Here is a 61,543-nt window from a genome sequence, read left to right as displayed (position 1 = left end):
TTATTATTATTATTATTATTATTATTATTATTATTATTATTATTATTATTTGTATACCGTCCTATGACAAACCAATCCGGGTGGTACATTTATGAACCAAGGCTACTCCTCCCCCTTGCTCACTTTCTCTGACCTTGTCAGTAAACCCAGCTGGGAGAGCCTTAGCCCAGGTTACACTACTATCCTCCCCCAGCCCAGGTTTCTGGCTGGATAGGAAAGTTAACTGGGAACATACCAAGGGTAGGTAGGAGAAATGGTCTTACTCACTTTGGTGGAATGGGAAATCCTTTGTCTCCAGTGTAAGAGGATATGTGGAAGCCTGAAGGAGAACGGAGTGATCAGTAAATCCATTTAGCCTTTATCTTGGTGTTGCCTGGGTGCTTAATATGTCTTTGTGTCAACCTGCCTTTCCCCATGGGAAAGCTTAATGGTGTTAGAAAGGTCATTGTGACTCTTCGAGAACATTCCATATGTCAGTTCTTTGTTTAGTGACCAGCCAATATAGTTTTAGTTTGAAAGCATTCCTAAAAGTTCAATTCTTGATTATGGAGTTGGGAATGAATTTAAATAAGCATAAAATAAATATCAATCTGTCTTGTAGTCAACTTGCATGAATTGTCAATGTGATTTTAATTTCAGTACTTACTATCACTATTGGCATATTTCTAATATGTGTTTAATTTGTACCCATTTTAATAATTATTTTTCCATCCTTGTATTGTCTTTTCTTTTCTTTTCTTTTTAAATAACGCTATGAATTAATGCAATTAATGTGAGATTTGTTAGTTTTATTCTAAGAAAGTCCTCTCTTGTTACATGGACATAATTATTGTTCATACATTTATCCCACATGGAACATACCAGGGATTAGTTTAATTTCATTCTGTACTCTTGTTTAGAATGCCTTTATACTGTAATTTGTTATTAAATTTGACAGCTCTGCTGTTTATTCCTATTTACCAACATATCACACCTACATCCAAAGAATTTCAGTTTAGGGGATAGGTGAGGTATAAATAAAGATGATAGCAGCAGTAGTGGCAATAATTGCAGAGATTTCCTGTTTAGGGATAGATAACAACTCGAGGGCAGTTAACACACAAACACACAACTTATGAAGGGTAGATAAAAATTTCAGTAGCTTTAGCGAAACAATGTGAGTGGAAAGAGTGAAGATACAGAATTGCATTTATTTGTGGTAATCACATGTTATTTGAAGAAGGAACTTTAAAAAGATCAGAAGGATAGCATAATCCTAACCTGATTTTTTTTTATTTTTATGCTTCTCCTGCAACATCTAAATTGATGTTCCATGGCTTAATAAAATAATAATAATAAAATTTTTATTTGTACCCCGCCCTTCCAAACGATCAGGGCGGCTAACAAAATGCACCGAAGTGCAGACAATATACAAGATTAAAAACAACCATAATAAAACAACAATCCATAAAAACAATAAAAAGCCCCTTAGCCCGTCCTCACGGCCACGAGAGAGGAGGGAGGCCCACAGGATATTTAGTCGGGGAATGCCTGATTAAATAGGAAGGTTTTAAGACCCTTCCTAAATTGGGCCAGGGTGGAAGATGAGCGGAGCTCCGTGGGCAGCGTATTCCAAAGGGCTGGGGCAGCTGTGGAAAAAGATCTTCTGGCAGTGACAGCCAACCTAGCCCCAGGCACCTTCAGGAGTTGCTTTCTCCAACAAAGATATGAAAATCCAGATATAAGGACAACTTACCCAACTTACTGTGCAGCAGGTACAGGAGACCTATTTTGGATATTAAATAACAAGCAGAGAAGAAGAAACAGTAAGTTACCTTTCCCCTATTTCTATCACTATACTCATGGTTTATAATGTCCAAAAAATTAGTTAAGACAACAGTTTGTCAAAAATTGTAGAGTCAATTGGAAGAAAATGGCATTTTGAGGTCACTTTTTAAGGCTATGTATTCCTTGTAATCACTTCATCTTTTCCTCCTGTACATCAACTGAGAGGAAAGGCAGATTGGAACTTCAGCATTAGACATGAAAGGTGCATTCATGCACTTGGAGACTGTGTGGCTTGTAGGATGTTCCTGCTTGTATCTTTTGAAGTGCAGCTATGACAGCCTGGAGAGTTGGGCTTTTTCTGCTGTAAAAACCTACTACATCTATCAATCATTTAATAAATCTATTTTTTGTAATTATGGCCTTTTCTACAATGATCACACATGAATTAATTTTGATGTGGTGGCCTTGATTAGGCCTGGATCCATGGCACATAAAAATAGTCCTGCCACATCAGACCAAAGACTTAAATAGACCAACATTTTGTTTCTACAGATGGTGAACAGAAACTCATGGGAAGCAAACAAGCTGGATAAGAGTGCAGCCACTAGAAGTCATTAGTGGCCTCATTTCCTGTGGATTTGTTTGAGATTACAAGAAATGCCAAAATAGGACTTGTTTTTGGCCATTTCAAAACACACACATACACTACCGCAAAAAAGAAGAAGAAGAAGAAGAAGAAGAAGAAGAAGAAGAAGATAATCTGCAAGATTAAGGAAGGAAAACATATGAATTGGAGTAAGCAAAAAAGAAACAGTAAAACAGAGAGCAGTCATCACAAGCACTGAAAAGCAAACAGCAGTAAGTACCTAATATAACTGACCTCTTTTACTAACTAAATCTGCTGTACTTGGACATTTGTAAGAAACCTCATTGTTGGAATAGCATGTTAGAATAATTTATCTCCTTGATACCCACAGAAAGAAGTGGGGTTTTCAAGCCAAATGTTCATCAATATTTGCTGACATAGTTCCAAACTAACTCTCACCCTAAGTACAGATGTCCAGAAATGACATCTGCTTCACTAAGGATTGGAAGTGTGCCCTTAGCTAAACTATTTGGAAAGCATAATCTGGTGTCTATATTTTTCCTCATCCCCTGAAATGGCACACTGAAGAGGTAGAAATGTTGTCATTACTGTGACACAAATGCCATACAAAGCATGGATGGGTTGAGTAAAAATTAATTATGTCATGTGTATTCTTTGAAAACACATATAAGCTAGTCCAATATCTGTTCATACCTAACAAGAAGAGAAATATAGTTAGTGCTTGTGTAGTCACTTGTTTTGAATACTACTTGTAAAGAAGCAAATATATAGCCCTAAAGTCTTAAATTCATGACAGTCTACCATTTTAGGAGCTGTCAACTATCATGGTTTTCATTATGTCATATACTGGAACATCCCTAGTTTATCAATTTATTTGCCAGTGGATCATAGAAGAAAGAAACTTTCTTTTCTTTACCATAATATATCATCATACAATCCATATATCAAAATTAAAAAAAATAAAATAAAAAGCCAGATAGCATAGCAATAGGTCTGGACTGTAACATTTCCCCTTATTATGGCCCCATAAAGACAGGCCAAAATAAAGCTGCTTCGGGCCACTTTGGAAGCATGCTGTTTAAATGATGCATGCGTCCTAAGAGTCTGGAAGCTACGCCAAAGCCATGCTCCAGTCTTAAGGACTGGAGTGTGATTTTGGCTCAGCTTCCAGTCTCTTAGGACGCATGCATCATTTAAACAGCATACTTCCAAAGTGACCCAAAGCAGCTTTATTTTGGCCTGTCTGTACGGGCCCCAGAATGCTCTTTCAAAACCTGCACTTCAGATATGCATAGTGTACTACTAAGTGTCTGAAAAGTGCCTTGGTTTTCTGTAATCCTGATTAGGTAACAAATTCAGAAACATCCTGAATTGCTAGTGGGCTACTGTAAATTTAGATACTGTTTAATCAGTGTTACAGAATTCAAAGACATAACTATGTTAGTCTGGAAAATCTGTATGGAAAGGGATATTACAGCACCTTTGAGACTAACTGAAAGATAGAAGTTGGCAGCATGAGTTTTCGTAGACTTGAGCCTACTTTCTCAGATGCGTTTTGGACAAATACTTTATAAAAACAAAGCAAAACACCATAGGTAGCTGGTGAGGCAGGCCTATATACTTTCCCTTTTTGTTTTTATTTTGCTGTTGCATGCTCAGTATGGGATTCTGGAAGGAACTACTCTTTACCTTATCTTTTTCAGGCAGGCACATATAGCTAGAATAGGATTGACTAGAGTAGAATCTCATTCTTTCCCACCTCAAACTTGATTGTATTGTTCACTGCAGATGTGGTGCTACAATCCAACAATAAACATCTCTGTTTCCTCAACCCTCTTCCCATCATCCTCCCAATGCTGATGCTGCTACAAACTTCTAGCTTGACAGAGGAAAAGGAAGAACTACAGGAGAGGCTTGTGGGAGTAAAAAGATTTTGTAAAAAGGAGCTTCTTTGCCAGTGACTTTGGGGCAAAACAGACCGCCCCAAAGGAGAGGTTTGCATCCGTCCCTTTGAGTGCTGGATCGGGGCCACGGCAACCACATGTTATGGCCTCGTCCAGCATTTTCCTGGGCAAAAAAGAAGCAGCAAAATTGTGCTTTTTTGAGACTGTACAGACCAGCAGTAAGCGCTGGCTTGGGGGCAGCATGTGTGCATGATATTTGGACGACACACGCCCTGATGCCACCCCCAAGTCAGCATCACAACGGCTGCCTTACCACAGGGTGGGTGGCATTACAGTGCTCCTTTGGTATGGCGTTCACACACTGCATGTCAAGAATACAGAAAAGTGCCACCGCGGTGCCAAGGGTGCCCTTTTTCCAGGCCAAAAAGAAGCGGCATTTTGCCTCTTCTTTTTGGCCTGGAAGAACACCAGATTGGGGCTGCAGTGTGCAGTTGCCACTCCTTTGGGGTGGTTTGTTTTGCCTCTTCTTGGCCCAGAAAAAGGGCATCCTTGCTGCCATGGCGGCACGTTTCCATGATTCTTTTGGCATGCAGCATGTGAATGCCGCACCAAAGGAGCACCGTAATGCCACCCACCATGCGATCAGGCAGGCAGTGTGATGCTGGCCTGGGGGTGGCTTTGGGACGTGCATCATCTAAATGCCATGCCCCCACACTGCCTCCAAGCTGGCTCTTACTTCTGGTCTGTACAGCCTGTTTGTCAGCTGAGTATGCCTGTACTTAGGCAAGTTGAAATGCATCCTCTGTAGCTGCTAAGATTCAGTGGCTGTAGCTCAGTAGTAGAGCTTGTGCTTTGCAGGATAAAGGACCCAAGTTCAGTTCCTGTCATCTCCTTCTGAATCCCTAGAGAGATACCTCTAGTCAATGCATTCAACAATGAACCAATAACTCAAAGGGCTGAGTCAACAGAAGGCAGCTTTCTAATGTTTCTGAGTTCTTCTATGACATATGAGCTATCACTTTAACTGTCCCTATGAACATGTGTGGCTAACCTCCATACACATAGGGGGCTTATGGCCAAATCCCCCTATGACTATGCATATAGCCTAGGAGAACTATCATAATCTTTTCCATTATTACATTTAAATTGTCAAATTCTTATATTCATATATTCTGGCTCAAAACAGACACTATTTTTACCTTACAAAATATATGTGTTACTGAGAAACAAATGAACATTAAATAACTTTCTATGGTAATTTGTGTTAAGGGATGTAAATAAAGAAAAAAAATATATTGTTACAGCTGCAGTAATGTTGCCTGCCACAAACACAATCAGTCAATAAAAGCACTTTGGAAAGTTAAAAAGCCAAATGAATGAATAAGTCTTTCCTTAAATTCAATATTCCCTTGTATAAAATATTAGGGCTCCAGTTCAAATGGCTTTCTCCTGAGTATAGTATATACTTTTTCTGTTTTATCAGCAGTCTTGCTCTCTTACTGCTAGTAAATTCATTTATTTGCTCTAAATTGCACTGTGTTGCCAGTACTTTCCAGCACATAGTAACTCCATAATACATCCTTTATCAACCCTAAAGTTTTTGCTCGATAGGTCATTGATTTCTCCTTCAAGTTTAAAATGCATGTTGCCTAACACTGCCCTTATGAGTTGTAGGAGTAGGCCCATACTAGCTGAACTGAGTGCATCCTCTGTTTTGATATGATGAAGCCAATGTGTGGTTAAATAATTCTAACATGACCTTGCAACCACTATAGTTTCCATTAGAAATGAATTTTTCCTATTACATAAAAGCATAGAAACCATCGTGGGATTATACATCTAACCATTCTCCCTTATGAGATACCAGAGGTGTGCACAAAGAATTATATTTGAGCAGGAGAAAGTCACAATAAAGCAAAAATAGGACCTCAACATGCTTTAAGAAGCAAGATTGGTATCCATAGAACTCAAGGTGTTCAGTGCTCAAGAGAAGGAGATCAAAATACATACTGGTGCTAAGAATTGTGTGGTGTGTCTTCAATAAGGAGCAAGTGGTGAGATATTTTAATTTAATTTAATTTGTTTTAAGCAGAGTATACCTCACTTTTGGTGCTGAAGAGGCTGGACATTATACTGTCTATTCCCACCAGAACCAGAGTTTGGACCATGCGCTGTATGGTCTCTTTGCTGAGGTGGCCGTGGGAGGCCATTTGGTTTGGCCTATGCAGACAGGCCCCTTGTAATTTGAACAGAGAGCAAAGTTAGAATGTCTGTGTATGGCTCTTCAAGTTGCCTGCTGACCTATGCAACTCCATGAATTTTATAGGATTAGGAAAGGAAACTCAGAGCTGTTTTGCAATTGCCTTCCTTTGAAATATAACCCCCATACTAAGCACACATGAATTAGCCAAAACCTGAACAAGAAGTTATGTCACATCCCTTCTGGTTCCATAAAAATGTACACTGGCCAGGTGATCATGGGGGCAAAAAAAAAAAAAAAAAAAAAAAAAAAATCCTCCACCACAGAAGCAATTGCCCATCTCTGTTGTAAGTTGTCCACCTTAGCCCACCTCTTCCACAACTATACATGTAAATGATAGTTAGGACCATGGCTTCTTTGATTGAGTTTGTCCATGTGAAATGTGCTCTTTTCCTACTGCCTTCTACTTTGCTAAGCATTATTGGAAATTATCATACGGAGGAGCAAAGCGTATTGCTCCTGTCATTAACCTGTGGTATTTGCACAGGTTTCCATTAATACCAAATGACAGGTCCATTACTCTTTATTGATAGAACACACTAAGTGTGAGAGGTGTGATAATCTTCTCATTCGCATGAATACCACAAATTAAGGACAGGAGCAATCAGCTTTCCTCCCATCTGGTAATCTCCATTGTTTTTTCTAGTGAATCATGTCTTATGATATGGTCAAAGTATGATAGCCTCTGTTCAGTAATCTTGGCTTCTGGGGAGAGTTCAGGTTTGTTGCAAACATTAAAAGGAAAAAGACCATAAAACTGCCAGACAGAACAGAAGCAATAAAACCAACACAGATTGTTTGGTGGTGGGGGGATACTGAAGCTATGCCAAAGCACTGTTGTTGTGGGACTGGGAGAAGCTCATTAATGAAAATATGCTAAGCTGGTGTATACATATGCTATATGTGTGGATGCAAGAGGGGAATTCCCTCTCTCATTTAATGTATGTGCCAATTTAGGATCTAATACTTTGTGCATCCAATCTTTCAGGCTTTCAGGCACCACAAAGACTTTCTTGCTTTTATGTACACATTCTCTGCCAATTAGTAGTTATAGTTGTAATTACCTGACCAAGCAAAAATGTTACCACTAATCATTGTGAAATCATTCCATACATGTAACCATCAATCCAAAATGTTGTTACAGTGATAGATCTTTCTTCAATTTCTTATCACTTTTCATGGATTGTGCATTTTCTTTGTGTTAAAAGGAGATAATTTGAATAACTTTGCCTGAAATTGCAGTTATAATTGCAATTACAGTGGACCCTTGTTATATGCTGGGGTTTGGTTCCAAGATCCCCCACAAAATCCGTGTATGCTCAAGTCCCATTAAATATAATGACATAGCAAAATGGTGTCCCTTATAAAAAATGGAAAATCAAGGTAAATTTATACTTTTTTGGAACATTTTCAAACCGTGTATGCTTGAATCTGTGTATAAAAAATCTGTGTATAAGAAGGGCCGACTGTATAAGCTTTCTCAGCCCTTTAGCATCTCCATTACTAATCTGTTTTCCTACTTCCTCTCCTCCCCCCCCCCCCCAATTATTGAGGTTATTATTGTGGTAGTGGTTTTTAAATATTTTCAAACAGTAATATTGCAGATCATTAAAAAAAAAAGCCATGACAACTTTGTGGTAAAAAAGTGGGGCAGGAATCTTTAAATGGATAAACAAAACAAATGCAGAATAGAGTTAGTTATTATTGTCCCCTTCTCTTTTATCTAGTTGCTTTTAAAGTAGCAGAAATGAGCACTGAATTCCATAAGTACTCCCCTGAGCTCCCATGGCCTACTTCAGAAGAATATATATATATATATGGCTTCTTTAAATTGGAAAACTTTTTTCAGCATCTTAGTTTTATTCAAAATGGATAAGCGTCGTATTCAGACAGCATTATGCTTGAAAATAAGGATATGAGTCCAAATATATGTAAACCTTTGTCCTCCTCATAATATCACATTTTTAGCATGCAGTAGAGAAGAGACTACACATCCTAAGGTCTCCCAGCCTACATAATGCCTTTTCTTTTTTTATGCTCCAGCCAATCTGATTTGGGAAGACAATAATTTCACGTTGCATGCCTATATGACTGTTTATTTAGTTGTGAACTGATTGATTGGGAAATAAGTGCTTTTCTCACTGGCGATGTAAATAATGAAACTTTATTAGTGATATATGTGACACACTTAACAATGCTAATTTTTCCAAACAGCTCTGTCTAATTCTCTTGGCTCTTCTGGAAGGCTATAAACAATGGAGGTTTGTGGGGAAGTCTCTAATTTGATGGCTTTAAAATTAAAAACAACAACAGGAAAAGAGACGACCAATTTAGAAGTATCTACAGAGTGCCACCTAGTGGAGAAGCAAAGATTCAACTAGGAGAAGCAAAGCCATGAGCACTGGTTTCTTTGGATATGCCTTTGCTTGTTTTCATATTAAAAAAGAGGTTTTTGTAATGTCACAGAAATCTAATCATCACCCATGCAATTAACACTACTGGCCAGTTATCTGATAATGTGAGACATTAAGATATTCACAATGATGGATAACACTGAACTCTTGGCTTTCTCTGGACAGAAAGCCGGATGTCTGAAGGACTTATGTGTTCATGTCTGCCAAATACTTATATTTATTACTATTAACAGTTAAAATCATCTACACTTGTCTTGTATGAGCTCACATGAAGGATTGGGACACTGTTCTATAAAAAAACCTGATTCTTCTGTACACCTGTATGATAAAAAATTATCGACAGAATAGACTGATGTGGGCAACTTGGGACCAACTTGGACTACAAATTCCAGAATTCTTCACTTTTTGCAAGACTAGCTAGAGCTAATGGGAGATACAGCACCATCTGGAAGGTTATAAATTGCCCATTAAGCGAATGGTTAAACAGAATGAATAAATGGTCAGGTTAAACAGTGTGATGATTAAAATTTACAATCTTCATTGACCAAAGCATGAATACTGGAACAATATTTATTCAAGTAAAAGTAAAAGTTCAAGTACAAGACAGTGATCATTGTCTTGATTTGTGCTGTTAACTTTGACACATATTAGAAATTTGTGACCATCAAGATATTATATTGTAGCTCCCTTCTTCCCTCACCACTTGTTATGCTGGTGAAGGTGTAACATGTGAAGGAGTCCACTCCTGATTCAAATGATGAGCCTACATCCATTTTTGAGCCAATAGTTGTTAGCAGTTTCATGGGACCTTCTCCTCATCCTTTCTGCAGCCTTCTAAGCCATGAAAAAAACAGCTCTGGTGGACTTTTCATGCCTCCTGAACACAGTTTGGGGGCACATTAGTATGTACAGTAGGTGGAGGAATTTCCTCAACCTAGTCACAACCCTGTTGGATTTGGGTTATGTTATGGTTGAATGCAATTGCTACGATCACTAATATTTGTTCTCTTGTCCTTTCATTGACTTTGGTTTGGATGAAAGCATTATTTCTTAATGGCTTCAGGCAGATTAATTTATAACTTTTTGGTATAATATAATCCTTACATATAGAATGTACAATCTCAGCATGACATAGGAAGACAATTGATAAAAATATTCTAGCACATAAAGGTTATCAAACCTATATTATATATAGAAGGCTTGTAAAGTTAACTTCTCTCTAATGTGGCAAATCATTTTTTGCTTTTTCTGAAAACCTCAGCAGCTGGCAGGAGAACAAAGTCATTGGTTCCAGAAGAGAGAGTCCTAGGCACTGCTTTAATTTGGAAATGATATTACTGTTGCTTATTTTGATTTGTATCACTTTGATTTCTATTATGATTCATTTTTTTCCAGTGGTATTTTTGCCTTTCATGCTGTTTATGGGACCCTTGGGCAAAAAGCAACATAGACTTGAACATCGGCATTACATTGCACAAGGTAAGGTATTTCAGATTAAAGGCTCAATCACATGTATATTCAATCACATGTATGATTGTCAGAAGCAATCATTTGAACTGAATGCCACATACTGCTAGGTAAGTGTGCATAACTGGAGTGCGTAAGAGACATGCAAGGTGTTGGGTATCACTCTTTTGTGCACACATAAACTCACACATACACAAAGACATACATATCACACACACACACACACACACACACACACACAACACACCACACACCCAATGTGTTTGTTTTTTATTATATCTGCCTGCAGGAGATACTGAATATGTTATCAGCTGCAAAGTGTACACTGTTTGAAGTGTTGTCATGGGAGTCCCTTTTTTCTGCCTCCTATGACACAGCCACATAATGGCCATGGGGGGGGGGAGGGGCAGCTGAGGATTGTTGGTTATGGCCTGATTTCAGTACACAACAATGTGCCATCCTCTGGGCAGTTTGTTGTGATGTTGTGCATTGTCATTGGCATGACAATGGTGATCCTTCACTTCCCGCAAGCCATGCTGGGGAATTGTGCTGTGGTGAGGATTGTTATCACTGTATTACTAGGTCTTCATTCAATTACATGGGATGGATACATGTTCTGACTAGACTGGCTGAAAAGAATTTTGTTACCTGGTCATAGCATGTCTTAGTCAAATTGGATAAATGGCTCACATTAATAGAGATTGCTAAAAGAGGAATTTTACTGAACACACACAGAACCAGATACAAACATATGCATTCTGGGAATGGAAATAGTATGCATAGTTTCATACATGCAAATATAACATGCATCTAAACAGGTAAAGTTTAACTGCCCTTGGTCAATCTCGACCATGGCAACCCTTTGGACACATCATGAGAGGCATGATCATTGGGGAAAAAACAGTAATGTAGGAAAGGTAGATGGAAGTAGAAAGAGAGGAAGGTTGCATGCAAGCTAGATAGATTCTTAAACTGATCACAAAATTGAGTTTGCAGAGTTGAGCCGAGCAATGGAGGACAGGGGTCTTGGAGATGATGAGACATCTCACGACCCTCTGTCCTCCATTGCTCGCTCACTCCTGCAAACTCATATTTGTGATCTGTTAATAGAATCTATCTAGCTTGCATGCAACCTTCCTCTCTTTCTACTTCCATCTACTTTCCTAGCATACTGTTTTTTTTCCCCAATGATTCATGCCTTCTCATGATGTGTCCAAAGTATGACAACCTGAGTTTTGTCATCTTGGTTTCTAGGGAGATTTCTGGCTTGATCTGCTCCGGGACCCATTTGTTGTTCTTTTTGGCTGTCCATGGAATTCCTAGCACTCTTCTTCAGCACCACATTTCAAATGAGTTGATTTTCCTCCTATCCCCCTTCTTAACTGTCTTGCTCTCACATCCATACATGGCAATAGGGAATACAATTGTTTGTATGATTCTAACTTTTGTGCTCAGTTGTATAGCCTTGTATTTTAGGTTCTTCTCTAGTTCTTTCATAGCTGTCCTTCCCATTATTAATCTTCTTCTGATCTCCTGGCTGCAGTCTCTATCTCTATCAATCTTTGATCCCATGTATGAGAATTTTTTAAATTTTTCTATTTTTTCATTGTCTAATTCAAATTTATGTAGTTCTCTGAGGTCATCATTTTTGTTTTCTTTATGTTCAACAATAGATCTGCCTTTGAACTTTCTTCCTTGATCGTTCTTAGTAGTTGTTTCAGGTCTTTGAGGTTTTCTGCTAGTATTACGATGTCATCAGTGTATCTCAGATTATTAATATTCCTTCCTCCTATTTTCACTCCTCCTTCTTCTGTGTCCAAGCCTGCTTTTCTTACAATATGTTCTGCATATAAGTTGAACATGTAGGGTAAGATACAGCCTTGTCTGACTCCTTTGCCAACTGGGAACCATTCTGTTTCTCCATGTTCTGTTCTGACAGTAGCCTCTTGTCCTGAGTATAGATTCCTCATCGAGACTATCAGATATGTTGGCACCCCCATGTCTTTAAGGGTGTTCCATAGCCTTTCATGATCTATGCAGTCAAAGGATTTGCTATCGTCTATAAAGCACATGTTGATTTTCTTTTGGAACTTCCTGGTGTGTTCCATTATCCATCATATGTTTGTAATGTGGTCCCCAATGCCTCTTCCTTTCCTGAACCCTGCTTGGATCTCTTGGATTTCTCTCTCACATACAGACCACCAGGATGTGACGTCCTGGTGGCAATAGTAGGGCTCAGGAGCGCACACCAACCACACGCTCCCAAGTCCTACTAAGTGCAGGCAGCACCATTTTTAAGTGGCACCACCCACACGGGGGCCATATGGATGATCTGTGGGTGTCTGAGTGCCAACACGTCTTTGACAGGAAAGGTTGTCATAAGGGCAGGGACACAACCCTTATGACGCTGCAAAAAAGAAGCCACTCTAAGTGGCTTCTTTTTTACTGCAGAGCTGCACTGCGCAGTTTGGGTGCTGCAGTGAAGCTGCGCAGTACAAAGGGTTGGTGTTTCCCTGCCGGTCTGTACTGCACCTATGTTGTAGAATTTTGAGCATAATTTTGCTTACATGGGATATTAGTGCTATGGTTCTATAGTTGCTGCAGTCTTTTGTGTCTGCATTTTTGTGGATGGGGATGTATACTGATCATTTCCAGTCTGTTGGCCATCATTTTGTTTTCCATATCTGTTGACATATGTTAGTTAGCACTATAGTTGACACTGTCACTGAGGATTGCAGTAGCTCAGTTAGAATATCATGTGTTCCTGTTGACTTGTTTTTGCCATTTCTCTTATTGCAGCTTCTACCTCATTTTTTTAGAATTTGGGGTTCATCTTCATATGGCTCTTCATTCCATGTGCCCTTAATTCTGTCATCTCTTTTATATAGCTCTTCTATGCATTGCATCCATCATCTTTTTATTCCTTCCTGGTGTTGAATTATCTTATTTTTATTGTCATAGAGTGTCCCAGTCCTTGGTTTGAACTTTCCTTTGATTTCACTGATTTTATGGAATAGGTCTCTCGTTCTTCCCTTTTTGTTGTTGTCTTCTTTTCTCTACATTTGTCATTGTAGTAATTTCCCTTATACAGTGGTACCTCGGGATACGAAATACCCAGGTTACGAAATTTTCGGGATACGAAAAAATCCCATAGGGAATCATTGTTCCGGGTTACGAATGTTTTTTCCGGTTACGAAAAAACTTTTGGTGCTTTTTTCGGCTTTTTCGCACGGAATCGCGGCTTTTCCCCATTAGCGCCTATGGCAATTCGGCTTACGAAGGCTTTTCGGGTTACGAAAGCGGCTGCGGAACGAATTAATTTCGTAACCCGAGGCACCACTGTATTTGCGCACTAAACGTTGTACTGTTGCATTCATGGTTCTTAGATTGTTCCTATCTCCTTTTTGTTTTGCTTCACATCTTTCCTTTATTGCTTGTAACATTTTATATGTCATCCATGGTTTCTTCTTTTTGCCCATTGAAAGTCTGAATTCTTCTTTTATTATGTCTTTGGCTTCAGACTAAAGCTCTTCTAGTTCTTGGTCAATTATACTTAGTAGTGCAAATCTGTTCCTTACATTGTCAGTGAATTTGGTGCAGATATTGTTTAGATCATATTTTGGAATGATGACTGGTTTTGTTTTCTTCTTCAGTTTTACTCTTATTTTTTGATATGTGTAATTTGTGATCTGTACCACAATCGGAGCCTGGTCTTGTCTTGGTCACTAGTATGGAGTTTCACCATCTTTTGCTTCCAATTATATAATCTATTTGGTTTTTGTGTTGGCCATCTGGTGATGTTCATGTGTATAACCTTCTTTCTGGTTGGATGAAAAATGTGTTAGCAATGAATAGGTTGTTGGCTTCACAAAAATCTATCAGACGCTCACATGCTTCATTTCTTATGCCTAATCAAAATCCGCTTACTGTTTTTGGATCCTCTTTCCTTCCACCTTTGGCTTTCAAATCTCCAATAATCAGCTTGACATCCTGTGCTGGTGTGTTGTCAGTTTCTTCCTGTAATCCTTCATAGAATCTATCAATTTTGTCTTGGTCTGTATCTGTGGTTGGTTGCTTTAGGATGGGGAAATTCTGATCGCAATGAATAACCACAAGGTGGAAGGGGTTTGAAATTAAGCAAAGTGAAGCTTTAAGAGTTGATAAAAGACAGGGGAGATGAGAGAAAAAGGAGGTTGAGGATAAAAACAATGTAAAACTTTCCCTAATATATATACAGTGGACCCTTGTTATAAGCTGGGGTTTGGTTCAAAGATCCCCCATGGATAACAAAATCCGTGTATGTTCAAGTCCCATTAAATATAATGACATAGCAAAATGGTGTCCCTCGTAAAAAAAGAAAAATCAAGGTTTGATATTTGAAATTTATACTTTTTTGGAACATTTTCAAACCGTGGATGCTAGAATCTGTGTATAAGAAATCCATGTATAAGAAGGGCCAACTGTACACACACACCAGAGAAAGAGGGGGTAAATTTGAGGAGACCTGCAGTGTTCAAAGAAAATACTCCCTGAAAGAAATATTTTAACAATGACAAGACTTAACTCTCCTTGGTTCCACTGTAACTTTTTGAAGAGAAACTGGAGAATTTTGACAATCCAGGCTAGGAGGACAAGGTTTTAAAAAGGAGTACAAGCTCACAAAGGTGAGAATAAGTTTAACAAGATACTCCTACCAATATCCCAGATTCTGAGGAGTTTGAATAAGTAATTTCAGCCCAAATGAAGCAAGGCCTGGGATAGCATGATTTCAGCAAAAGAGAAACAAAGCTAAGCCAATGATTAGCCAGAAGCTTTTGGTTGATACTGGAAGTTGTGTGTAACCACAGAACAAATTGCTTTTGAAAATGTGTTCATTTTAAAAGACCCCAGGTGGGAAAATAAGCATAGTGGGGGTTCTCTAAAACAAAATGACTTCTAAATCAAAGGTTGTGTATCTGGACATCCTAGAAACATTACCAAGTACAGTACTTTCTTTACCAAAGGTAGTAATGTTGGAGACAAGTACCCACTCAAGAAAGACATCAGAATAACAGTAAACTGATCACCCTTGCTCCAAATGTGACATTTCATATCAGTGGCATCTACTGTTTATGATGCATTCTTTGACACCTGCAGGATGAGATGCTGGGGAAGAAAGCCTGGGAATATTTATTTGCATCCCAATAGTTTTAATTACTAATCTCAGCAAATTTGGTGATGGTGAATATAGGAGCACAGAATGGATGCTAGCAACAGAGGTCCGAAACACACTGCAGAAATATTCCAGTTTGAGACTGCTTTAACTGTCCTGGGTCAGTGCTAGGGCATCCTGGGAATTGTGGTTTATTGGGCACCAGAGGTCTCTGACAGAGATGGCCAAATTCTCACAAAAGTACCATTCCCAGAATTTCCTAGTACTGTACTGAGTCTCAAAATGGATTATTTCTACAGTGTGTTTTGGAGCAGAATAGGCACAGAAGCCTTTTCAGCTACTGCCACATCCTCAGCCAGACAGTAAAAAAATGCTTGATTTTAGAGCAAACACATGTACGTATTGGTAGGGATGTTGTACAAATAAGGCCATCTCGTAACTACCAGTTGTGTCAGAATATAGCAATGACACTCCTTGCTTGGATTACCCCTCAGCCCTCATTCCAACAAGACCATATGGGAAACTAGGTGGGGCTAGCCAGCAATGGATATGTCTTGGCATAGCTAGTGATGATAATCTTCAGACAGTGTCCCATCCACCTCTTCTGACATGGTCATGCAGTGGCCAGCAGGAAGGCATGAAATGGAGTGTAAGCTAAGTGAGGATCATTTCATGATTATGTAGATCTTGGAGGATGGCATCCTCATGATGTGGTGTCCATTAGAACATAGCTGGTTACAATCATCAGGTGGCCTTGCATTCTGCAAGTCACTTTGTGGCCATGTTAACAGAGCCAAAAAGAAGTGAGTCTGTCCCTGGTGGTGGAAGGAATAGTCCTTGAAGACTGGGTGTGTTGGTGATAAAGGGTTCAGAAGGATTTTCCACATCACAGTTTCCTGATTCTCAAGAAGCCCCCCCCCCAGTTCTTGGAATACACTTTCCATTCATCACAAGCACACACATACTCCACAGGGTCTTCCCCCAAATCTTGTTGAAGATAGGATTGTCTAGTCCCATATTTTAACAACCTGTCTTCAATAACTTCAGGAGGCTTTGTCAAAAAAGCCTTTCTGAAATCAAATATATTCCATCCACAGTGATATGCTGATCTTGTAACACTGTTGAGAGAGGAGGGAGAGAGGCAAGGAGAATGAGAGAAAGTGACAGACTGACAGATAGGCAGACAGACAGAGGGAATATAAGTCTGACATGACTTCTTTTTCAATAATGCATGATGGTCCTTAATAATCATACCATTGTTTTTTAAGTGCTCACAGCCTGACTATTGAATGAGCTGTTCTAGCATTTTTTCTGCTTTTGATTCCAAGCACCCCGGCTGGAGTTGTCAGTAGTTTATTACCCTGTGTCTGCAATGTGGTGGTATGGGACCGGCTGCTGCCCACCTTTTGTTTGTGAATACCGATTATTGTACTTGTGAAATACACCAATGTCTCTCACATCTCCCAACACAGAAACAGAAAAAAGGAGAACAGGTAAAAATGTATGACCTTTCAGAAAAAGCTAATATTTCTATCTCCCCCTTTCCCCTCATTTTCTCCTACTCCATTATTTTATATATCAGCTTTTGAATGTGGGAAATAAATTACAAATTTCATAAAATAAAATAAACCATAGTCTGCTGCATCAGACCAAAGACCTATCTATTATCCAAATAGTCATAATGAACAACCACATTCCTATGATACGATTTTGTGCTTTTGGAAAGGTTTTGGAAAAAACAATACTAACGAGTTTTTTTGGCAAAAAAATAGTTTGTATAAAACCACTGTATCTTTCACTAGTTTTGTACAAAAACCTTTAGACTTTTCACCAAATCCATATATATATATATATATATACACACACACACACACACACACACACACACACACACACACATATATATATATAGACATTCCACAAAAGAATCCTAAAATGTAAATAATCATATAAACATGTGCAAAAACTTTTGTAGTCTCACGGGGGGTACTCTCTCTCTCTCTCTCTCTCCCTCTTTGTTGTTGTTTTAATATATGAGGAAGAAATAATAATAATAATAATAATAATAATAATAATAATAATTTTATTTGTATTTTCCCGCCTCTCCCGATGGATCGAAGTAGGATTACAACCGTAAAATCACCTTACAATGACACTAATATCTAAGATGCATATTATAAAAACAGTACATTGACTAAAAATTACAGCATAACAATAAAAACAATAAAAACATCATCTCAAGCAAAGTGAACATTATTACAAAGTCTGTTTTATCTGCCCAGTTTACCAGCACAGAAGATGAAATGGGTTTTCACTGTTTGTGTTTTAAGATCACCTTTAAATTGTATGAACATGTTGATATGTTACAGAGATGAAAGCCAGAAAGTAGTTGCACTACTCAGTTCAAATAGTCTCTGACACTTATCTTTAACTTTACCTTTGTAAACGTCTATGTCAGCTCTAGTAGTCATGGAATGAGAGAAGGTGAGAATCAGCCAATAGTAAAAGCACTCAAATTCAATAAATAAGAACATTAGCAATAAATAAGAACATGCTTTTTATGTTAGCTGCTTTGCCTGTCATAGCAAAAATTATAGTTTTTAAAATTTCCATTGAAAAAATTACTTTGTTGGACTACAAATTCCAGAATCCCCTAATGAGCAAATCCAGCAAAATTACAAGAGTTTCATACTTCTGGTTTGTAGAGTTTCATGTTTCTATTTTATATACACAATTGAGGATTAAAAGGAATGGGGGGAGAGAGAAAGGTGGCAAAGGGGTACTAAAAAAGTTGTTTTTTTAAAAAAATGATAATAATAAAATAATAACAAGAATAGTTCTAGGGTTGGGTTTTCTCTGGATAAAGTTAAGAAATGATACAGTCTCTTTTCAAGAGCTTCACACCTATGTCAATCCATTTTAAAAAAAAAAAAATCCCAAATGATATCATTGGCATTTAGTGGTTCAACTACTTTCAACATTTTGCAGGTCATAGAAGTCATATAGAAGAGGTCCATGTTAGGCTGTATATACTTAGAAAATCATAATTTTGTGTGTGTATTTGGGAGTCCACCAAAGCATTTGGCTCACTGATAACAGTTCAGACTAGTTTTCCAGGCTGATTGACATGTCACCACCCAACTTTGATTTTAGACAAGAAGAGACTGTATTACTTACATTTATTTTAAAAGCCTCCCATTTTCAATTATATCTGTCCTTTCAGGCCTAACAGGAACACAGAAAAAATGGATTGCTATCATTGCCTTTCTAAACCAATGAAATTCTATTGCTAGCTGGAAAGTGCCTTCTAAAGGAATTTGAGGCCTGCTGGGTACTTGTTAATTATTAAGTTGCTAATCAGTCCCACGACCTCACCTTATTTCTTTCGGAGGCAATTTGCATGTCATTTAGTTTAATTTCTAAAGAAATCGTGTGATACTTCCTGCATTTATATGTCAAAGAGAGAAATTATTCACACACAAAAATTAAACAACAAATCATCCAATTATCCTTTGTAGTGTTGTAACTTTACTTTCTAAAAAATATAAAAAGAAGGAGAAGACACATTCTATTCTCTACACACAGAATACCCCACATATGGAATATCAGTAACAAGATATCTGCTTTAGTTAGTATTACTTTCTATGTAAGTTCTGTTCTTCCAAACTCGGCTAGGTATGCAGTTTGTCGGAAATACCTGGATAAAGGAGTCTTGTATTTCATAAAACATGGCTGGAATTTACAGTCACAGTTACAAATGCATAACCTACAGTTAAGCATTTATAACTGATTTGTATTCATGATCCTTACATATTCAATAGTGTAAGGAACTGCTGTTGTTAATTGCCTTTGCGCTGACTTCGACTTATGGCGACCCTGTGAATAAGACATCTCCAAGATCCCCTAGTTTATACTGCTCTGCTCAGGTCCTGCAGGTCCCATTGTGACCTCCTTGATTGATTGTAGCCATCTAGCATGTGGTCTTTCCCTTTATTGCCTTCTTTTCCTAGGATCATAAAAAAAATCTATCAGTCTTGACTTACTTGTCAGCAGCCACTGCGACTGATGAGGTCTGTGCTTCTAATGATCAGAATGCAGAAGACAAACACTTCTGCTCCTCTCCCACATGTGATCTCCAGTGTGAGAACTTGCTAATTAGCTTACTTGCTGTTCACCGCTATGATCTTTGGAATAGCGGTATACAAATAAAAAAAAAAAGAAGTAATTGTGACAGACTGAGGTGGAAACTTTGGTCTCTTACATCCTGATTGATAGGAGAACAGACACCAGTCAATTGCAAAAGCTTCTGCCCAATAACTCAAGACTGGGTTGGTCAATCTGGGAGACAGACACTACTTAGGTAAGCAACTAAGGCAGCCATGTAAGTAAAGCATGCAGGTTTCCAGCCCATACTTTTATTGATAAATTATGTATAACTTCAAATAGAGACAGTGTTAAGAGGAAGTGCAACATCTTAAAGATTTTAGAAATTTTATTATGTCTCCGTCAGACCTAAGTTACTCTTTATGCACACATGCACGCACACAGCTGGCTACCCTCTTCCCATTATGACAACAAGGACTGGGCATGAATCAGATGGGCCATGGGTCTAGGAGTTGCAAACTGGGAGTCCAGACCAAAGAACAACCAGGATCAGAGGGCACAACTAGAGACAAAGAGCAGTCATTTACAGTGTAGATGTTAGATAATCTGTCTCTCACACATCAAGACCTTGCCTAAACATGAAATGTTGGAAACTGGCTGATAGTTCTCCAATACAATAGGATCCAGGGAGGGCTTTTCAGTAGTGGTCTTACAGCTGCCTCTTTTTGGCATGCTGGAACTCTGCCTTATTTTATTAAGACATTAAAAACTAGAATCTAACACACATGTGGTGGCTCTTACATCTGTAAAGGCCCGCATAGATAGACCAAAATAAAGCTTCTTCAGATCACTTTGGTGGTATGCTGTTTAAATGATGCATGTGTCCATGCCAAAGTCATGCTCCAGTCTAAGGATGGGAGCGCAGCTTTGGCACAGCTTCTGGCCTCTTAGGACACATGCATCATTTAAACAGGATACCTCCAAGGTGACCTGAAGCAGCTTTATTTTGGCATGTCTGTTCGGGCCCTAAGACTCCATATCCTTGAGTGGGAAAAAATGAAAAGTTTCCATTAATGCTGAACAACAGAAGCCAAAGTTATATTCACTGGAAATATATGAATTATAGCATTCAAGTCAGAGTGAATCTGAGCAATTTTACTCGTAAAATACAAGGCAAGTTGTTTGCTTTAGGCTGTCGAATGGTCTAGATTCTCTTCTCTTCTCTTCTCTTTTCATGGGCCCATGTGTTCAAGATGACATGACATAACTCTGCTGGCCTGGTCTTTTCAGAAGCAATGGTGGCATAGTCAATATTATTTTTCCCTCCTATATATTAGGGAAATTTAATTTGTGGAAAACTGCATAAAACTGCTGTTTTCTCCAGTTTACACATACTTTATTTTATGTTACATTACCATTACATTATATTTTATTTTATTTTGGGAGAAGGGCAAGCTGCACACAAAAATTAATGTGAAAAAAATTTGTGGGGTGTTCTGCACACTGAATTTTACAAAGCATGGCTGGAGATTGCAGATTCTACAGACTGATACCGAAACTAAGTGGAGCAAACTCCTCACTGAATACATGCAAGATTGACATGGATTGGAAACAGACTGATTTGTGCATCGTGACTGGCAAAGTGGCTTGAATATAAAGTTACTGCCCTCAGGAAACTGCCAAAGGAATAAATACAACTGACTTTCATTGCAGTTGAATAAACACATATGAAATTTGGTTTAGCTTGCAATCCACATAGAAATTCTATGGCATAGCATTGGCTGCTCTAACATTATTGTGACTTATATTGGGTTTTTGTTTTGTTTTTTCTAGATGCAAACTTGGTATTTTGCTCAGTCATAGATTATTCCTTGAATGAACTTGACCTGAAGCATTTACGCATTCCATATCACGGTTCCCAATCTTTCTAGACACATCGGATCATTTCTTTTGCTTCTGTAGATGGACTCAGTTTATGGATGCAAGCTACTCATATATTTTTTCCCAAAAGAGCTACAAAAATTCCAAAAGAGCTACAAAAAAATATCCTGATATGCAATGAGTTAGTAAAATTATCTATTCTGAATTAACTGGTTTACTTAAAATCATTTGGTTAATAAACATGGATATGAGACCTGACATGTCAACCTGGAGGTTACATCTTCTTAATTACTCCAATGTGCCTGGTAAATATTTCATAAGGTGCAGTAATAAAATATTGATTCTAGTTTTGCAATTAATCCATATTGTGATGATCTCTTCTCCCTGTTTTCAATAATTTAGCTCAACCAGTCAGTGGTCCTTTTCTTTCTTCGGGGAGAAGGAGAAATACATTTAAAAAAATAGAATGCTTGCTTCTACCACCAGTTTTAATTCATTCAATTACACATCATAGCACTAATTTGGGAGGATTTTTCATCATTTATTTCCCAAAATATTTGGAAGGGAATGTTCATGTCTTGTGATTTTTAAGAGCTCTGTCCAGCAAGAATTAGTATGATTTACCTTTGAAACATAAATAATAATAAATAAAACTTTTATTTCTATACCGCTTTTCCATCAGATCCAAGAGGTTTTACAAATATCTCAAAAGATATACAAGGCTATCCATCACAGTATAACCCAGTATAATCCTAAATACACATTCAGAATCAGTAAAAGATAAACCAACATACAACCAACAAGCATAAAATCTGTCTGTCACTCAATCTATCAGTCGAATTCTAAAATAGACTTTCATCAGGGAATGGCATTCTACAAAGGATCAGGGGGATATGCCAACCGAAATAGATGGGTCTTCAAAGCCTTCTTGAAGGCATCCAAGGTGGAGCTTAGCCGGATTTCGTCTGGAAGTTTATTCCAGAGCATTGGAGCTGTTGAAGTAAATGTCCTTTGGTGAGTTGTTGTCAACCTCACTCTAGGGCACTCCAACAAATGTTTCCCTGTTGTTCTGAGAGTACGGGGCGGATTGTATGGGGAGAGGCACTCCCTCAAGTAACTTGGGCCCAATTCATATAGGGCTTTATAGATAATAACCAGCACTTTGTATTGAGCATTCTAAACTATGTATCTTCAAAGAAGTGATGATGATGCCAACCGCACTGGTAATATTTGTTTTTATATCAACAAAGTGGATATCTATGTTTAAATCCACAGAGTGGATTTGTATATCTGCAATATATGGCTGGAGTAAATAGAAAGCTAATATTCCACTTATAAGTGCTGACACTAAGCTGGTTGGCTCTGGTTGAAAGGGGATAAAATAGGTCAAATTCAGAAAGGAGGTGTGTGGGTGGATGTGTGTTGGAAGAGGGACACATCTCTGCCCTAGTATCTCTCAGTATGCTAGTGTAAAGCTCAATGAGCACAGGTTTACTCTTGGTGGTATTTTCACTAGCAGTAGGCATCACATGTATTTACAAAAAATATAATTTGACAAGGTGTCACAATCTGTGTCCCTCAAAGTTTCTGCCATGCTTGTTTGTCAATTAGGCTTTGTGCTCTGCCTATTTGGTTTCATGTTACTGGATGCTGGGTTATGTCATGCTGGTAGAAAGGAATGGTTATCTGTCCTGTGGATGGCTAGTAAGCAGCTAAGAAGGGGAGTAATAGCACCAGGAACTGCCAAGTTGAACCTGGTAGGAAAAAAAAACAGGGTGGTATGAGAATGGAAATATTTGGCTTTTCTGATGAATGGGGTTTGACTGTGCAAAAATGTTTGAACTGCTTTGTGCTTTTATTAACTGAATTGCTTCAGTTCTAACAACTGAATACTGTGAACTGCTTTGGCTTCTGAATAAAGCTTGTTGTTTTTATACTGAAGTTTTGGATTTCTGAACTAAAATCTGCCAGTACGTGACTTAAGAAAACCATCAGTTTCTGATGCCACATTGAAAGTGGATTGTGTCAGCCTTTTCACTCAGCAATAGTCTGGATCATATCTCACTGTCAGAGGCTGAAAAAGATACTTTTGGAGACTACATATTCCAAATTCTCCCAGAATACCTCAGCTAGAATACCCCCAACAGTGGGCATGTTTGTTTTAGAGATGAGGACTATTTTTAAAGTAGCTTTTCTAAGCTCTGCTTTCTCTGCTGATGACACAGCTCATATGATTGCCCACTCATGAGCTGCCTTGATTGTAAACTTCTAGGAGTAATATCCTAGTTCACTAATTGTAACCAGCCAAACAAGATGCTGTGACTTTCCTGAATGTTTCTTGTTGTTTAATAATACTTTTAGAAACAAAACAAAACAACTTGCTGCTTGAAATTTGAATTGAGAACAATGAGGGCCTCAATAAGTCAGAAATGATCTGAAGGCACAAAACAAGAGCAACAAAATTTTGCCTAAAATTAAGGATGTTAGGGATAGGAATAAGGATTTTGCAGTGGCAAAGATAGGGGAAGAAAGGTTCATTTTCAATTTAACTGGAGGAAAATAACATTGACATTCATATACTGAACAATGATTGTACTCAATACCCATTGCTTGCCAAACCAATAGTATCTTTCTGTATATGAAGGTAACTAATAAAGGAGCACTGATTTGAATCATTGACCTCAGCTCTTCTGACAAATGGTTAAGCAGATTGCACCTTAATACCAATTGCAGACCAATGACACATACATATATGTGCTAACTGTATTGTAATAACAATGAAATGTCAATTAATATATTAACACCCTTCAGTATGATTGGTCAAGGCTGAATGATCATTTTGGCTGTGTAAAAGTCTATGAAGATTACATGTCAGTTATCCTGAGTCTCTCATTTGTTTCTGTTCCAACATTTTGCAGGTGACTCGAGCAGTGAAGATAGTTTTCCAGGGCATTCTCAGAAACAATATGTGAGCAGACACTTTCAACTGCTATATATTCACATAGTGAATTAGGGCATTTCTACAGCTGAATGAAAGCCTTCATCCAAATTCATATATTCACATTCTGCAGACCACAACTGCTATCATCCTTTGGGTACAATGGTTTTGACACAAAGCAGTTTAGGGATAAAAAAAAGCAAATGAAAGGGATTAAATTAAATCTTCAAGAAAATTTCAAGGTAGCTGTAAATAAACTGGGGGTAAATAAACAGCTTACTCATTCACTCTTGAGTTGAACATATGTTAAGTTTGCACTTCTCCTCACACTGCACAGTCCCACCTTTCATCTATACATCTAGCCCAGTCATTTGTAAAGTAGAAAATGGCGCACATGGCTTGGGTCCAGAATATTTAAGGGAACACCTTCTTCCGTACTGTCCATTCCGCACATTAAGGTCATCAAATAAGAACCTACTTCAGCCAAAAAGAGCGAGGCTAACATCTGTCACTCAAAGGACCTTCTCTGCTGCTGCACCAAAGTTATGGAATGACCTGCCGGAAGAGATCCACCATATCTCCACTCTTACAGCCCTCAAAAAGGCTCTTAAAACGGATCTCTTCCAGCAGGCCTTCCCAACCTAGCTAATAAATTCTAGCTTCCTCCCTCTGTGCATGTTTACGAATATGATCTCAATTTTGTGATGTAGGTCTCTCTGCCTGCCAAATTGTTTTTAATTTTAACCTAATGCTGTATAGCATTTTATTGTTTTTAAACTTTGATTGTTTAATTGTAGTTTTAATATTGGGAAGGGGGTTGGGAAGGGATCAATTAGTATTTCATTGCATTTCTAATGCATTCTTACTGTTGTAACCCACCCGGATTCCTAGTGATTGGGCGGGTTATAAATAAATCATTTATTATTATTATTGTTATTATTATTATTATTAAGCTTTCACATGAAGCCAAAACCTTCATTCTTGAGGTTTACATGGAAGCCTACATGTACTCAGCACTATGTGTTGAGGTGTCTTCCTTGCACATGGCTGCACTGGAGGCGACATGAAATGCTGTGTGCAACTCTGAAAATGGGACTATACGGTCTAAGTAAAGTTTTTGCTTTTTTTTTTAGACCACTCACAAGAGTTATACTTTTATACCATCTTCTATTCAGGTTTGGCAGTCAGTTATTGCTGTAATGGGTGTTTCATAACTTTGGTACTTCAGATTACCTCCATTTGCATTTCATATTGCAAGTATTTCCTGGGTCTAGGATTGTATAAGTAAAGAATCATTGGGAAAATTAGTAACACATAATAGGATACTTGAAGCATCAGGGAGAAATTTCTTACCTTTTCATTTTGAAAAACCAAACAGATGAGCCAATTAACAGCAAACCCAAATTAATATTGTTAAGAGACATATATTGATTTAGCATGCTGTGCCTTCAGGGCCTATTCTAGGTTTCTTGTGATTGCCTTAGCTGGAGGTGATTTATTATATGATTTCTTGTAAGGTGAAAAGAAATGTAGCTAGCAATCACCTTCACAAGACAATAAATCCTGGTAAATCCAATCTTTGTGTTGTTTTAAACAACAGTTCTATTAATTAATTTATTTTTTAAAAGTCCAATTAATTTAAATTTCAGATGACATTGCATGCCAACATCCTCTTAACCTAGCTTTCAACAAATATAAAACCAGTTTGAAAATAATATAACCAGTCTAAATAGTATAATATGATTTATATTGGAAGAAAACTGCACTTCTCTCCTTCTGTACCTGGTGTGGCTTCACTAATGTGTGACTAGATCAGTCCTGCCCTAAAGAAGCCATGAGGACCAAGTACCATGTGTGCAGAAGAGAACATAATAAGTAACCATTATAAACCTATTTTTATAAATACATTATTTTAATAGAACATTATTATTTTAGTCCGGATTAAAGTTGTCCTGAGATACTTGACTGATAAACAATATGCTGAAAATGTTCTACATGAATAATGAAATAAAAACACAAATACCTTTTTCCAGATCAAACCAACCAAACAAGCACAGAAAGTAGACTACTTAACACACAATTCAATACCAGCACACATACACACACAAAAGCATCAACAAATAAAATTTTGATAGTAAAAAAGAGGTCATAATCAGCGTACTGGAAAAGAAAAGAGTGAAGTGAAATAGTTCAGATACTTCAAAAATAACCAACATATATGATCACATTTCATAGCTTCTTGTATTTGACAACCATTTCATGAATAAACTACTTCAAATAATAAATAGAACCTGTGTGCAATTTGAGTAAATACATTAAGTATTCAAACATATGTGGCAACAACTTATTTAAAATATCACGTGAAAACATATTAACATAATTTATTAATATATGTTAATAAATTTTCACACAGATCCATTTATTATGGATTAGACTTAATAATAGTTCCCACAGGGCTTGTCCTCACAGGCTTAAAGATACAGCTCCACCCCGTTTCAGAACTCACCTATGCAGACAATGCATGTAGCTGAAATGGAAGGAAACCAGACCCAAACTGCACTCTAGAGCTTGACACCATTACAAAATAAATACCTCATTCTCCTGTTCAAGTTGGGAAGAGGTAACTACTGCATTGGCATATAGATTGTGTGCTAGTGGACAGTCAAAGGGAAGGTCCAGTGGGTGTTGGTGCCATTGCTGGCCATTTTTTTTTTTTTTTTTTTGTCACCGACCTGTGAATCGATTGCACAAGTTCATGAGTGGTGAGTGGCACCATTGCCTCATGAAGCAAAATGACAGCAAGCACATGAGATTACCAACAATAAAATGAAATCAATAAAAATATTTAAAAAACTGGTCTGTCCAACAGGGGGCCATGAGGGGAGGGTAAAAAGGGGGTATGTACAGGGGACATCATGGATGGACAGGCATGTGCTGTGCCAATGTGTCACTGGTCACACCAATATACTATACGGGCAGTTGATTAATGTACAATCAAGAAAATGGTCACATGGGCCATCAAATGGTCTGCTGGCTATGTGGGACAGGGGAAGCAGGTATAGTGTGTCCATGCACTCATGTGCATACATTTGCAGGGAAACAGAAGAAAAATGGTGCAGCACAAGCTTGTAGCCATGATTGCTTCATTATGGTGTGTTCATCCACACAGCAGGAGGGATGGTGTAGACTGTGCACTGGTTGTCAGCCTACGGTAGGAGTCAATTGTGCAGTCAGCAAGTTCTCCTCATGAATTGGGAAACCCCAGGAGTGACCAGCTTTTCTCCTCCATCTGCTTTCAGCCTCAGGGTTTGTGAGTGAGTGAGTGAGACACACAGAGAGAATTTTCTTGTGATAGGCTTGGGAAAGAGCTGATATACTTTCAAAACTGGGAAACTGTTTTGCTTATTCTGAGGAAATCTGAATTGGGCTAAACTGTAGAGGTTTTCTCCATACTCTCCGAAACTTTAGATTCCACCCCATACTTTTTCTTTCTTGTGCCTTGCTTTCTCTCCACATAAACTTTAGCTCTGACAACACTGAAACAAAGCATAGGATGAAGGGCACCTCAGTTTTCAGGTGAGTGGAATCCTAGAAAATGTAGTTTTTCCAGTGTCCCTAATGCATACAAAAAGTGATGGTGGAAGGAGGGGAAGATTTCATTCTTTTCCTCCTTTCCACCTTATGTGGACTTGGAACCAATGCATCAACAAACAGCCAGGCAGGTAAGAATAGATAGCTGCAGAGTTTAGAAGGGCAAAAGGCTGAATACTTATGGAGAAGGAAAGTCAAAAGCAAACAATGCATGGGAAAGGAAAAGGCTTTTTGATTATTTCTACATGATAGTTTAGGGATAAGAGTAGACTTCTTCTCTAGTTTAGATTAAAATCTGAGCCAGGTGTGAATTTGAAGGAGCACAATCTTCACCTTTCACTGCAAGTGTGGATTATGTTTTCTGAAGTTTTGTATGGTGTAGTGGTTTGAGCACTGGACTATGACTCTGGAGATTAGCGTTTGACTCCCCACTCAGTCAAGAAAACACACTGGGTGAACGTTGGTCAAGTCACATCCTCTCAGCCTCAGAAAACCTTGTGATAGGTTTACCTTAAGGGTGTCATAAGTTATAAGCAACTTGAAGACACACAACAACAATAACAGCAACAACAACAAGATTTGTATCATGATACAAGGAATTATAAAAGAATTGTGACATTTAAACTCAACTGTGTGCACCAGCAAGCATTGCTGATTTATGCCTCCACATGGGGGAATCTTTGAATCTGAATTATTTTGCCTAGATACAGGTTTTTCTCACATTGAGCAGGCACTCGATATCTGTAGGTGTCATCTCTCAGGGCAAAGATTTGTTTCCTGAAGTAGTTTGGGTGCAAACAAGATTATTATCACGCATTTCTGCTGAACTCACATTGAGAAAATAAAAGAAGAAAGTGAACTCATGCAACAGTACCTATACCAAATCAGATTATGTGCATCTGCTCACATTATTATAACCCCATCTTTTCATATTGTTATTACCTTCAAATGAAGCAATAGGTACCAATTTAAAGGAGGCCAAACTATCTACATCTGATAACATTTCAGTTCTTTGTCTTATTCTGTTCTATTTTTCTCTTACACACAGGCACAAGTATATGTTCTTGTATAATTGCTTCAAATCCTCTTAATGAATGTGAAGCTTTAATATAGCACTATAATTACTCTGATGTAAATGTCTAAAAACATAGCTAGCCTGTCTTTTACAGAGTTTAAATGCATCCAGAGCTTTTATTTCTTGACTAAATCTTCAGCTTGTCTAAGGAAAAATCTTTTAAAATAGCTAGCAGGGAGAAAAGGTCAATGCTATTCTTATGATCTTGTCTGCAAAGTAATATTATGAAAATAATTGCATTTCTAGCTAATCAAAGCTGTGCTTAGTAGAACTAAGGTTGCAAGCATAAGTTATATTCAGCAAGTAATCAGGTATCCAAGTCTTCACGTTTGGTGAAAATGGATCAGTTGTCCTATTCTGTGACAACTGGTATGTAAAGGGATCTTGTAGCACCATTGAGACTCACTGAAAGAAAGAAGATGGTAGTACAAGCTTTTGTACAGTCAAGTCTACTTCCTCAGAGGCATGGGGATCCCGTTCATCTGTCCCCATGTCTCTGAGGAATCTATGAAAGCTTATAATAAATAAATAAATAAATAAATAAATAAATAAATAAATAAATATTTTATTTATATTTTATTTTATTTATATTTTCCTGCCTCCCCCAGGGTGGATCGCGGCGGAATTACAGACAATAAAATGCATACAAACACACCAATAAAATATAGTAAAATAATTTTTCCATTAAAAGCTAACCCATCATCTGTGGCAATAACAGTAAGATTATATTATGGTCAAGAAGTGGAGCAATACCTCCTATATAAGGTCAGGTGGGTAAGCTCACTGGAAGAGAACCGTTTTAAGTGCCCTTTTAAATGCCTCCAAGGAGATAGTAAGGTGGATCTCTTCTGGGAGACTATTCCACAGTTTCGGAGTGGCTACTGTGAAGGCTCGTTGGGAAGTCGATACAAGTCTAGTTGATTCTTCCCAGTTGTTCTGAGAGGACAGGGCGGATTTTGTAAGAAGAGGCGTTCCCACAAGTAACTTGGGACCAAGCCATGTAGGGCTTTAAAGGTAATAACCAACACCTTGTACTGTGCCCGGAAGCTAATCGGCAGCCAGTGAAGAGACTTCAAAACAGGTGTTATGTGATCTAACCTGGAGGAACCAGTGACCAATCTACCAGCATCTTTCTTTCAGTTAGTCTCAAAGGTGCTACAAGCTTCCTTTGCATACTAATTTTCCAGACTAACATGATGATGGGCCCAAACAGACAGGCCAAAATAAAGCTGCTTCGGATCACTTAGGACTGGAGCATGGCTTTCCCGCAGCTTCCAGTCTCTTAGGACACATACAGCATTTAAACAGCATACCTCCAAAGTGACCCAAAGCAGGTTTTTTTGGCCTATCTGTTGGGGTCCTAAATCCTTTAATTTTATGACAATAGGTATACATTGCAGGCAGTTGTAATACCTATTCATTTTCAAGATTCTGATGAGCAAAAGTCGAGAGTTTCCGCAAATTCAAAAGAGCTCAACATTCTCATTGTCAAGGTTTCCAAAGCATGACATCTTCTTTTGTTTTTGTGGTTTCTCTGTGGCCTCCCCCAGCCATCAAATGGTTATGGGAGCATGTGCCAGCAGTGGACATTTCAACTGTGAATTTGTTTGAGGTAGGAAGGCAAAGGTACACTTGGCAGAACTTTCCATTACACCAAGACAATGTAGGATCATGCCCAATGTGTTCCTCTTCTGGTTCTTTTCAGCAATTCCAGCCAAGCAAGGCATTATCTACCCCTCCCCTGTTTTGTTATGGGGGCACAAGGTTGAGAATCAACATTATGCTGCTATTAAATACACTCAGCCCTCATTCATTGTATCTGTTGAAGGTTCTGAAATCTGCAGGCTTCCCTGAAATTCTGATATCTGCTTTATGTTTGTTTGTTTTTTCAGCTAGCCTCCTTTTACTCCATGTTTGTTGGCTTCCAGCACCTGATACAGATTGGCATGAAATGCCAGCTTCCAGCCAGTTTGGAGGCATGGCGTATGCATGATTTACATCCTCATGACACTCAAAAAGTGCTCCCAAGGCATGGCTTTTAGATGCTACATGTCCCTGGAGTGTCTTAAAGCCGTGGCAGAGTGGGAAAAGCCAACTTTTTTGCCAGTGCAAAATGGAGTGGCATTTTGCTGCTTCTTTTTGGGGTGGCAAAAAGATGGAATGGGGCCACAATGCGCCATTGCCATGTTCACAATCAGGCATTCTCAGGGGCAGCTTCAAGCTGGCCCTTTGTGGTGGTCTGTTCCGCCCCTAAGTATGCTAGTTACTCCAAATGATGGTATTTTCCATCATAAAGGGTTGGGGAAACATTCCTTTACATAAAATGTGGTAAGCTGACAAGCCTTGCTTTTTATTCTTTTCAGTATTGTTTTACTAAAATTAAATGGAAATTGTTGCTGTGTTTATATTCTCAAATTTTAAAATACTGTGTAAAAGGGTAGGAGAATAGTTGGTGATAAATATTGTTTTTCTTTTGCCTGCTGGCACATGAAATGGTGTAAGCTTTGGCTCAAAACCATAATTTCACATTATTCTTTTCCATCTGTGTCTAATTGTTTATTACACAGAGATTAAAGTTTATGATATGCTACCCAGCAGTTTGCCTTCCTGTTGTTTGCACTCTGACAGTTTAAGACAAATAGTAGAGATAATGTGATCTTAGATATTAATTACTATGGAAATCCTTCATATGTGTTTCTATGTGTGTGAGTGTGTCTGCTCCATGGATCAGCATCTCATTGTTTACAACTTTCTTTCTTTCTTTCTTTCTTTCTTTCTTCTTTGAGCAGTACTGTCTTACACTGTGTTATTTTATTCTATTTTGCCAAAAAATCTCTTCTGTTTCTTAATAGATGACGGATAGAGCTCTGACACTTTTAAAACCATGTCAGGCTTTAAACAGTTATGTTTCTTATCAACATGTAGGGTGTGTGTGTGTCAATGAATAAACTTCTCCCGACCTATTGGTCTTGGGAGAAGGCTTTGCTGGCCTCTCATTGGAGAGACCAGAAATTTAAAGAAAAGCAGCACACTCTGATTGACCATTAGACAGGGAGGGGGGGGGAGCTAAGCCTATTTGAAGCTCACCTGCCCTTAACTCCCTGTCAGTTGAAAAATGCTGGCCCACCCTCCCACCTCAACAACAGTGTGAGATTAATTCTGGTTGCCTCGGGGCCGGATAGGAATATTCTCCCCTTTTTATAAGGGTGGTTTTTTTTTTTTGGTTTTTTTTTTTTTTGTTTGTTTGTTTGTTTTTTGTTTGTTGTTTTTTTGCCTACCCTGCACTGTTAATTGGGGAATCAGACAATTGGCTTTGCATGTGGTCATAAATAGGGTGAAGGTGGGTCTCTGGAACTGAGGTTTACATCTGGTGGCGAAACACAAAGGAAAAGAGACTTGAATTGGGGCTGACCTGAGATTTAAACCCTCACTTAAGTCTTGCGAGTTAAGTGGGGGAGTCTTGGGTTGGCCTTCCGGATGCAGGCTGGCTGGGGAGCAACCCATTTCTGGATTGCCCTTAGGGCTCAGATATTTTCATCCTTTGGAAGCTGGGGAATTGGGCTTGGAGCAGACCAACCGCCAACACAAGGTTCTTTCCCCTGGTTTTGCAGTTCTCGAAGAAATTGAAGTTAAATAGGTTGAGTTTAATTAAGTTGCCCATTTTTATAACCCAGTTCTCTGTGTCTGGTCTCATTATTCAATGAGTTAGTCAGCAATGCCCTGTTTCTTCCATTCCTTATAAAAAGCTTTTTATCTTTGCTTAAATGCGACCTTACATAATGTTGAGCACTCTGTATTTTGCTTTCTAAGAATTAATTCTGACCAAATTACGTCCTTAGGAATTGCCTAACATTTTTTACATGCACATCTTGTACATCTTGGATGTGGTGTATTTGATCACCTATGCATGAATTAACATCCCTTTCTCTTATCCTTTCCATGAGAAACTGTGAGCTCAAATAATTGTGTGACCCAACTGATTTGCTCCAAATTGTACATGTGCATTTTGTATGTCCTTTGGGTCAACCTATGTTGAGTGAACACTATGTATTTATCATACATGCACTTGAGTAAGTAGGCTCTGGTCTACAAAAGCTTGTGCTATCAACTTCTGTCAGTTAGTCTCAAAGGTGCTGCAAGATCCCTCTGGATATGTATTTATCACATTTTGTACTGACAAAAGTGAATGTTTTACAACAATATATATACTCATTAGTGATTGCCAACATTTCATCCTTTTTGAGGATTGATATGTAATAGCAGTCAGTGGTTGGTAGTAGACTGATTGTATATCAAGTTATCAAATGGCCATCTCCATGTTGGAATGTTCAGAATCATGACTGAATGACATGGTTACAGTTCATAGAATCATAGAATCATAGGCCTGTTACAGACTGCCAAAATAAAGCTGCTTCGGGTCTCTTTGGGGGTATTCTGTTTAAATGATGCATGCATCCGAAGAATCTGGAAGCTGCACCAAAGCTGCACTCTGGTGCTTAGGAATGGAGAGTGGCTTTGGTGCGACCTCCAGACTCTTAGGACCCATGCATCATTTAAACAGCATACCTCCAAAGAGACCCGAAGCAGCTTTATTTTGGCAGTCTGTAACAGGCCATAGAGTTGGAAGAGACCGCAAGGGCCATCCAGTCCAACCCCCTGCCATGCAGGAAATCCAGATCAAAGCATCCCCTCCCTAACTGTCATCTTTCGGCCTCTGAGGGAGAGAGAAGGCTGGCCCAGTACCATCAGGGGCTGGCCTGAAGAAGGAGGCTCCTCCCTCCCTAACTGTCATCTTTCGGCCTCTGAGGGAGAGAGAAGGCTGGCCCAGTTCCATCAGGGGCTAGCCTGAAGAAGGAGGCTCCTCCCTCCCTAACTGTCATCTTTGGCCTCTGAGGGAGAGAGAAGGCTGGCCCATGTACCATCAGGCTAGGCCTGAAGAAGGAGGCCCTCCCTCCCTAACTGTCATCTTTCTCCTCTGCTGAGGGAGAGAGAGGTGGCCCAGTTCCATCAGGGGCTAGCCTGAGAGAGGCTCCTCCCTCCTAACTGGTCATCTTTCGGCCTCTGAGGGAGAGAGAAGGCTGGCCCAGTTCCATCAGGGGCTAGCCTGAAGAAAGAGGCCCCTCTCTCCATAATTGTCATCCTTCAGCCTGTGAGGGAGAGAATAGCTGGCCCAGCTCCATCAGGGCTAGCCTGAAGAAGAAGAGCCCTCCCTCCGGTCCATCTGCTTTGGTCCAGGCCTCAGAGGGAGAGAAGAATACTGGACCTGATTCCCTCCCCCCCTCACCATTCCCTTCTCCTTTTGTGTCGTGTCTTTTAGATTGTAAGCCTGAGGGCAGGGAACTGTCTATTATCCCCTCTGTTGTAAACCGCTCGGATTCCCAGTGATTGGGCGGTATATAAATAAAACTTATTATTATTATTATTATTATTATTATTATTATTATCCCCAACAGATGGCCATCCAGCCTCCGTTTGAAGACCTCCAAGAAGGGAGACTCCACTACACTCCTAGGAAGTGTGTTCCACTGTCGAACAGCCCTTACTGTCAGGAAATTCCTCCTAATGTTGAGGTGGAATCTCTTTTCCTGCAGCTTGCATCCATTGCTCCGAGTCCTGTTCCCTGGAGCAGCAGAAAACAAGCTTGCTCCCTCCTCAATATGACATCCCTTCAAATATTTAAATAGGGCTATCATATCACCTCTTAGCCTTCTTTTCTCCAGGCTAAACATCCCCAACTCCCTAAGGCGTTCCTCATAGGGCATGGTTTCCAGACCTTTCACCATTTTAGTCGCCCTCCTTTGGACACGTTCAGAAGTCTGGCAGTATTTTTTTTCTTTTAGAATTCTGGAGTTAATGATTCTGGACTTCACATTAGAGACAGAAAAATACCCTGTTTTGCTCTTTTCCATCTTTAACAGCAACAGTAGCAACAAAAGTCCCAGCTTATCTCCATCCCAAATATGCATAAGCTTGTGAACTTTTCAATCATCCTGAAACAAAATATTCACCCATTTATGGCGGTTAAACCAAATAAATATAGGTATTGATTCACAGAGAATAGCACACTATACAGTACCTGACTGTGTTTTAAAGATGAGAAGCTTTTCGGGGGGGGGGGGAGTGAGGTAGCACTGTGGCAGCCATAATTCTGCAAAACAAACATAGCAGAACACACATGGCTGATTTAAAGCCATACCTTTAATAGTTAACTCAGACCTCTTGATGGGTGAAACTGTCAGTTTTGGTTTCTTCCACTTCTTTCTACTGTCAGATTATTTCAATCCCAGATATGAAGAACTTTGCACATTTGGATAAATTCTTCTCATAAATGAACTGAAGCAAAATACTTGCCTGTCTCAATTTCACACCAAATAGCTCACAATAGGGCAAAAGTGGAATAGATGGGATATTTCAATGGAATCAGCCAGAGCATAGTGGGTTCAGCCTGTCAGGAAGACAGCGTAGCAGCCCTGCATAGGTGACCATAAGCAAAAGGTAGTCTCTGGCAATAATGTTTTATATCAAAACTGCTAAATCCAATTGCAAATCCTAACTAAATAACAGCCATTTAATCCAATTGGATTTACATAACAGGGGTACCCCGGGTTACGAAATTAATTCGTTCCGCCGCCGCTTTCGTAACCCAAAATCTTCGTAAGGCGAAAACAAAGCCATAGGCGCTATGGGGAAAAGCCGCGATTTCGTGCGAAAATAGCGCCGAAAGCACCAAAAAATTTTTCGTAACCCGAAATAACCTTCGTAACCCGGAACAGTTTTTAAAATTTTTTTTCGTAACCCGGAAATTTCGTAAGGCGGCGCATTCGTATCCCGGGGTACCACTGTATATTGATTTAGCATGCAGTAATTGTTGGACGAGAGCCAGTAGGGCATAGTGGAGACCAAGGTTTGCTCTCCAGCTTGGCCATGAAAGCCACTGGGTGACCTTGGGCAAGTCACATGCTCCCAGCCTTGTGGGAGGTGGGCAATTGCAAGCCTTCTCTGAACAAGTTTTGCCTTAGGGTCACCATAAGTCAAAAATGACTTGAAAGGACACAACCAGAACCATCTCAAACAATTTTTTTAGTAGTTTGAATCTAAATTGAACTAGAAACTGGATATAACCCAAAACATCTGAGAATTCACTATTTAATAATTACAGGTGTCCTATGCCAATAGATCTATTTCTGTCCCTTTCCTACAGTAATGTGTACATTTCTGTCCTGTTCTTTGGTTTCCCTACTTTCATCATAGAAAAAAAAACATACAGATATTGTGTGATCATGCCTCTGGTAAAGTCTATACTCAGAATCCTCCCACTTTGGTGGATGGTAAAGTCAGTAACCTTAAATCCTATTCCATTATTTAATGTAGCATTTATTGAAATTTAGATTTAGCATGCTAAACAACAAAATCTTGTATTAGGTCTCTTTTTTAATTTAAAAAGCCATTTGGCACATTTAAATCTAATTTATTAAACTGCACAATGGAATTATTATGTAGCTCTAATTAAAATTTACTGGCAGTTTTGGAAAATAAAATGTCTTGAAGATAATTACCTTATTTTAATCAATTTTTCTTCCAGCAAGAAATAACTTGAATATTCTGGTATTTTATTTAACTTGTGTCAGAGCCTTCGAAGAATAATGTCCCATTACCAAATGGCTTTGCTCTCTTATTGTAGCTATTCTCTTCTATTGGAGTATGAGTGCGAGGAGTCTCAGCTACATGTTTCAATATTTATGCAAACAGCATAACAAACTAAAATTTCAAGGAGCTGCATAATCCAAGGAATAGTGTGAGTTTGAATATAGGGATCTTAATCAGCAGTCTAATGGTGTGCTGAATATCTCCACCATAAATGCCACATTTGTAGGACAGTCCTCTTCTGTGAAAATGAGAGCCACATCCAGCAGCTTTCAAGGTACTAGATACATTTCAGTTCCTTCAGGTCATGGAGGATTTTACATTTTCCCTCCTAATGAAAAGTATCTGAGAGCTAACTTGTTCTTCCTTTTACTCAGGAAAAGAGGGTGAGAGAGAGGGAGAGAGAGAGAGAAAGCATGTGCAAAATTTCATTGTTGGTTTTAATAGCTCCTTGACTGCATTTCTAGTGATAAATCAACACCCTGCTTTTCCACAGATTCTTTATCCATGGATTCAGCCATCCATGGTGTGTGTGTGTGTGTGTGTGTGTGTGTGTGTAAAACGGCAAACCTTGATTTTGCCAAATTATATAAAAGTCACCATTTTACTATGCCATTGTATTTAAAGGGACTTCCATGGATTTTGGTACCCGGGGGGGGGGGGGGGGCGGAACCAAACCCTAGTGGATACCAAGGGCCCAGTGTACTACAATAAATCCCATATCTGTAGGGTTACATTCCCAGACTGACAGTGGACAGTGAAAAATTGCAGATAATAACAAACCCTATATTTCCTCTGGAACCTGATCATGGATTTGTGGACCTCCAGATGTCTAGAGAGGCCATATTGTTTTGGATATGAGTAAGTGAAACTGTAGGTACTAATCCTGCTGATATGGGAGTCTAACTGTATGAGACAATTGGGCAAACATTCTGTTCAGTGTAGCAAGGCCATTTAGTTCATTCACTGTAAACAAAGCTCACAAAGATCAAGTTATGGATCGTCTGGATCACGGGAGAGGGAATTAGCTGAGCATGAACCCTGACTGGCCTTAATCTTATCCATTGCTCCGCAAGTAAAATGAGAAGTGCTTGGCTACCCTTATGTTCAAGTGTCTAAAAAGTAAAATCACGAATGATGCTACCATAATGTGCTAACAAGATTCCAGCCTAGTGATGCAGGTTACAGATATGAATGATGTCATAATATTTACTATTTTCTTATCTTCCAGGAATATCTACTGGAATGTGAAAATTTATTAAATTAAATATTAAATATTAAATAATGCCTGTAAAATAACCTTTAAAAGTAATTTAAAAGAAAATAGAAACTGGCATGAAGAAAAGTAACAATATTTTCCTTTGTTCCATTATGCTGAAATACAATTTCATTATAACCATATTACTGTACCTTTTAAAGCTGGTTCTTTGTAACTCATTACTCTCAGGCTCTGGGATCAAAGATATTGCCATTTCAAGCATGGTACAAAGGGCATTATTGATTAACAATGTGATATTACAAAATGACAGCAACTATGAAAGATGTTTGGAAACTGTGTACTATTCATGAAAACCTGACATATTGGCCTTACTTTAACAGCTACATGGCTGAAAGGTACAATACCATTTCTTTGTACTATAAATATTCTTGCCCATTCCTTTAGCTAGTGTAAATAATGTTTAAGAGTTTCACTTAATGTTGTTTTCAGTAAGTTACCAAAGTTCACATGTTTCCTCATGCATTAAATAGAAAAAGCTTGAGATTTTTAGAAGCTTAAATGTGGATGGAAGCTAAACTGACAGATTCAATCATCTACAACCAAGGTCATCACACTGTCAAACTTATTTTTAGCATTATAATATGGTCCATTCATATGTAATCCTTACTCTGGTGAGATGATTTGTATGGTAAACTCTTCTAAAAGAAAAGAAGGAGAAGCCAGAATAAATAATGGTGTCAAACTGTTTAGGGAGAGCTGAAATAAAGTGATTGTAGCAGCAAGTAGCAAGTACATTTCTATACCGCCTATCAGTACACTTAAGCACTCCCTAAGCAGTTTACAAAGTATAAGCTAATTGCCCCCACAATCTGGGTACTCATTTTAGTGACCTTGGAAGGATGCAAGCCTGAGTCAAGCTTAAGCCCTTTAGCTGAACTCGCAACCTTATGGTTTTGAGTGAGTGGATGCAGTACATGATATTTGAATGTTAAAAAGGAGATAGCTGCTGGAGGCACAAAAATACTATGTATTTGTAAATTTCAGTGGCTTTTCTGTGCATTATGACCTGATAGTTGATGACATGGTCCAAAATTTCAGTGTTTTCAAATAGCATTTTATGCCCAGGTTGGTTTATAACATGTAGTGCTATTGCTGGTTTTTCTGGCTGGCCCAGTCTGCTGTGTCTCTTGTGTTCCTTGATTCATATTTGAACATGGTGTTTGGTGGTCCCTATGTAGACTTTTCCACATCTGCACAGCCTGCAGTAAACTCCTGTAGCTGTGAAAGGGTCTCTCCTGTCCTTCACTGAGCACAGCATTCACTGGATTTTCTTGGTCAGTCTGTAGATCATTTGGAGGTTGTGTTTCCTCATCAGTTTCCCTATTCTGCCTGTGACTCCTTTGATGTATGGTAAAAATACCTTCCCTTTGGGTGGTTGTTTTTCTTGACTCCTGTGGTTTTTTCTGCAGCCACTTTATTTGATTATAACCTATTTAACAAATGAAACTTGGAAGAGAGCTAGATGTATAGGTGATGGATCAGCCTGATGTAAGTCCAGCTGAAGCTAGGTATCAACATGTGACCACCCTTTCAGCCTGCCCTTGAATGAAACACCAGAACCTAAGGGCAACCCAAAACCATGATTATTCCCTGGCTGGCAATTTCGGAAGATAAACCCAGGGTACTCACCCCCAACGTCCCATGACTTTGTAAGAGACAACAAACCTGCCAGGTTAGCCTCAAGAGCAGGCTCCCTCCCAACCTCCAGGGCCCTTGACCTGCCAATGCCATTCCAGAGTCCAGCTCTTCACTAAAAGGGTGCCAAAGTGTACACCAAACTCTTATATTCCCACTACCTGTCATGAACAAGGAACAAGCACCTGCTTAGTCTCTTTCAGCCTGAACAGCCCTCATCCCCTCCTGCAGATCCCCCAGGAAGAATAAATTCCCTTCCTCATATAAGTGAACAACATCAACCCTGTAGTGTTCAGGTCTCCTGAAAAGTATTGTTGGATATGGGATAACATGACCCAATCCCTTTAGCAATGCATTCCAGATTTCCCTATTAACCTTCTTTGGGGCAATATCAAGATAGTGTGGGTGCCCCTTGCCAAATTTGTCTGACTAACCACCCTGGGCAAATTACTGTACTTTGAATGATATGAAAGTCATCCAGAGTCTGCCAAATAAGGGCTTTCCCTGCAATAAACCTATCATTCCCTCCATATGCACACCAGCACCAACACTCTGGTGGAGAGAGGAAGGGAGAGAATAAGCAGACAATAACAGAGCCAACAATCCAAGGAAAGGATCAATTGTGCACAATGAACAAGGATGCTCCAGGGGATGCTCCAAGGCTATCAGACCAGCAACACACAAACACAATGAGACAAACATTGGATACAATTGATCATAACAATCACACAAGAGCCAACCCCAAGGAAATGATAAACCTAAACATGTCCTCAGACTAGCTTATGCTGCAGCGGCCGCTGCTACACAAACCAGCCAAACTCCATGCTGACAAATGCAGACAGTTAAAACCACATGACAGCAAATGATCGATGACAAAGGCAATGGCACTATCAAGTCAGTGAGTCTCATGATTTTAAGTTACATAGCTGTGATAACTACAGGGTAACCAGATGTCCTAACCACAAAGGAGAACAAGGTACTGCAAAATGGAGGACATTACCAAATAAAAACGATAAACTTTCCTATAATTTTATGCTTCTTAGCTATGCTCATAATGGATGACATTTTGGAAATCCTCCTGGACAGATGGCTGAAACGTAGGACATGTCCAGGAAAAGGAGGACTAGTAAGGCAGGAATCTGTCACTTTTGGTTTCTTCCTCATTTAACTGCATTACATCTTAAGTTCTTTTCCATTATACATTTAAAAAATTTGGAACACTTTTATAAAAAATTGGATTGAATAACATTATGAACTACCTTTGCTGGCCACATTCAGTCTCCTACAGCCATACTGAGACAGGTATGGTTCTGGGATTTCTTTAACAGAAAATGTACAGAGGCAGAAATAACTTGGGAAGAATAAGGATAAGAGCATACAGCACAAAAGGAAGAACAGTTCATGTTTCAGCAAACATGGTATTCAAAACTAAAATATGTACTAGTGAAATGAAACAACCAAGTCAGGTAACCTTTTCTCTATCATTTACCATTTGAAGGAGTCTTCCATTTTGCATTATAATTTCCACTTTGATGCCCACCACTTTAATGGCAAAATATAAAGATCTATGTTTTTTTAACAAGCTGGGGAACACTTGATGAAATTCCACAAATATGTTAATGATTTTGATGGAAATAACATGTAAACAGACAGGCATCAGATTAGTCAAATTTCAAAGCAATTCACTTCTATAGAAATTCAGTTTAAGAACTTGGTTTTTCCTATTGTCCTCCAGAAGTATTGGTTACATGGTTCTACAATGTCAATATCCAATAGACTTTGTATTCTGATGACATTGTGGCTCACTTTCTATTTGTTCATTATTTGGAATTAATCACATTTCACTAAATTGCTCACTAAACAATCACTGCAACATATCTTTCTAATCTATCATGTCTGTTCCAGGCAACCATTATTAAATTCATTTGTGAGTTGTTGTTTTTCTTTTCATGCACCACAAAAAGAGCAAACAACATAGCAACAGAAATCAAAATTAAGCATGTACAGTACACAATGTTTTTTGCTTGGATTTTTTTATTTAAAAAAAGCATGTAATATGATTTCCAATACAAATAATCATTATAAATTTTCTTTTTCTTACCCAGTCATTCAGGAATTGCACAGGAATGACAAAATATGGTCTAAGTGAATGTGCAAGACTCTCTGATACAGAAAGCACAAGATGATGTTTAAGCTTGGTCAAACACTTTGCCCAGTCACCCCAACACAAGTTAAAGACACCAGTCTTTTAAAAGGATTGGTTCAAAATGCATAAGGTAATAGTTTTTTCTTGAGTTTGTGTTTATTGTTCTGCAGAATTTATTTACTGAAAGTATTTTACGATTACATCTGATATCTGCATACTTCATACTGATGCAATACTAAACTTTGCTGTTGTTGTGTGTCTTCAAATTATTTCCAACTTATGGTTCCTCTATGGTAAACATATCATGAGGTTTTCTTGTCAAGATTTGTTCAGAGAAAGTTTGCCATTGCTTTCCCTGAGGCTGAAAGTACTGTATGTGACTTGCCCACAGTCATCCAGTGGATTTCATGCCTGAGCTGGGAATCAAACCCTGATATCTAGAGTTACAGTCCAGCACTCAAACCACTATGTTACACTGCTATACTATCCAGACCATATACATTACTATCATAGTTCTGGATTAAGAACAGGTTGACTGGGTCACCTGGCTATTATGCTGATTTTAGGTCCTCCAGTCTGCCATACAAATAAACATCCTTAATAAATTCAAAATATATTTCAGTAACTTAGAGACGTCTGAAATCTGGAGCCTGTTGTTTCTGAATTTTGTTGAAGTTACAGAATAAAAGGTATTCACCCACTTTTATTTCAGTTGGATGAACAACACCGGTGCCCAGAGGTCCTAGGAACAGGCCTCTTATCACAGGCTATGGCTGATTGTATCCAACAATTGCTATTATATAGGCAGGATCTCATTTATATACATGACTGAGTAACATGACAAACAGTCATGATGTTAAACTGAATGTTGTTAGCATGATGTCTTCCTGTGTTATGCTCATAATCAGTTTCCTGTTACTTTCTGCTTTGCCAGAAGAATAGCAACTATATATACATAGATAAAACCTTGGAGATTCATCTTTGGGTTCAACAACCCTTTTATGCTTGCAATACCATTTTCTTAGAAACATTACCTGCTTTTCTAATCTAACATGGAACTGAGGCTATATCTGAGACTGGAGGTTTTGTATAGATACAGATATAGATATTTAAAATATCCATTTAAATACTGCATTTAATCCTATCAGTATATTACTGCAATATGTAGTCTATTGTATTACAAAACAAAACAAACAAACCAACAAAGCTATAGAAAAAGCAATGGAATAACAAACAAAATCATTAACAATAGAAGCTTTAATTATTAAAGACAACAAATTGAAATGTTGAGGCAAATAGAGCCTAACATGCACTGCATAAATAATGCAATTTGACATGGCTTTAAATGCCCTGACTCCATCCTGTGGAATTCTGGGGTGTGCCATTTATTGTGGCACAAGAACTCTCATAAAGAGAAGGCTAATTATCTCATAAAACTACAAATCTTAGATTACATAGCATTCAACAATGGTAATTAAAGTGGTGGCAGATTGTGTTAATTCTGCAGTGCAGATTAGACCTAGAAATGCTTTTGTATGGCACTTAAAATTGTTATAGAGGTACCATGACCCCCTTTAATGGGTGCACAGATCAGCCAGGATAGAAAAACCATTCTCTGTCCCCTCCCCCCAATAATGTAGTGCAAAAATTTAGAGGCACTTGAAGAAAAGATACAGAAAAAGCCTTGCCCTAAATCACCCAGTAGGTTTCATGGCCAAGATGGAAATTGAACGCTAGTTTCTAGACCACACACAGACACACACACACACACACACACACACACACACACACACACAAAACCCTTAGTGTCACCATAAGTCAGAAATGACCTGAAGGCACACAATAACACACACACTCTCTCTCTCTATATATATATATATATGTGTGTGTGTGTGTGTGTGTGTGTGTGTGCTTGCCAGGGATGCAGTGAAGGTGTGGGTAATTGTATTGAGTTAATTATATAAGTAATTGCCTAGAGCCACTTCACACATTCATCTGAAAGCATGGATCTCGAGGACATTGCTTACTGGTGGAGCAGCTAGCTTACATGACCCACAACCAGTTTCAAATGTTCTTTCCAAAGTTACTTGGCCTAATATCACATTAAAATATTTAGCTGATATTTTCCTGGTATTGTAAGGTTAGTTTAAATATTACTTAGTACATATCATTCAGGGTGTTGAATATAATGTCTTGAGATCAGGTATATGCTTAAACATAGTTTGTTCATTTGAACTGATTTAGGGATTTTTTTCTCCATTTATTTATTTTTGCATCTTAGGCAAAATACTTTTTTTAAAAAAAGTTCAAATGTTTGTGTTTCCATGTGTAAGGGAGATTTCACAATAGGGAGTGAAATCTCATGTCTCTTGACAGTTTTTTTATAGTCTGTAGAGAGGTGGTGTTATAACCTTTGTTACTGAAGTTCAAAAAGTGTGCACATATTTTCTACAGTGTTAGGCTTTTAAATACTCTCCTTGCCATAAGGACCAAGGAAGGACTGTTTGGTTAAATTTATATAAAATAAGTATGATATATAAAATACTTGGTTCTGTGTCCTTATAAAAGATGGTTTTTGTTTTTTGTTTGTTTCATTTTTTAAAAAATTCTGATTATCAAACTCTGAGCTGTAGCTCAATGAAGACTTGGTGTTAAGTGATTCTCATTTTGTTCAAGCTTCCATATGTGTTGCAGTGCACTTATATTGTCTTTTATTTCTGTACAACAGATTGAAATGAGCTGCCTCTGGTGATAACATGGCAGTGGGGTGGCACTGGGGTCTGAATAGAGTATCAAGACTTTTCAACATGTGCACATAAATGTAGCAGCACCTTTTTGGCTCCACCCCTGTACTAAAATGTCTAAGGGCTGGAACAGACTGGCAAGACTCTGCCCTCCACAACTGCCATCTGCCGGCCTGAGAGGGAGTTCGCCAGGCAAGTCCAGTTCCATCAGGACTAAGCCTGAAGGAAGGAGACTCCGCCCTCCAAAACTGCCATCTGCCGGCCTGAGAGGGAGTTCGCCAGGCAAGTCCAGCTCCATCAGGACTAAGCCTGAAGGAAGGAGACTCCGCCCTCCACAACTGCCATCTGCCGGCCTGAGAGGGAGTTCGCCAGACAAGTCCAGTTCCATCAGGACTAGCCTGGAAGAAGGAAGAGCCCTCCCTTCAATCCATCTGCCTTGGTCCAGGCCTTAGAGGGAGAGAAGAACCACTGGACCTCATCCCCTTTCCCTCCATCATTCCCTTCTCCTTATGTTTTGTGTCTTTTAGATTGTAAGCCTGAGGGCAGGGAACTGTCTGATTAAAAATAATATTGTAAGCTGCCCTGAGAGCCATTATGGCTGAAGGGCGGGATATAAATACCTAAATAAATAATAAATAAATAAATAAATAAATAAGAAGGGGAAGCTTGAAGTTGCCCATACCAAAGATGGATTGGGAACACGGCAAACACATGCCATGGTGCCATTCCACCTTGAACCGCACCCAAATAGGAGCAGAAAAGATCCGCTGCTATTTGGACCTGGAAAGAACTGGTTTTCCTGGTCCTGTCAGAGCCCCTGGGCAACTTCATGATGCTCTGATGGTGTGCGGCATCTAAACGCAGCACTGGTGAAACATCTTGAAGCTGCCCACACATGGGCAGCTACCCAGCTTCTGGGCAATTTCCAGGCATCATTGGAGCATGCAACGTGTAAACGCTGATGCCTGCAAGCTGATTTTGTTCAGCTATCTGTTTCAGCCCTAAGTTGTAAGTTACTTATTACTCACAATGTATAAAAATGTTTTGCAGGAAGTCTACAGAAACAGTTAACATTAAACTTTAAATTTTATGTCTTAAAACAAAATCCAGTTTGGGGGCTGAACAGTTGTCATGAGGCAAATTGTTCTGAGTTCAGTGGAATGTAGCTACTCATGTCTTGTAAAACAGATTGTTCATTTTGGTTCTATAGCTCCAGGATGAGGTCACTCTTGAAATTCTGTCAATATTGATATAACAGTAGAAGAAAATGACAGTAGAGTAAAAATGTGTGTGTGGGGGGGGGGGGGGGTGTTGTTCTTGATATTTTAATGAATATACTATCAGTTTATAAAAACTTTTTCCTCTCCTCATCCTCCACTCTTCCACTTGACACAATCCTCTTCGAGTCAACCAAAATCATATTACTCAGAATATGATGATGCAACTGTTATGAAATATCCACTAATGGCATGAATAGGTTTTCTTATTGCCTGAAAAGCACTTTATATCTTATACCTTGTGGCTTAATGTTAAAAGCCAGTAAGGTCACTTACCATACCATGGCTGAACATGCTTTTTCCCAGTAATGGGACAGAGCTATAAAAATGAAATTATCATTAAAGGTTTGGTAATAAGGTATAATATTTAAAAAGATAGATAGTAAAAATGGTAATACTGTGTTTGCATTATCATTTCAGGCAACTCACTGCCTTTCTGACGACTCTACCCCTCCATCTTAATCTCCTTCCTAATAGAAAAGTTGACTTCTGTTGTATGTAACTGGTAGATATGAAATACATTTAGACTGAGAGGTTATTCATACTAGGGAAATAAACCAGTGTGGAACCGGTTTATTTCCATGAAGTTCACACTAGCCCCAAATGCACTTGGTGCTGTTCGGGGGGGATTTGACACTGGGTCCCTTACACTATTATTTTTTTAAGAACTGCAACAATCCAGATCTTTGGTAGTGAGAACACACTACTGGCTCGCACAGGACCCAGTTTGAAATGCAGTCCTCCCCCCTTCTCCTCATCTCCTCCTCCTCCTCCCTCCCTCCCTTCCTCATCTTTCTTCCTCCTCTCCCCTCACTACTGCAATCGCTGCCTCCACTGCCTCAAATAGAAAAGGCTATTTTCTGTACAAAACAATCACATGTGAATTTTGCAAAAAGTAAATACAGAGATTCTCATCTGCCCAGTTTTCTTCTCAATAATGTTTTGTAATTTTTTTTAAAAAGATTTTAAATCATTTTAAAGTATTTTTTATATATTTTTTTCTATCTTCATTGGAGAACAGGGCAAATAGCAGACATGTATTCAACTGTTTTTCTGTAGCAGGATGTGTTGCAACAGTCTTCAGGAAGGACCTCCAGAGGTCCTTGGGAAGTTTTTGCAGATGGCACAAAGCCTGAAAGCAAATGGAGTTTGTAGCAATTCTACTTTCTGATTATGTTGCATACTTGGGAAATTCATGGAACAGAAGTTTCAATTACAAACTAAAGAACGTAATAGTTCAGTGAAGATGGAAGAATGGAGGCTATGTTGGATAACTGTTGGAAAAGTAAAAGCAGAAGCAACAAAATCTAACATATACATTTTGGGATTATTATTGATGTTTGTTATGTCAGGCTGTTTGGATTATGAAGTTGACCGAACCAATATATCTGAACATGAAAACTTCAAAAACAAAATAAAACAATAAAAATAAAATCAAAAGATGTTTGATGAGAAGTTTATCCATGACATTAAGATGCTTGACATGTAAAACAGCAGCCTTCTGTGTGGTGTCAATGCATTTGCCAGATATTTATTTGCTACAATAATTTACAAAACAACAGGAGCAACTCAGCAGGAAAGCAAGGCTCATTTGTGAAAATAAATAACACTAAATATGAATGTAGATCTTGGTTAAACCTCTAAAGCATAATATAGAAAGACATCTTAATGGTTACAGTTTAACTTGCTCATAAAATCCAATTAATAAACTAGCACCATTAATTTCTTGTTTTAAATTCTAAAGGAAATTTAATTTAGCTCTTCATAAAACAAAATACAGATTAGCAGACATTTAAGTGTTGGTAATCACATTTTTATGTGAAGTGAATGTACACAGAAACACATTTTGGTCCCCCCACCCCCCAAATGCATTTAAGTACTATAATTTCTGGATCACTTGCATCTCTTAAATGGGCCTGGCTTTATTTAAATTCTAGTGAAAGAGGAGACAGGACAACAGAAAATAGATTTATAGATTCAAAGATGTTCAAGAATCATGACTAATTCTCAGGGAATCCCAGGAACTATAGCACTTGTGGGAAGCAGAGGAATCTTTATGAGACATTTGTTATGGTGACCTTTCCACTTGAGGGCATCCTACAAGTCCCATCTGCAAATACTGGATGTTATAGCCAACTAAAGTCATCTAGCCAACTAAGTAAAACTAACCAGAAAGTGACATTTATTTGTGTTATTCTAACTGAGGTCGGAATCTGAAATGATGGACTACAGCTCCCAGAAGCCGTCACCAGCTTACCTAATGATTAGAATTCTGGGAGTTATCATCCAACAATATCTGAAAGGCCACATAATTCAGATCCCAGTAATAAAAATGCTTAAGTAACACACTGTTAACCTATGCCTCAGTAGTTTGAGATTGGCTATGATTTCTATATTTGATGAATATCTGAAGGAACTACACAAATTACTAAGAGAATTATCCACTGACGTACAGAACTGAATTCCATTGAACACCCCACAGAAGCCCAAAGCAGGCATGTTCTATCTACTTCCCAAAATACATAAACAAGGCAATCCAGGAAGTCCCATTGTCTCAAGCATCAGAATCCTGACTGTTAGGCTATCTGGATTCAGTTCTCAGACTATATGCCATCAGCATTCTAAGCTACATGAAGGATATTTCCTGAGGAAAATAGTCCATCCACAACCTCCCAGAGAACTAGCCACTATGGATTTGGAATCCCTATACACCAAAAACATCACAGACCAGATTAGATATACCATCCTGAATGAGGCTCCACCAGACGTAACCACCAAACTTTGCCACTTTTGAATTTATTCATTACTATTTCACTTTTGGAAATAATATGTCTCTCCCAGTCAGTGGCACTGCCATGGACACTCACATGGCACCACAGTATGCAAATACCTTCATGGCTGACCTGTAACAATGCTTCCTCAGCAAATGCACCCCAAAACCTCTCCTTACCTACAATTTCTTGATGACATCTTTGTAACTTGGCCACATGGAAGACAATCACTTGAGAGGTTTCAATAATTTCCACCTTACCATCAACCTGAGTCTGGGACAATCCACTCAACAAATTCACGTTCTTGACACCATTGTGCAATTAAGCATCAAACTCTATTGAAGATCCACTGATTACTACACATACTTACCTGTCTCTAGTTTCTACCCAGAATACACTGCCAAGTTATCTTTATACATTTATGCTTTATACATTTATAGCCAAGTCATCTGATACAACTACATGTGCTCAGACCCACAAAACAGAGACTCAGAGTCTTGGATTTAAAACAGATATTTCTCAAACTACAATTCTCACTTAAGGAGGCAAAAACAACAACAACACATTGGCAAGGCAAAATTAATACCCAGAAACTATTTACTACAAGACAGACCAAGACCACAAAATGACAGAATACCATTACTGATCACCTACAGTCCCCAGCCGAGACCACTCAAACACATCATCAACAAGCTATAACCAATTCAGAAAAATAACACAGCCCTCTCAAAAACTCTGGCAGGCAGGTCTTTACTGGCCCACAGATGACCCCCAGATCTTAAACTACTCACAACAAGATATTTAGCATGTATGGTAATACAGTGATAAGACCACACCACAAGCCCAGATGTCAACGCTGTTCTCACATCAATAATAACAATCACAACATCAGAAGCACTTGCTATTTCTCCAGTGTAATATAGGAGTCCCCCACTTATAATGAACAAGGCAGAAAAGCAGAAATTATTGAAATGGGGAACCTATGGTGTGCTGATTCCTAAGCTGTCAAATGAGGGGAGATGCCTCAAATGAATGGGTGAGGGATACCATTTTAAATGTGCTTATTTTCTTTCTACATGTGGGAGCATTTTGGCTAGGAAATGGCATGGGCTGAAGTAAATACTTGAGAGAAAGTGGGACGGTCACACAGGTTTGACATGCATGCCTAGACTGGTAGCAGGCAGTGCTCCTTTGACTGTATAAGTAAAAAAAAAAAATTGACTAAAAATTGACCCCCCCCAAACCTGGGTCAACTTATGCATGGATCAATATGGTAACTTCCCTGGCCCAGCTGCCTCCTAAAGGGACAGCTGGACTAGGGAAGAGGAGGCAGGGTGAGAGCCTGCTGTCCAAGCCTCCTCCCAACTCTAGTGCCCTTTGAAGAACAACAAGGATTGGGAGGAGGGAGGCAGGCAAGCACCTGTCCTCCAACCTCCTCCCAACCACGGCTGCCCTTCAGAGGACAGGCATGGTTGGGAGGAGGGAGGGAGGCAAGTGCCTGTCTTCTAAGCACCCTCCCAACCAGGTCTGCCCTTCAGAGAACAGCTAAGATAGGGAGGAACGAAGAAGGCAAGCACCTGCCCTCTGAGAGGCCTGGGAGCTTCAGCGGGCAGATAGCTGACCTTGTCTCCCCCCAGCCCTGCATGAATGAGGCTCAACGCTTGCTGTTCTCACCTTTACCTGGTCTGGGTCAAAGGGACAAGGCTGCCTGCATGCAGAAGCCCCCAGGCTGCTCAAAGGTGAACAACGCAGCTGTAGAAGAGGAAGAGGAGAACAAGGCAGGCAGGCAGCCTTGTCTCTTTGCCACATCCTCATTCTCATCCTCCTCCACCACTGCACTGTTCACCTTCCAGTAGCTTGGAAGCTTCAGCTGGCAGGTGGCCATATATCTTTGGGCCAGACCAGATGAGGGGTGGTGGCTGCCAGGGTTCTGTCTCACTCATGCAGGGTTGGAAGGAGACAAGGCCAGCTGCCTGCCTGCCAAAGCCTCCAGGTCACCCAAAGATGAGCAATTCCTGTACAGAAAGTGAAGGAGAAGGGGGAAGATGAGGTGGGAAAGAGACAAGTCTGTCCACCTGCTGAAGCCCTCTGGCAGCTCAGAGGTAAACAACATGGCCATGCGGCTGTGCAGTTCTGATTGCAGCCTGGCCTGGAAACAGGTTCAGGCTCCCCTCCCCAATGACAGCCACCATATTTTACCCTCGACTTATCAATCCAAAATCCCTAATTTTGGCCCCCAAACTTACACTAGACTTATACATGAGGTTGACTTATAGTAAAGTATACACAGTAAGTATTTAAAAGCTGATGGTAGTCTTAACTGTATTACTTTTGGTTACTTCTTTTAAACCTGTCACTTTTTATGCATTTGTTTCATTTATATATTTTACTGTTCAATGTACTTCTATTGTGTGCCTTCTTTTTTTTTCAAAGAAATGTTGGGTAAAATATGCACATTAAATTAAGTAATGAACATGTACAAATTGCTATTGTTTTTATTCATGTTTACCAGAGCTCTCTCCCCCCTCTCTCCCTCCCTTCCTTTTTCTCAGACACACATAAAAAACTTGAGTTGGATTATACTAAATCAATGTGCTGAGAGCATATTTTTCTTCCAACTGATTTTTCATGTTTGCTCATCTGCTCGTCAGCAGCTTTTCTTCTATCCCAGACAAGATGGAAATAATATGTGTTTAAATATGAGTGACCAGATTCTTAGCTGACAGCCCTAACGTGTGGAAGGCTTGTTGCAGAGTACTTCTTTTAATCATGTCCAACAGATTCTTTCCTTCTTTCTTATCTGTCTATCCAGTGGAAAGATGGAAAAGCTCTCTTCTGATTGTTAGTCTGAGTGATGGAAGGTGAATTATTTATAATGTTTGCCACTGGCTCCCTAATCCTTATTGTAAAGTCTGAAAGCAAGAGGCATCAGGTTTCCACACTGGTGTTCCATTAACAGTTCAGGATGTTGGTTCATAAGTTCAGTTAAAAGCCAGATATTCAATGTACAGTATAGCCACACAAATTTGCAAATGACTTTGGGTGAAAATTATCATAATAACTCAACCTCTGAAACCTACAAGGCTCTGCAAAACAAAACAAAATGAGAGGACAGATTCATAGTGCTGTTATATCACTCACTGTGCAGTTTGTTTCATAGAGTGAAGATGCTTACTCTTAAAAGCTTATATCTGAAACACACACTGAAGAGAAAAATCTATGTATGAAGTCAGACACAGAAGAAGTTATAGATGTCAACATTTCCACTGACAGGACAGACATAGAAGAAGTGCTGGATGGCCAAATCTATACTCCAGCTCCTCCTGATGAAGAGGAAGAAGAACGCAGTGTGACACTATAGAGCAGCAATCAGACAGTCAAGGCACCCAACCCGCAAGAACCACCTAGATGTCTTTCCTACCTTGAAAAATTAGATGAACTACTAGTGATATCCTTATGGACCAAATCAGAAGAGATGCCAACAAACAAAAGAGACAAATGGAAAAAAGCTGCACCAGAAAAAACTGAAGGGCTGAACAGACAGTCCCAAAGGAGCAGCTTGCTGCCGCCCCTTTAAGCACTTCTTAGGGGCCACAGCAACAGCATGGTGAATCCCCAATCTGGTGGCTTGCCAGCTCAAAAAGAAGCAGCAAAATGCTGCTTCTTTTCGAGCTAGCAAAAAGCTACCCTTGCTGCTGCTGCAGCGCTTTTGCTCCGTTTCTTCAGCACAGCATTTAGAAATGCTGTGCCACAGGAGCATACACATGCTGCCTGCCACCTAGTTGGGTGGGAGGCATGATGGTGGCTTGGGGGTGGACTCAGGGCATGCAGTTGATATGCCCCCACTCCATCCTGATGTTGGCTTATAGTGCTTGTCTGTTCAGCCCCTGAGTCTTTGCATAAGAACAAGATTTGGACACTTACAGAACACAAAGAAACAATGTAGTCATTTGAAAATCAGTTTTTAAGAGCAAACATGATAAACATGGAGAAATTCAGAGATACAAAGCCAGATTAGTTGTCAAGGGGTACTCACAAGCATTTGGAGAAGACTATGGACAAGAGCATACAGGCATGAAAGAACAACCTGAGTCCATTCTGGCCTGAAGTGAGTTGGGACCACACTGACCACATGGCCCACTCCCAAGGTGGGCCGTGAATGCAGGGGCAAACCAGCACTGCCAGGAGTTGTTTTTTTTCCCAGCTTCTTTTTGCTCCAGTCTTAAGGACTGTAGTGCGGCTTCAGCATGGCTTCTGGTTGCTTGAGAGGCAGGTGTCATCTAAATGCCATGCCTCCAAAGAATCTAGAAGCTGCTTCATTTTGACCATTATTATTATTAAAAGACAGTAGAGCTACTGAAACATGTTGGATTGACTGAGCCATACCCTATAGAGACTATTGGAAGCACTGTATGGAAACTGAAACTTCAGCAAACAATAGGCCAGTACAGAGAAGTCATTGGAAAGTTTATGTACGTATGCAAAGTTATAAGACCAGATATATCAGCAACAGTTGGGATTTTGTGCTGAAGAACTGACTCACCAACTAAATGGGACTGGAAGGCAATCAATAGAGTAGCTAAATTCCTGAAAGGAACTGTGCACCTGAAACTTCAACTACAAACAATCAGCAACCCTAGAGTGACTGGGCCAGTGATATCATAGACCAAAAATCTATGAGTGGATATCTATTCTTCTATAGAAATGTGTAATAAAACACAGGCTTGGTTAGTAGTACTACCCTCCAGCTCAAGGGGAACATTCTCATGGCCAAGATGTCAAGCATATATCAGTTCTAGGATCCTGAGACAGGTGAAATGATCACCCATTTTGGCTATTTATTTAAGACAACAAAGTAGGAAAGATAAAGCATAGCTCTGAGGTCCCAAGTAGATTAACAAAGACAAAAGGATACATAGGATACATACACAAAACCAGGTAGTCATGAATGTGTGAGCCTGAAAGGCAACTTTCCTTTGTCTACAGTGTCTTATATATTGTTATCATTTTAGCACTAACTTAGCATATACTACATCATCATATGTCTTACAGAGTCTGCACTAAAGGGAAGTGGAAGGAGGCATCCCATGCCCACTCAGAAAATTGTTTATCAAATCCCAGGTGCTGGGATTGCTGGGAACCACATATCTCCCCTTTACTCTGGAATGTCCTCCCTCCTCCCTTGTACCATCACAGGTAAAGACAACTTTTATTGAACCATTCTTACTTTTTAAAGCAAACTGCAGCCTGAACCAAAGTACTACCAGGCCTATAAATCCCAGGCCTCTACAAAATGGAATGATTATTTGGACTACACAAAAGAAGAAGACAGTTGTGACCTCCTCTGCAGAAGCTGAATACATCTCAGCCTCAGAAACATTTAAACAACTAAAAAAGCTCTATGTGTTACTGCTAAACTTTGGAACAGAAGAGCCAATCCCAACAGAGATATAAAAAGGCAACCAAAGATGTATCAAGATTTCTCAGACAGAGATTACTCATCAGTTTAAACATGTTGAAATTAAGTATCATTTCAGAAAGGATGTGCATGAAATTTCCACTCCTCTTCTCTTCTCAGAACCTTCTCAGTTCTTTCCTAGAGATATAGCTAGATCAGAATAGGTCCATGTGTAACTTTCCTGTCTTAGAATGGAGTTCAAGTGATAAAGCCTTTAATTTTGTTTCTCTAAGCCATTTGATGTCTTTCCTTCTTAGAATCTCTAACCACCGTGGTTAGGTATCCAAAATATGGATCCTAGTATGCATTTCCCTCTTTTCAAAGGTTGCCCTTCCCAAAATCTGTCACAGGCGCTTTCCAGACTGTCCAAAAGGGCGATCTGCCAGTGCCCTCATTTGCTGTGCAGAGCAGCCTCACGTGACTGCTCCGCGCAGCAAAAAGAAGCCACAAAAAGCGTCTTCTTTTTGCGGTGCCATTATGACACCACAAAGCGCCAATGGCGCACTTGCGGTGTCATAATGGTGTTGAGATGTGCGGACGCTAGGCACCGCCATTTTGTACATGCTCGGTGCGTACTAGGGTTGGGGCGTCCGGAAAGGACGCCCCTTTCTAACCCTAGAACGTGTCGAGCATGTACTTTTTGCCCGTGGAGAACGGGCCACACTTCTGTGTAACCAAGAAACAGCATCCCTGTCAATTTTAAATTAATAATTCCTATTCTGCAAGCACACTTAGGCTAAAACAGCCTAACTGCTTGATTTATAGGAGAATGGATGATGGGGGCAAACTGAAGCACAGGATTATACTGACACAATGCCTAGATAGTTCCATAACCTTTCTATCTTAAATCAATCGGACACTTGTAGTCAGAAATTCAGCATCAGTAGCATCTTAAGGCACATAAGAAATGAAATAATTAATCTGAATAAAAGAGTGTGTCCTTTTCCATGTTTATAAGCTGCTATTCCCCCATATCCACACTAAGAAAAAAAAACATTCACATAGAAATAGGAATGGCAGCACTACCTCAGAGGAATATTGAATAATGAATGGTTTGCAGCTTGTCTTTCCTGACAAGGACTAAGGTGCAGACATGCCAGTTTGTCACACCATTTTATGGAGTATTGTTGTAGGGGACATGGTTAGGCCTAATTCTCCAGTTCAAGACTGGCTGTATCATTTGGAATAAGACAGGAAACTAGCAATATCCTTCTCCACCAGTCTCCCTGCAGTCTCCCTGCATGAAAGTTTCCTTTGTGCTTAGATAGGTGATAGAAAGCAGCCTTGAGAAGAGAGTGATGGAAAGATAGGTCCTCTGTGCTTCAGAAGAAAGAATGAAGCTACTTCTATAGTAGTGGTGCATTTTTTTAATGGCCAGAAATATAAATAATTACATAAATTAGATGAAATATAGGGATAATCATTGTGTGCACAATGCTTCAGAATTACATTCACTTGTCCCATATTTTCCCTCTAGGCATTGCCTGGATTTGTTTGTGCAGAATCAGTGCATACACAATTGCAATTTCTCTTCCAAGATTTGGTGATTACTCACATTTTCACTGAGATTGTCCTCAGATCCAGTATTCTATGGGACTCACTCCTAGGTAAGTGTGTATAGGACTTCATTCTTAAGCATCTAACTAATACAGAAAAGACAATGTGGAGCAAAATATGGATATTTCTTTCAAGTAAAGATGTCAACAAATTTTGAGTGAAATTCAGCAGAGAGACTACTGTAGAGCCAGGTACACTGAGAATGGCAGACAAAATGATTTATTCATGACATGTCCTGAGCCTAGCTACAGGAAGGGCTTCCACGACACATAGCATTTTTTTTAAAAAAGAACCTATTCTGAGTAACTTGATTGTTACTCATACTATCTGATTACTGGAAGAATATTTTCCAGGCTTATTTTCCTTAAGCTTTTCCATGTATTGTCTCTAAATCTGTATTTTAAAAATCACAAGTGCTAAAAAAATGCACATATGTATCTTTCTATGATTTGCATGGCCTGAACATGTTTAATGTGTGTGGCTTGTATTTCCTCTTGAGAACAAATTGTTGTGTGAGAAGACAACCAGCCAAACAAAACCTTCAGTAGTAATGTATTGCTCAAATGTTCTCATCTATGTAAGAAATGATATATTTCAGAATCCTGCTTGCATACACACAGTGTCTCTGAAAATTATGTTTTTTACTTCTTCAATTAACCCACTGTGCAAATCTTACTTGAATTTTAAAAAGTACCCGTCAGAGATCTTTAATAGATTGGTCAAGAAGAGTCAGCCAAAGATTGTATCCTTGCCTCTGTGGAATAATTTACTCTGATTCACAGATGAGCAAACTTGAAAGAAGTTATTTTTAAAGACACCCACACCAGACTTAAATTTCTTATAGAGATATGAATTATAGAGAGCAACCATTAGAGCCAGCATTTAATTAAACACCTTAAGGAACCTGGCTTTCAACCAATTGGAGAAACAGTGAATATTTGAAAATCTGAAAGGGGGTATTAGTAAAGAACGAGCCACTGTGATCCCTACAGCTGAAAGTAATGATGGTAACAATAAAGTTGCTGGAATAACCATCTTTGCTGGTATAGTGTGTATAAACCCAGATGTGCGGGGCAAGTTCCTATTACTATCACTGGTAATTTTACAGTACTAAGCTCTCAAAGATGGAAAAATGATGAAGATGAAAGAAGTGGTAGTTAAGCCCAGAGTTTGAAAAAGTTAACTTTTGGGTCTACAAGTCTCAAACTCTCCCAGCCAACAAGAATAAGTGATCATGATGACTGGGGAATTTGGAGATTCCCAGTGGAAGCCTCAGTCCTAACAATAGTCTCAACCAGAGTACAGCCATTCAATCTATGGATTTACTTAGTGTTTACACACTGTCCGGGCATTGATTCAGAGTCTACCCTAGCTGGGACTACCAATTGGATTCAGACTTCCCAAAGTAATTTTCCCTTGGGTTAATCCTATTTGTTATGCCCAATCTCTGGTTTCAAATTGTGCAAAAATAATGACTAGATGGAGGGAAACTAGGAGTTGCTAAAGAAAAATAAGAATTTGTTTGCATTCTATGACTGATCTAGCATTCTCCCAAGATGGAACATGGGAAATTGTCCATACTTTAAGAAAAAATGTGCCATCCAATTATCTAGCATTCAAGGATAATGAAGCAAAGTGGACATTATTTTACTGGTTTGCCATAGGGCGGTATACAAATAAATATTATTATATTATTATTATTACACCTGGATGGTCTTTTTGTTTTTATATAATAATAAATAATAAATAAATATAGTAATAAAAAGCAAATTAAGGTTGCTGTGATCAAAACTGGAAGACAGGAAAAGAAAAGATGTGCTCAACCACCCAGCGCTCTCTATTATTATTTTTTTACTCCAGTTTTCCCCAACCTGTTTCTACCAGTTTTCCATAGTTCTAAAGAACCATTGGAAAATAGGTTAAGTAACCTCTTTATTTTTCCCACTCCCAATTATAGCCTTCCACTTCTGATTTTCATTTGTAGAAGATAATTTGTTGATTGGTGTATTTATTTGATGTTTAAGCTAATGTAGTTTGAGTGCTGGACTAGGGCTCCAGAAGACCAGGATCTGAATCTCTGTTCAGCCATGGAAATGTACTGGGTGATCTAGTGCAAGACATTCTCTCTCACTTAAAAAGGAAGGCCATGGTAAACCCTTTCTAAATAAATCTTGCTAAGAAAATCCTATGATAGGGTCACATAACTCAGAGTCTGCATGAAGGCACATAGCAACAACAAACTGATGTCTACTTTGCTATCAACACAATGATTGCACACTGCATCAATTTCAACTGGAGGTACCACTTGCATGCAAGCCCAAATTGCCTGCACAGCTGATAAGCAACAGTAATGTCCTAGCCTGAAGAAGAATTCCAAATAATATGCTGACATTTCAGAACCGTTTTTTATTTCATAGGACCCTGGAGGAGGAGAGTGAATCTGGCAATGTGAGTGTAGCAAATCTACTCTTGGTTTTACTTGGGCCTGTTACAGACTGCCAAAATAAAGCTGCTTTGGGTCTCTTTGGAGGTATGATGCATGGGTCCTAAGAGTCTGGAGGTCACACCAAAGCCACACTCCATTCCTAAGCACTGGGGTGCAGCTTTGGTGCAGCTTCTGGATTCTTAGGATGCATGCATCATTTAAACAGCATACCTCCAAAGAGACCCGAAGCAGCTTTATTTTGGCAGTCTGTAACAGGCCTTGGTTTCTCCCACAAGCATTCTGAGTTTAAAAGGAGCTCTACTCATGCCAAACATCTGATGAAATTAGGTCCAGCACTGGCGGAGCTCCTCTTCAACAACAGTACAATCCAGAGTGCACCACCAGCTGTTTCTGAGTCACTTTCATGCTTCAAAAAGTCAGTCATCTAGGGATGCCTAATGTCTTTTATTACAGGACACAATTCATGAATGTTGAGCTGGATAGGTCTTGGTGTCAGACCAAGGGCAAATCACTGTATTTAATTAGGAATTTTCATTGTCATTCAGAATGAAGTTTCCCCTTTGCTGTTATAAACCCACAACTCAGTTGTAATCGCCATAACTTATTGGTGGATGAGTTGCCCCACAGTGTTTAGATATCTGAAGGCAGTTTATCATTACAATCTTTCCATTTTTTCTACCTGGTTGTAGAATTCACTTACTCTGCAAAGAAGTATAAAGAACTGATTTGAAAAAACAAGATAGATGGGTGGTTTGAAAAAGTCAGTCAACAGATTTATCACTGCAATGATCAGTTATCCAAAGTAATGCTGCTGACTCAAATGAACTTACTGCACATTAATTTTTCAATCTAAATGGTGTGGATATAGCATGTACAAACAGTTAGTCTTCATGGTGAACCAGTGAGATAAACTGGTGCATGACAAGCTGAATGGTGATAACATTGTTCCCAGAAGAGAAATGACAAGTCTAGTAATCAAAAGGTATATTGCAAATTAAACTATACAATCATTAATTGCATTAGAGCCCAGGTTCCCTTTGACAGGAGAAATAATAAAATTAGAAAGCGGAGACCTCTGTACAAAGAAAACCCCTGCAGCCTTCCTTTGGCAATATGCTTTTAGCCTGGATGGAGGGCAATTTCCTTAACACATTAAATTAATTAATCAGATCTATCCCAGGAAGCCAAGCTTCCATTGCCATATTTAACCATCAGTGATTTCACGGAATACTAAATAGCCCTTCAATTCTGTTACTTTAATGGTCATTAAATAACAAAAATGGAAGAAAGGCGATCATGGCCATCTAACTATTTTTAATTAAAATAAAATGAAGAAGTAGTTGTAATTTACACTCCACCTTTGACGGGAAACAGATAGTAAACTTTATAGCATGTGCTGTTGAAGGATTCCAGCTTTTAATTAAAAACTTTAGTAGTTTCAGTCAGAGATGAGCACTCAGCAGCTAAGATATTTCTGAACACAGAGATCAGCTTTTATCTAGAAAAGAGGTTATTTAAATTATAGTTAAGGGGATATAATTTACCTGGTTGTCTCCATGCCATTAATATAATATGAACACTGAGTTCTGGCTAGGTCTGGCTTCTATTCTGAGAAAAAGATTGGGCCCATCCTCACTGGCAGAACTGCAGACATCAAGAATGCCAGTTTCAGATACATGCTAAGGTAAGGCTAGGGGATGCTACTTTATGAACCATATTGTTAACCTCAGATCTTAGCTCCTTGAATTACTGAGACTTCAGTAAATCTAGACATCTTGCCACATTTACAGTAGAAATGATGAAAGCAATGTCAATTGCCTCAGATGCTGCTGCCGAATAACCACAGGAGACCGTGCTGGAGGAAAGGCCACAACTTTATTAAGCAAACCATTGGTAGGGTTGGCACAAAGCATGAGGTCAGGATCTGCGAAATCAAACAACCCCACGTTTGTCTGATTAACCACAACCTGGCACCCACCAGGTATTGGGATGACCTAGGGGCTAAGGCACACCGTATGACCGCATCTCTGCCATGCGTTCACATATTCGCTAAGCCCCTAGTCACCGGGAGGCGATCTCGCGTTATGGCCCCCGCAATGGCCATACGCCTGCCCTATTCGCCCCCGGGTCCCGACTGACTCCCAAACCAGAGCTCCGTAGCCCTGGTACCACACCGTGCAGATCCTGGCCTATGCTGCCGCCCCAAAGTTGTGACAAAAAACCCAAACCCAAGCGGTGGGTGGGTGGGAGAAGGCTCAGCTCCTCCTCCCTTCCTGCTTGGCTCCTAACCATCCAGAGCCAAGCGCCGACTGAGGGCCGGGGCTGGCAGAACGGCCTATATAGGCCTAAGCCCCGCCCTCAGTACCACCTGACCAGGAGACTCCTCCTCCAGGCCCGCAGAACCAATCATCTGCCCTGGAGGACCGGAACTCCCGGTCACCAAGCCCAGCTCCCAGAGCGTCGCGGGGCGGAAGGGCCTCCCCTTCACCCCGCGCACCAATAGGGAGCTGGGGCAAGCCCCAGAGCACTCTGGGGCTTGTAGCCGTTCGCTGCGTCTAGCGGCAAAGCGGTCAGCCCGCCGAGTCGAGCAACCGCTTTCTTACATTAGTGCACCAAAGTTCACTACATGTAGAGTTTTTTTTTTTTTAATCATTTTGTTATCCATGTATTGTATCTCTACATGTATGGAAAAATAATCAACTGAAGGTAAACAATAAGAATATATTACAAAAGGCACATATGCCTCAGTATAAACGAATACATATTATAGCAATAAGACATGCTAGAAAGCTCGTGGTTTTTCTAAATTTCATTTTAAATAAACCTTCAGTTCATTGTTTTTTGTGGGTTTTTCGGGCTATGTGGCCATGTTCTAGAAGAGTTTCTTCCTGATGTTTCGCCAGCATCTGTGGCTGGCATCTTTAGAGAATGCTTGCCTGGACATGCTTGTTAGATAGCACTTTAAATATTTCTTTCAAGGTTAGTTACAAGAATTATGTAATGTAAATATAACTTTTCCTGTGCTGCTGGTCATTGATTTTACTGATGTTGGGGTAAATGATGGAGAACAACAATGCTGATCAGAGATAAACAGAATTCTAAGGGGGGTGTGCTCACAAGCCATTTCCTAAGGTACAATAACATTCATAATCTACAAAACAGTGATGTCTTTATTGGATTAGCCATGTGCCCAAAATAAATATTGCAAATTTTCAAAGCTGCACTGGTTTCTTCACCAGGCAAAGATGTTAAAAATCATATAGGACAATACACACACACACACACACACACACACACACATCTGCATTTTGTCAAAATGTAGCTGCATTTATCAAAATGTTACCCCCCTTTTTTTAAACAACTTTACCTGATGTGAAAACTAGTGGACCCTTGAAAGTGGAGCTTTGCAACATTTACTTCATGAAT

The 61,543-nt window shown here is 39.2% G+C and overlaps 1 long non-coding RNA gene across 1 annotated transcript; it reads left to right on the top strand.

Annotated features, from left to right (window-relative positions):
* The first annotated feature begins 1,702 nt into the window (after positions 1-1,702).
* LOC121924865 lies at positions 1,703-44,698 on the top strand. The gene is made up of 5 exons (XR_006102746.1): positions 1,703-1,805; positions 2,320-2,625; positions 10,348-10,431; positions 41,824-41,994; positions 44,593-44,698. It is a non-coding gene; the product is annotated as an uncharacterized LOC121924865 (long non-coding RNA).
* Positions 44,699-61,543: the final 16,845 nt, after the last annotated feature.

This window comes from Sceloporus undulatus, chromosome 3, assembly GCF_019175285.1.
Source record: "Sceloporus undulatus isolate JIND9_A2432 ecotype Alabama chromosome 3, SceUnd_v1.1, whole genome shotgun sequence".
Taxonomy (NCBI): domain Eukaryota; kingdom Metazoa; phylum Chordata; class Lepidosauria; order Squamata; family Phrynosomatidae; genus Sceloporus; species Sceloporus undulatus.
This window is presented reverse-complemented; position numbering and strand designations above follow the sequence as displayed.